This window comes from Chenopodium album, chromosome 10 (genome assembly GCF_948465745.1).
Source record: "Chenopodium album chromosome 10, dcCheAlbu1.1, whole genome shotgun sequence".
Lineage (NCBI taxonomy): Eukaryota > Viridiplantae > Streptophyta > Magnoliopsida > Caryophyllales > Amaranthaceae > Chenopodium > Chenopodium album.
The window spans coordinates 20,313,061-20,385,149 of record NC_137843.1 but is presented as its reverse complement, the minus strand read 5'-3'; the positions used below and the strand labels follow the sequence as shown (position 1 = coordinate 20,385,149).

The 72,089-nt window shown below is 34.0% G+C and overlaps 3 protein-coding genes and 1 pseudogene across 7 annotated transcripts; 2 read left to right on the top strand and 2 right to left on the bottom strand.

Moving 5' to 3' along the window:
* Window positions 1-18,959: 18,959 nt before the first annotated feature.
* On the bottom strand, window positions 18,960-19,856 carry LOC145565026 (adenylate isopentenyltransferase 1, chloroplastic pseudogene; annotated as a pseudogene).
* A 4,836-nt stretch (window positions 19,857-24,692) lies between these two features.
* On the top strand, window positions 24,693-25,622 carry LOC145565025 (uncharacterized). The gene has a single exon (XM_081625145.1). The coding sequence runs from the start codon at window positions 24,693-24,695 to the stop codon at window positions 25,620-25,622; it is 930 nt and encodes a 309-aa protein (XP_081481271.1).
* Window positions 25,623-27,096: 1,474 nt separating this feature from the next.
* On the top strand, window positions 27,097-30,860 carry LOC145563773 (uncharacterized). 4 transcript variants are annotated; one of them, XM_081624201.1, is made up of 8 exons: window positions 27,098-27,205; window positions 27,563-27,688; window positions 27,847-28,109; window positions 28,210-28,428; window positions 28,500-28,601; window positions 28,692-28,790; window positions 28,919-28,969; window positions 30,341-30,860. In XM_081624201.1, exons 1-8 carry the CDS (start codon window positions 27,100-27,102, stop codon window positions 30,647-30,649), a joined length of 1,275 nt encoding a protein of 424 aa, XP_081480327.1. In that variant the 5' UTR covers window positions 27,098-27,099; the 3' UTR covers window positions 30,650-30,860. The 4 variants fall into 4 exon arrangements, with proteins under 4 accessions (XP_081480324.1, XP_081480325.1, XP_081480327.1 ...); XM_081624200.1 differs by having other exon boundaries at window positions 27,485-27,688; XM_081624198.1 differs by having other exon boundaries at window positions 27,097-27,688.
* A 20,235-nt stretch (window positions 30,861-51,095) lies between these two features.
* LOC145563772 (uncharacterized) lies at window positions 51,096-53,856 on the bottom strand. Of its 2 annotated transcripts, none has more exons than XM_081624196.1 (8): window positions 53,759-53,856; window positions 53,094-53,396; window positions 52,459-52,530; window positions 52,279-52,346; window positions 52,039-52,183; window positions 51,852-51,938; window positions 51,676-51,765; window positions 51,096-51,580 (listed from the first exon to the last, which is right to left on the bottom strand). In XM_081624196.1, exons 2-8 carry the CDS (start codon window positions 53,337-53,339, stop codon window positions 51,491-51,493), a joined length of 798 nt encoding a protein of 265 aa, XP_081480322.1. In that variant the 5' UTR covers window positions 53,340-53,396; window positions 53,759-53,856; the 3' UTR covers window positions 51,096-51,490. The 2 variants fall into 2 exon arrangements, with proteins under 2 accessions (XP_081480322.1, XP_081480323.1); XM_081624197.1 differs by lacking the exon at window positions 53,759-53,856 and adding an exon at window positions 53,544-53,692.
* Between the last annotated feature and the right edge of the window lie 18,233 nt (window positions 53,857-72,089).

Below are 72,089 nucleotides of genomic sequence, written 5' to 3'. Positions count from 1 at the left end.
ATTAAAATATACTTATAACAACCAAATTATAACAAACTTATCTATATAACCAATCAATAGTAGAATTGATTAAATTCGTCAATGACACCACAAAGTTATTATAGTAAAATAGAGTATATGCACATACTTTAGTTATGTCATGACTCATAAGCTAATTCAACTGCTATATAATATACGTTCTGTATGGAAGCACAACATATACTCCATCCAAATGTTAATACCCATGTAACTAATATAAAATCCATAAGTGCAACATGATTTTCAAAATCCACGCTTAAACAAATCGACCAGCAACTAATAAAATCAATGTGCACTAAACTAGTCTCCCTATTACCATAAGCTAAAAAACTTAAGAAATTCAACTTTAGATTGAATGAGTTATGACTTATAGTAATTAATAATAGAACAAACTTATCTGAGTTCTGTTGTTGCGTGACATAGTATCACTGCCCTAAAGTTAAATTTGCCTCATATATGTACACATGGACTTATAGCAATCGACCTTCAGGGTTACACGACTCTAACTCTTCGATGTACTACGAAAAACTAGAGTGAGAACACAATGATCAATGCCCAAAACAAGAAACTGTTGGAGTTATGACAATTGTAATGCAAATCAGAAGAAGTTATTACCGAACTACCTAGAGAGCTATCGTTCTCTTGGTGACAACACACAAGAACAAGGCCGAGCTACCTAGAGAGCTATCGTTTTCTTGGTGACGACACACAGGAACAAGGCCGAGCTATAGCTCATAGGCAAGCGAGCGAGCCACACAAAGTTACGGCAACGCCAAGCTATAGTTCTTAGGCGAGTGAGCTATAGCTCGGGTGCATGTGTGTGGGCGGTAGGGTCGAGCTATCATGCGAGCAATGGCTCGACTGCGCGTCGAGTATGAGAAAAGATATTTCTTTTATTTCCACTTCTTGTTTACTCATATATATATATATATACACCCTCTTTAACCCCAAATTGAGATATACATTTTTGTTATCTCTGAAACCCTAAATACATAAACAAAAACCTACCCTTTGAAATCTGAACAGTTCCTTAGTATTCACTCTTCGGGTTCGGGTACACGAATTACGAGGAGAGTTGTGTTAACATTGGGGGCGTACGTCATCAGGAAACTTGTACCGGTGGTGGCGTATTCCGCTTCTAATGTAGTAGATTCTTTTTAGCGGCACCCTTTTATCTTCTGTATTTTGTTATTGGAATTGACAGATATTTTACCAACAATTTAAAAGTGAAATCGTATTAATTTATTATACTGTTGATTCCTGGATAAAATCTACAATGAGTTTTACGGCATTAATTCGGGATCGTCGGTTCGACGGCCATACTTGACTAAATTCAAGAATCCTATTTTATGGGGATTATTTCTTAAGGCTAATTCCCTGTTGCTCACCGTGAGAAACAGGAAACGTTTCTCATGGGGGCAGAACAGACATTTCACCGCTCACAAGTCCTTTGCTGTCAAGGTTGATGTGTCCTCATTAATATTACGTGGTTCACTTTGTGTGCCAGCTGTATTATAAAAGGGAGACCAGTGCTTGACGCCGTTAATTTTCAACGTTTGCCCATTTAATTAATTTTTAAAATTTTGACTGGTAAAGAAGGTAGTCGTTCCTACCCGGCTGAAGAAAGGCACGAATTGGCTGAAGAAGGCATGGATTTTTAGGGGTTGCAGTCGAATTTTGGGCAGAACACATCTTGAATTGGTCCAACTCGCATTCTGGATCACCGATTGAACTCGACATACGCCGGACGAATTCTGGTTCCAGGTAACTTCTCAATCAATTTCTAATCGAACATTATTTTCCCATAGTACTCTTTTTTTTCCCTCTAATTGAACAGCATGCTTGATTATTTGAATGTTGGTGGGGTAGGTAACAATGGACTTAATGCGTATTGTTTTGGTAATTTAAGGAATTAGCCATTCGAATTAAATTGTAGATATCAGCTTGATTTAAGGACTGAGCACAATATAGGTAGGATATCAGTAAAATTATGGTCTGTAATCTCCACGACATTTTTACAGGAACGATCGCCATTGATAAAGAGGAGAGAGAGAACTTAACGGCTACTGAAATGAAATGTGTGAAATCGTTTACTTGGTAACGACATTACTCAACCTTATTGCAACATAGGCTGTCCCCACGAAATCCTACTCAACAGCACATGAAGTGATAAACATGTGAATAATTTCCAAAATGCCACCGTGAGAAACGAAATTGTTTCTCACCGTGAGGAATGGGGGCTCCCTCATTTCTTAATCAGCAAATTGTGATTTCTGTTTTCGCAGTTGATCGGTTGAATTTCTTAAGAAATTAAGTTCGATCAAGCAATTAAATTAAATCAATCTATCAATGTCCCTGTGTTCGAGATCAAGATGGGTCTTGGTTTATCAAAGAATATTGATCTTCTTGTGATTGTGGGATAGGGAATTAAAGGAACTTTAATCCTTTATCTTCTAAGACCTGCATACTAGTGGCCTTATTATTTAATTCCTAGCAAAAGGATTTTTAATGAGTACAATTAATGTACAAGGATCAAAATCCTCTATAATGTTAAGATGGAGTACCAGAGTAGTATTATGGTGGCGAGGAGTTGATTTAAGTCAACTGATAAAGCTCAACAGATATAGTGGTCGGCCATGGCAGCATTATTCAGGTTCGTTGATGGCTTGTGCCGAGTATGGACAAGTATGTAGCAGCAAGATTTAGCCGTATAGCTTTACAAGCATCGTTCAACAATGAAAGTCACAACTCGTAGGGGTCAAGCACGCTCGATATACCAGGGAAGTTCCTTCTTGTATATTAATCTTTATCAATGAGATGTCCGAGTTGTCTATTGAATTTCAAGATAAATTTATAATCTATATCTCAAATTTTAAAATGTATCATTAATACAAAATTAGTTAGAAATTGATGTGTTTTTGTGACGATTTAAACTATGTATTAGGCAAGTAATGACTAATAATAATATTGGCGAAAAAATTTTGGTTTAAATATATTTTAAAAATAGCAAGCATGAAATATTAGAAAATTCTAAAAATTAACAAAAATAAATTAAATAAAAAAGTTGTTCTAAGTCCATTGGGTTGATCCGAACCCAAAACCTTGGGCTAAGGACCTAAGGTTGAACATTTCTTTACTCGTAACCTGAAATGACTCTGTTCGAAATGACTCGTAACCCGACCCGATTGACAGGTCTACACACAGTAATAAAATTATATTAGATTGTGAAGTATATTATTTTAATTGATTAGAATATATATTATAAATGGATGTGGTACGTTTTGAACTACTTCCTTTGCTCCAAAAAATATTATGATACAAAAAATAAATTTATATGATAATTATTGAGAGTTATAATCTAATTATTTTTTTGAATGAAATTATTGTTCAACTTGTACATGAAATATTGGTACTTTATCGAAAATAAAACTCCTAACAATTTTATCCTAAAATCTATCCAAATTTGATTGAAAATAGAATTATAAACTAACCTTTTTCTTATGAATTGAAATTGATATAACACTATCAATCGTGGCGCGATACTTGGCGAAAAGTTGAAATGTCAAGTGTTGTTGTCTCGTGACCTGACGAAAAGTTTAGCTTTATATATTAGTTATATGATTGTGTCTATTATTATGTGCCTTTATAATTCTATTATTATGAAGAATTGCAATGATATGTGGGGGTGAGATGAGTTAGATCTTGAGACTAACTAGTATGTTAGTTTTACTCTTGTTCATGAGTGATTTTGAGGAGCAAGGTTTCCGTGAGAGACTTTTATCTGTGGCTATTTGCTTGTTGACTTGTTATTTTGCAAGTAATTGATCTCTGATAGGAATGGTGTCTTTCGAACAAGTGTATTATTCCAATAAAGGGTTCGGGATTAATTAGAAAGCTAATTATTCAATGAGGTCAAGTGATCGGAATGCCTAGCTAAAGGCAGCTTCCGATCAGTAATATTAATGTATAATTAATATTACAGCTTAATCTTGACTGAACCCTACGGGTCACACCCAATCAAGTAACCGATCCGTGACGACGAATTAATCCGAAAGGAATTAATGAGTCATTTGAGTATTATGGGCATAGACGTCGGATATCGAGCTAGGAGCGTCGAAACCGAGCATCACAAGTCGAGTCGAATTTAGGAATCGACAAGATGATAAATCAAGCAATCAACAAGTCTAGCTGAGCATGCCTTGTGTGTATTGCAAGGCTAGGCGGGTGACCAAGCATGCTAGGCAAGCTGCAGCCCTATCCGCACCATTGCAAGACCAACAACACACATGTGTGTTCTGGGCCTCACGCATGGCTGCGTGGCTATGCGGGCTTGCTAGCAATGCTAGCAGCACCAGCAGCACACAAGCGCACCAGCACCCTGCATTGCATGCGTAGCTTGCTGCGCGTATGTGCGGGCTGGTGCATGGCAAGCAAGCCGTGGCGCGCATGTGCCTGCACAGTAGCACCCAGCAGCCCGCATCATTGCATGGCTTGCTGGGGTAGGTTGCCAAGGCTTGCGGCCAACAGCTCGCAAGAACACACAACGTGTTGGGCCTAGAGCACTACCAGCCAGCAGGCCCAGCCAAGGGGCCAGGCGCCAATGTGGCAACCTTGGCTCCCAAGGCTAGTTGCGGCCAGTTGGTGTGCCATGATTGGCGCTTAGTGTAAGGGGCGGTTTTGTAGACGATCCTTGGGGAGGAAGGAAATGGTCCCCTCCCCTTGATGGTCCTCACCTACTCCTTCATTCTTATTATACCACTTGTTGATTCTTTATTGCTTTGCCTTTTTCTTTTAATTTTTGATTTAAATTAAAATAGAAAAAGGAACTTTACCAACTCTCCCACATTGATGGGAGAGAGGAATGTTCATGGGATTTTCTCTATAAATAACAAGTTTTGGGATTTGAGAAAATCCACTTTTTGAGTTGTGAGCTTGAAAGGATCACCAAAAGCGTGAACATTTTCGCTCGTTATACTCTAAGTTCTTTTTGGTCTAGCCTCGGCGGCTAAGCTCTGGGTTAGGGACCATACGGGTCGAGCTTGAGGGTGTTAGCCATAGGAGGCTCTCGCATTTGTGAAGCTAGGCTTGCTTTCAAGTAAAAACTCATTCGGAGCGAAGCACGTGTCCAGGATAATTTCATCTTTCCCTTTTCTTGTTTATTAATTATGTTAATGTGCTTGTTTAGTTGCATTTATTTATGTGCGGGTCTTGGGTTGGTTTTGATTCCACGTGGTATTGGACATCACGAAACCCAACAGCAGTATTGGAGCCTCGCTCATTCAAATTTTTGTAACTATTTTTCAAGGTGATTTAAAATGGCTTAAAAATTCTAGTTGTGCTTGCTAATTAGATTAGAAGCTGGTTTGGTTTATGTAACACCCTAGAAATTCCTTTCTTTTAAATTACCTGTTTTACTCTTTTTAAAACTCAAAATAGGAAAATCTAAGACATTACCGCCACTGTGAAAACGGCTAACGCAAATATCAAAGACACACAGTGGAAGACTATCTTTAAAAACATTCAAAACAAGTCAACTTTAAAAGCCAACCAAACGAAAGTAAAGTCAAACCAAAGTAAAACGAAGTAAACCTATAACTTGGAACCATTGTAGGCCCTTATTAAAACCAAACAATTTAAAAACCTTTGCGTTAGTCTCACAAGCATAATATAATTAAAGCATTAAATCACATTGGAATCCTATGGAAACTAAGCATGATTCGCTCTTCACTCATGCCCATTTCACTCATGCCCATCATGAATATTCTTCATCACTTGAAAAGCTCCTCTCTACTTGTCCCCACTACTCTCCATTAGAAATGGGTCATCGTAGGGCCAAAGTAAGACAAGGTCAAACAAACATACATCACACAATAAGCAATGCTGAGTACATAAGCGTAAATAAAACACACTAACATGCTTTCACCCTATCATCACACAACTTACCTTGTTGCACCTGTTTACAAGCATACAACATACAACATGACCCTTAAATAAATAAATAATTTATTCATTTAGCAATGATTATGCATCGAACGATTTTTCCCCCTTAACCTGCCCCAATAAAGGTGTACTAATACGGGAGCTAACCGTGCTAGTATAAGAGAACCACTCGTAAGTGGCAGAATTCCCGCGCATAATAATAAAAAGGAATATATAGTGTCCTGTACTCCGAGTAGTATTTATAGTTAAATACAAAACCCCATAACTCCCCCAATATGTTCATACTCAAGGTATATACGTTCCAAGAGTTTTGGTACGTAATCTCTTTCACTTTATGTTGCTTACATATTATTAGACTTGGTGATGAGTCTCAAACCATAACACAATCAACCATTATAATTATTCCAAACAATTCAACATACCAATTTAATTCTTGAATAATTAGTGACCACATAATATATAATGTTGAACACTATTTAATCAACCTCGGTGTCAAAGACACCTTAAACGCATAATGCGCCACAATTCCTATCCCTCAGTGTTAGAAACACCTTAAGTGCACTAAGGCATCAAAATATAATTTATTCCTCGTGTACATAGACACTTAAATAGCTTTTTCCTCATGCTTATAACATCAATAAAAATTATATGAACCATAATAAAATTCCTTTTCAATATTCCAAACCAAATTAAATATTTAGTTTAATAAAACATGCTCACTATCATGCCAATAATAAAAGTGTGGTTCATATACAACATGTCAAATTAATTATTTTCAATCACTAATCCATCACAAGTAATCCATGCTTTATAATTCAATCACCAACATCAACCAAATAAAAAATTCCAATCAAAATCTATCTTAATACTATTTGGAATTAATTATTCAAAGCCTAGCATGTTCCTACATCATCAAAATAAATGCCAAGTTTGCGAACGCACCTTGAATACGATCTTAAAATCGCCACGACTATACGAAATCACTCACATGGAAATCTCCTACAATCCAAAATTATAAAAAGGTATTAATATCTACTCCACACAAATTTCTAGCAATATATACCCTCCTTAAATCACTCATAAATGATTTAAAACAAGCTGAAAATTAATTAAAAACCCCTTACTTTAATCCTAATTAATGGGTAATCAAAAATCCCTTCAAGAAACTCAATTATGGCTTATTAATAAAATTTTCAGCTTTATTAAATCATTAAAACTTGTTGTAAATATGTTTTAAAACACCTAATTTAATGATTTAAACCACCCATAATTAAATTCCATCATTATACACTAATTTAGAAACCTGGGGTTTTCAATTTGGGGCTTTTAAAATAGGAATCAAATCTGAAAATTTATTTACATAATACTCATAATCAATCATCATAAAATCATCACAAATATCCAAAAACATTAGTTAATTAAAGGCAAGTTTAGGATTAAAGCAATAGAATTAGTTTTTTTATTTTCCGGAAATCGCATGCACCCAGCCACCACGACACGCGGCTGGGCTGCTGCCGCACCCGCCGGTGTCGCTACGGCTGCTGGCGTGCGCGCAGGTGGCTGTGGTGGCGGCTGGCGGTGAGTGGTGGTGGTGGCGGCCGGCCGTGTGTGACATAAAATAAGGGGAAGGAGAATTAAGAAAGAAAAGGGAAATTAAGAGAGAAGGGAGAGAGAAAATTACCTTTGGGTATTCTCTACTCTAGGCAAAGTTCAATTTGCCCATGTATTGAATATTTATACCCCTTTTCTCTAGAAACCCTCCTAAACTTAAATTCCCTTCCTACCCTTAATAATCCCTTTCCTATTCAAACTTGTTTTTTACTTTTTCTTTAAAAATTTCCTTTTACAAAATCACATGCCCCAAACTATATTTAAATTATATTTTTAAATAATAAAATAAAGTATTTCCAAAATTATTAAATGAATAATTAAAATGCCATAAATAATTCATTTCGAGTTATTTAAATACTTTACGAAATACTTATTTAAATTAAAAATACGTATAAAAATACGGGGTATTACTGTTTATTTTAATCTCGATTTTAAATCGAAGTTTGGCTCCAAAACCCAGATTTTGACCCAAGACTAGTGAATTTTAGGTCGAAACATGATTCTGGAACACTTTTGATCCTTTATGGGTTGTCCAAAAGCCAAATTCTGCTCGAAAACACTATTTTCGAGGCGTTTTTCGTTTTATCGAAAAATTTTAAATCTTTAAACCTTGTTTGTTTAATAGCATATAAATTGTTTATTATATGTATGGTTATTATAATTAACCTACTGCATATATAAGCCTATTTTGAGCATGATTATTAAGTTATAATTAGTGCTTAAATAGTTGGCTAATTTTTCGCAAATTGCAAATTAATTGCTTTAAGTGTGAAAAATTTTGTGTTTGAAGCTTTTAAGTATTAAAGTTCTAAAATTATTTTAAGTGATGGGAACTTAATATATTACTAGATTCCACGATTGTTTATTGAAATTTCTTGATTTAATCATTTATCCAAATTGATTAAAGTCATAAAGTTTCAAACTTGATTTAATCATTTATCCAAAACTCATTGTTAATTTATGTATGTTTAAATTAATTATGAGGTTAGCCCTTATCAATTTGTGGTATCAAGTTAAACCAAAATAATTTAAAGATTGGTTCTTGAAATTAATTTTGATTATGCACTTGAAATTGAATTTATTTGAGTTAGACTTAATTTATTTTCATTTTTTACCCGAAATTAGTTCTGAAAATAATTTAGATTAATAATATATGTCACACAAAATCGGGATAAAATCCTGAGGCAAGAGCACGCACACCGAAGCACGTAACCTACACAAAACCCCTCGGCCAGCTGGGCTGCTTGCGCAGCTTGGATTTGGTTGCCAAGGGGCGCGGTGTGGTGCCTCGGTTGGGCGCTGCTCGAGCCATGTGTGCGAGGGGTGGTGCAGCAAGGGTGTGTGTGTGTGCGGCGTGCTGCTGCAAGGCAGCGAAGGCGCGCACAACAGCAAGCCCGTGGGGCCTTCATGGCCAAGGCGTTGCGAGCACGCCCTGTAGGCAGCATTACGCATTATGCGGTGCTGTAGGCTACGGGGTGACGCTTGGTGCAGGCCATGGCTGTGCATGCGAGCCCACACAAGGCTTTGCAGCCTCGGTGCCTAGCACACCAAGCTGAAAGGGTTGATGCTAGGCACTTGGGCGTTTTAGGGCTATGTAATTTTGCGTTGCTTTGCCGATTTAATTATTTTAATTGTGTTTAAATTATATTAATTAAAAATGGAGGCTAGGCCTCAGGTTATGAGCGGCATTTGCGAAATTTTATTTGGCAAAATTATGGGTTACCGGCTTGATTAATCGAAATAATTAAGTTGGATGCGAAATTTAGTGGGAGCTGTATTGTTTATCTAGTTTAATCACATCATTGATTAATAACTTTGACTAGTTTTAATTAGGCACGTTAATCGGATTAACCACCTAAATTAGTTACTAGTTTACGCGTAATATTGCATTGTTACTTGTTTTCGTTGTAAAATGTATGGGCCATTCACATATAGTGAATGAATGAGTGAAATGTATATTCTCTCACAGGTTATGAAAATGGCAACTAGTGGGCCCGAATAGGATAGAAAGTACGGACTACGATCCGTTATGTATTTTTTGTAAATCTAAATATGGTCTGCGAATTGTTGCGTATTTTTGTACCTTAATATTTAGATTAATCCTAGTCGTAGTTACTAGTAGTTGCATAAATGATGGTGATGTCTTGAAGAAGGCGTTTCTTTGAAAACGAAGCCTTAAAGTTGCAATGAAGACCCTTGAAGAATTGAAGACTCAAGGGGTTGTAGACACCTATTTTTGGCTCCTATCCCAACAGGAAGTGCGATGATGTTACAAAAATCCGTTCTTCATGCTAGATCAAAGTTGAAGTGTTTATGGACTATGAAATGCACTATGAAGTAAGTTAAAACCTATCTTAGAGCCTTTTCTGATTAATAAATAGGCCTAACACGTGCTCATACATGTTTAAACTTGATTAATAACAGACTCAAATGCGTCAAATGCAATGAATAGATCTAATGGATCTTTCATTGTTAAAACGAGCCAATCAGATAAACCAACTATCAAATTTCTATGCAAGGCCTAAACTGATGGCTTTCAAAGAGCTTTCCAACGGAATACTATAAGCACAATTCCGAGTTAAAACGAAGAAGTTATGATCAAAACGTTAAATCAGGCCTTAAAACCGACACCCTTGCACTCCAATGGCCATATCTTTTGATCCATAACATATTTTAAACTAATTCTAACGGTATAGAAAGTAGACATTCAGGGATTTCCAATGTTATCTCACCCACGCCTTAATCCGACTTCGCAATCAAAAGTTATAGAAGTTTTAAAAATGCGTTTTCGTATAAGGCAAACTGCACCGAGCTCAACTCAGTGATTTGCGCACGCAAGTCACCCAGCGCAACACAAAGAGTTGCGCGCGCCACCTTACACCGCGGCTCTAAAACCCTAAACCTAGATTCCTACGCCTATAAATAAGGGTCTTCGTTCAACCCTAAATAGGACCTAAAAATTAGAATTCTAAACTCTAGTATTCTCAAAACCCTAATCTCGCGCTCTCAAGTTCTCTTACTATCATACTACTTTTCTTCTCTCTTCCCAAACACTTTCCAACTCTAATTGAATCCATTGAAGTCTTTGGAGGTACGAAGAAGAAAGAAAGTCCATAAACGCATTAAATGGAGATTTAGCATAAAAGAAGAACGGTTAGTTTCCTGAACACTTAGATAAATCACTTTTCTTTTATTGTTTAAATAATTTTAATTGAATAAGTAGTGTTGTTTGATCACTTTAAACAAACTTTTAATTAATTTAATTTACATAGCATTCTTGTGTTAATCAAGACTAGAATTTGAATAATTAATTGATTGTTTTATCACCTAAGTCAAGGCGAACATTGTTTATTTCTTGTCTTTTCACCAATTTGAATAACTAAAGAATAACGACTTTTGCAATGTAATTCCTACGTGATTAATGCTTGTAAATAAAATCAACTAACTTAGTTTTTTAGGAGCCACGTTGCATATATTGTTTGGTGATGAAATTGCGAAAAAGGAAGAGCTAGTAGAGGCCGCACTAGGGCTAGAATAGCTATTCCTCCCTAAAAGGAACGTTATTTTAGTACCCTCGCTCCCGAACTCATTTCTGGTATAAGTAGACCAATTTGGGCATGGGGTAAACTTATGATTCTTGCTAAATATCCCTTGAACCCTACTTGGGAGAAAGGCATGAGCGAGGTTTATGAGTTTTCCCAAAACTCATTGGCGACTCGTTACTAGCTTCTTACAAAACTGCATGATGATAGGATCAACTCTAATTCAAAGGTATCCCAAACAGTTAGGAATTCAAATCCTAAAACACCCTAAAAAGTGTAAAGTCCTAGGCTTTTAAAGGGCCATGGGCATATAAGGAGAAGGATCCACTACGATGGGCACACCCTCCTTACAGTGGCGACTCAACTAGGGACACGGTGCCAAAACCGAGAACAATGGAACACCCACTACTAGAATCCGGGTAAATAGTTATAATTTTTCTACGGCAACTAACAAAATTGTCGTAATTTTTAAATTCTACGACGGTTTTTGTAGCTGTCATAATATTACGACGGTTTTAGTAGCTGTCGTAATATTACGACGGTTTTAGTAGCTTTCGTAATATTACGACGACTTTTTAAACTGTCATTGAATTACGACGATGGTCAACAAAACTGTCGTAATAGACATTAAAAATAAATGTAAATTTTTTTTTATTATTTACGACACCTACAAACTGTCGCAAATTGCGACGGTTTTAAAACTTGTCGTAATATGCGACAGATAAAGGTTGTTTTAGAGTTTATTTTTTTTAAATTTTAATTAAGGGTATTTAAAAGCCCAACAATCCCACACGCCCCACACTAAACCCTAGCCTAATTTCATTCACCGTTCATCTCCTCTCTCAGTTTCTCTCTCCTCTCTCTTAGTTCATCTCTCCTCCTCCTCTCTTTGTTTCTCATTTTCTCTCTCCTCTTCTCAATTTCTTTTTTAGCTTTGTTCAATTTGTACTACTCTGTTCTGTAATTTCATCTGCCGAATTTCTTTATGTACTACTCTGTTCACTTTGTTTGATGGTCGAATTCCTGTGGAACATCAAACTTCATGTTTGAAGGTCCAATTTCGTGATGTTTGAGTTTATTTGGTCAAATTCGACCATAAGAATTCCAGATCTGGAGTTTTTATGGTGGAATTTGACCATAAAACCTAAAAAAGAGGAAATTTTCGAAGGTATGTTATTTTTTTTGTACTTTTCGTTTTTATTGATGTGGCTTATGTTTAATTTCTGATTTTTTTGGTTTCAATTCATTATTTTTGTTTATATTACTATTTAATTAGTTATTTTTCATTTACCTTAGTTATATGTGTTTATTTTCAATTATTCAAAGTTAACTTTGATATATGGGGTGAATTTTCTTTATTTAAAGGTTGTTATTGTTTATATGTTAACTTTCACATACTTTTGTTCGAATTGATGAATATTAACTGGGTTTTTTTTCGTTTGATATGTCGTGGCTTTTTTGTGTTAATTTGGTACTTTTTCCGGAAAATTCTGGTTTTTCATTAACTCTTTGTTTGATTTTATTGGAGTTTTTTTTTTTTTTTTTTTTTTTTATTTATTTTTTTTTTTTTTTTATGTTGATGTATATTTGTATTTCATGCTTGTTTTTGTTATTTTTTTTTTTGTTTTATATTTTCATTTTTTTTTTGTATAATATGTTGGGTTATTTTTGGTTTGATTTCTAGGTTTGCTTTTAAAGTATAAAGGTTGTATTTTTGTATTTTTTTGTGTAAGGTGTAAGGGTTGTCCATGGTGGTGGGAAATGGCGAGTTGGTGGGGGTGGGAATGGGGGCAGGGACGCCGCGAGGGTAAAGGGAGGTGGAGAGCCGCAGAGGGTAATGTAAAAGGGCGTTGATTTATCTTTTTTTTTTTATTGTGACGGCCACTTCCGACGGCCAGCCGTCGATAAGTTCATAATTTACGACAGTTTTGTTCTCCGTCGCAAGTTGCGACGGTTTTAAATTGTCATAAAATAATTGTAGTGACAAAACATAAAACTATAGTTGAAATTAATAAAATCGTCGTAATAAATTTTTACGACAGTCAAACTGTCGCAAAAATGAAATTTGGCGATAAAGCTGACTACGACAAACCCATTACGACAGTTGGCTATCGTAACTATATTTAGCGACGGTTTTTGTAACTTTAGCGACAGATTTTTGCTGTAGAAAAATCGCTTATATCTTGTAGTGACCTAATATGTAGCAAAGAACAAAACGGTAGGCCTTTCCATTCATAGTCTGACCCAACCCTGATATTGAGACGGCTCGCAACCAGGCCGAAGTGTGATCCCCCTGTTGGGACTTCCATAAGGCAACATGACGCGAACACAAGGAGAAAATGGATTCTGCAGATGCAGTGACCTTCATGAAATATATATCTGCCAATTTCTTCATGAGTTGGGGCAGCGATCTCACTAGGGTTACTCATAAGGCCAGTCTCCACAGTCCTATTAAAAAGACTAAGAGCACCATCGAAAGCCGGTCCTAGACTAACAATACCTGAATTGCGAAGAAGCTTAGCCTGAAGACTAGAAGACTACAAATGCGACTCAAGGAAAGTATAGTGTCGAACATCACCCGCTGAGATTATTATTAATAATAATAATAATAATAATAATGAAATTATTCCCTTGAATTATGCAATTACGGCTGACAGTTTCCTAAAAAAATCAAAAAAATTTAAATATGGCAAAACTATTTATGAATTGTTTTTTACTTTAATGTTAGATTCCAAATATTCATTTTTTTTTTATTTTATGTGATTGATTCCATATGGGACTATCATATTGAAACGGAGAGAGTATTAATAATAATAATAAAAATAATAATAATAATAATAATAATAATAATAATAATAATAGCGGCTAGGTTAGGGTTGGGTAGGGTTCCACGTCAACTTTCCGGCTGATTTTCCGGCGGCATCAGGTTGTCGGTGGTAGTGCGATCAGGTCCGGCGTTATCATACATCATTGGTGCTTCTTTTTGGGCGAATTCAAGGTGTAATCGGGCTATTTCTAGGGTGTTTTTCAAGGGTTTTTAGCGGCTGTTTACAGGCAGATTTCCAGAGGTTTTCCGGCATCGGTTTTTCCCGCGGCTTTGCTTTGTTTGTGGCTGGGTTTGTGGGTTGTTTTCAGGCATAATCAGGTGGTTTTCAGGTGGTTTTCTGGGCGTGTTTCTGGCCGTGTTTTAGGCGGTAATTTGCTCGCGTTTCTGGCTCGTTTCTGGTCGACCTTCTCGCAGTTTTTGGCTCGTGTTTTAGGCTGCTTTTTGGTCGGTTTTAGTCGGCTTTCTCAGGCAGCGATTGTGTGTTCTCAGGTATCGGTTTTTTAGGGAAGTTTTGGGTGCGACTTTGTTGCAGTTTTGGGTGTGACTTGGGTGCAGTTTTGGGTGTGACTTGGTGCAGCTTTGGGTGATTTTTCCAACCGTTTTCTTGGTACGTGCATGCTGATTTTCAGGCAGCCTTTGGTTAGTTTCTAGTGTCATTTCTTGCTTGCTATATTTGGTATTTTCATGCTTACGGGTTTTGGTTGTTTTGTTAGTGTTTCATGCTATAGTTTTTGGTGGCCGATTGAAGCTATGTCGGCTGCGGGTGTGAAGTTTCATTGTCCCTTCGTGGGGCTTAATGGGCTTAAAAGAAGCTCTTTAATCAAGCATCTTCATGATCGTCATTGTTGTCTTGGTGCGCGGGATGTCACACGTCATTCTCTTACTTCTAATTTGGCAGTTTATACTGAGGCAGAAGTTACCTTTTCGCGTATGGGGATTTGGTTATGTGGGGTTTGTTACAAAACTCATACAGTTCGTTCAAAGTGTTGTCATGAAAGGGGTAAGGATGTGTCACCCCCTGATGTGGGAGATGGTATTGTTCGTTTTGTGCTTCATAATTTCTCCAAGCCACAAGCTCCATCTTCTCTGGCTCGTATGGGGCATGTGGATGGTCTGGCGCGAGATCAGTACAGTGGTTTTGATGTGGATCTCTTTGTTGGTTTTTTCTCAAAGGGGCTTCGCACTGTGAAGTTTATCCCTCCCAAGTGTCGTTTGGGGTTTTCTTGAGTTTTGAAAGGTGCTCTTGATAAGGTGATCTCAAAGCCGGATGACATTTCTAGTTGGGTCTCGCTGTTGGTGTTACCTCTCTACATCCTTAAAACCTTTCGCCCGCGGAGTAGTCGTGAGTCTAGGTCTTCCGTGAAGCGTCGACATCAAGAGTAGAGTATTTCTCATGCTATTTGTTCTTGGAGTGCACCAGGTGGTAGTTTGCAGCTTATGAGGGAAACTGTGGCAGAGAATTCTCCTGCTTTGTCGGTGGTTGATGATGAGGACCTTGATTTAGAGGAGCGTAATATCAAGCAGTGTCGTAGGAAGATCTGTGATGGCCATTACACCGCTGCAGTCCGGGTTCTTTCTTCTTCAGGTGTTACTCCGTATAATGAGGCCACTCTTACAGATTTACAGTCAAAACACCCTTCTTCTCCAGCTCTATCCTTGCCTGCTGATATACCTGTTGACCAACTTCATCTCGTTGCTACTTCTACAGTTGTTTTGGATCGGATTAATAGTTTTTCACGTGGCACTTCATGTGGTAGGGACGGTTTACGTGCTCAACACCTTATGGATTGCTTGAGTGATGCTGTCGTGGCTGTCTCGGATGAGTTAGTTGACTCTATTTCCGGGGTGGTTAATCTCTTTCTAGCTGGAAGATGTCCTATGCAACTAGGAGAATATATTGCTAGTGCTCCTCTTACACCACTTGTTAAGCCCGAAGGTGCTATTCGTCCTATTGCTGTGGGTATTGTTTGGCGGCGTTTGGTTTCGAAGGTGGGTGCTGTTATGGTTGGCCAGTCTTTAGGAAGTTATTTTGATGGTCTTCAATTAGGTGTTGGGGTTTCTTCAGGTGGTGAGGCAATTCTTCATGCAGTGAATCGGTTGATTGAGGATCGTGGTTCAGATGTTGGCCTTTCTATGTTGTTGGTGGATTTTCAGAATGCCTTCAATCTTGTTGATCGTTCGTTCATGTTACGTGATGTTTGTCGCCGTTGTCCAGGCATTTCGCGATGGGTGGAATTCTATTATTTTACTCCAGAAAGATTGTATTATAGGGACCAAACCTTATGGTCGTCTCAGGGGGTGCAGTAGGATGATCCCCTTGGTCCTTTGCTTTTTGCCTTGGTTTAACAACCCCTGGTGTGTAAAATCAGAGACACTTTTGATGTGTGTCTTCAGGCTTGGCATTTGGATGACGGTACTGTCATTGGTGACACGTTGGTAGTGGGGAAGGTCTTGCGAATGATTACGGAGGAAGGGCATGTTTTGGGTTACATCTTAACGTGGGAAAAACTGAAGTTTTTTGGCCTACAGAAGACCCTCGAAGCAGGATTATGGGTGTCTTTCCACCAAATATTGCTCGACCTTTGCGTGGTGTTAAGTTGCTTGGTGGTCCCACTAGTTCTGATTTTTGTTTTAGTGGTGACCTTGTGATGCAGAGGGTGACCAAGACTATTGCACTTATGGATAAGGTTGCTAAGCTCAATGATCCCCAGTGCGAGTTGTTGTTGCTTAGGGCATGTACCGGAGTTTCTAAACTCTACTTTGCTTTGCGTACTTGTCCTCCTAATACTTTTGAGGTAGCTCATCGCACTTTCAACGAGGCTCTTCGTTCTTCCTTGGATCGTATCGTTACTGCTTCGGGGCCTGGGTTTGGCGATTGGCAGTGGCGGCTTGCCACCTTACCATTTGCGTTTGGCAGACTTGGTGTTTAATCCGCAGGTGATGTTCGTCATTATGCTTTTCTTGCCTCTCGGTTACAGTCTGCTGGGTTACAAACAAAACTTCTACGGGATGCTGGCGTTGTTGGCCTTAGTCGAGCCTTTGCGGATGCGTTGAGTCTTTTTCATGGAACGGTTGGGTCTGACATTTTGTGTAATCCTAGTGAGGTCGCTGCCCCTAAACTAATGAAGAAATTAGTAGATATATACTTCACGAAGGTTACCACTTCTGTAGAATCCACCTTCTCTTTATCTCCTCGACAATCAGCATTGTGGAAATCGCAACAGGGAGATTACACCTTCGCTTGGTTTCGGGCGGTTCCTAATTCAGGGTTGGGTCAGACTATGAACGCAAAGACTTACCAATGTGTGTTATGCTATCGATTGGGTGTTCCATTGTTCTCTTTCTCGACACCATGCTCTACTTGTTCGAGGGTTTTTCCAAGGGATATTTTCGGTGATCACGCGGTGTTGTGTGCTATTGTCGTGGGTATTAAACATCGACATAATGTTGTTCGGGATACCCTAGTTGATGTTTGCTATCGTTCTGGGATTTCAGCCAGGAAAGAGGTTGACATTGGGTTATCTGAAGGGAACGACGAGGCCCTCAGACCTGCAGAAGTATTACTTTATTCCTGGGATCGTGATCGCGATGTCTGTGTAGATTTGACAGGATCTTCTCCTTTAACACAGTCAGGGCTCTCTGACTTTATTCCTGGACGGGTTCTCGCTAATGCAGCTCATCGGAAGCGGGTTAAGTATGAAGCTCGTTGTTAGGCAATTAGATATGGTTTCATTCCTTTCTCCTTTTCTTCTCCTGGGAATTAGAGAAGGAGGTTGTTGCGTTGCTGAAGCGAGTTCAGAGGTTCTTGACGACGCAAGACATTGGAGCACGTGCTGCAGCTCATATATTTACTAGGTAGGCTTTGCTATAGCTAGAGGAGTGGGGGCCCAGATTGTATCTCGGTTTCCCACTAATTTATTGTAGGTTGTATGACTTTTGTTTTTGAGATATAATAATAATAATAATAATAATAATAATAATAATAATAATAATAATAATAATAATAATAATAATAATAATAATAATAATAATAATAATAATAATAATAGCAATAGCAATAGCAATAGCAATAACAATAGCAATAGCAATAGCAATAATAACAATAACAATAACAATAACAATAACAATAACAATAATAACAATAACAATAACAACAACAACAACAATAACAACAATAACAACAACAATAACAATAATAATAACAATAATAATAACAATAATAATAAAAGGAATAGGGAGGGCCTATCTATGATAGGCTTCTGTTTTATGTAGCTATAAAGCGCCTATGCTAAGATGTCAGGTTTTTTTCCCCTTTTTTTTATATTTACATTTTACCTAAAATAACAAGCGCCTATCTTGTATAGGTGTTGTGTATTGTGTTAGATATAGATCGCCTCCAATAGGCGTTCTATAGAATTTATAAAGCACCCCCTTAGAGGAGCGCCTTAGAGGCGTTATATTGGTTGTTGTAGGCACTCTCTATTCCCTATTTTGTGGTAGTGTACGTGTTTATGTTAATCGTTTGAATTACTACATGGGTTTGTGAACGGGTTTTGGTTTTCGCACGCTGATTAGATAGATGTAAAACCCTACAATTGAGACACATGTTCGTTCAAGGTTTGGTTGAATTTTTAGGCTTACAAGAAATATTTAACACTTGGGCTTGCTTTGTGGAGTCTATGTAAAGTTTAGACGTCAATCTAATAAGGAAGTAAATTCTAATCTCATCACTTTTTATTCAGATTACGGAGCCAAATATATGTGTCTACAAAGAATAAGCGATAAGTGGAAAGAAAGTAGTGGTAGAATAAATTACTTCATTTTATACGAACAATAAACATTTATAATGGGGTGGCTCAAAACATTCGAATATGCTTCGATTTTTGTTTGTTATTGTCACATATTAATATCGAATTTTTAATTGCCTTTTAGCCAACTTAAGTTGTATACTAAAGTTGTGCACTTATTACATGCTTTAATACACCTTTTCAATTCATATTCTTATAACTTAAATTTAAGACTTATGCTTTTAGGAAGCTCTTGACAATTTTCACACTTGGTTTCAAAACTTGGGTCTCCCATGTGTCTAACCAACTCTTGGATCCATCCATTAATTCCTGAAGAGAATAAGTTCCGTCTAAAATAGTGATATTCCAACCTTTTGTTTTCAAAAAATTTATCTTTTCCGCCTGTCTCCTTGCTAGTTCACATGTATTTTCTTTTATAGCTTTCACAGCTTCCTCATACATACGCTTTTGAACTTCGTCACCCTCTAACACATTAGTTTCACTAGCATACCTTTTAAAATACTCTTCAAATTCTTGAACACCAATTGCCTTCGCCAACCCTTTATAAGGTTGATGCATACCCATTCTCTCAGATCGGTGAAACTCGGCCAACTCATTAAGCATCCCTTTTTCAAGCATGTCATTGACTCGCTTATCTATATATTTGTTTAATATAGGTGGTGAAACATAGACCCAAAGAAAACAACAATCATACTTTAACTCAAAACATCCTTGGGAGGATTTGGAAAATACGTCCATGTTTGGGTTAAATTGTTTTGCTAAAAGGGAATAGACAAATGAGTTTGACCCACCTACAACAATAGGAATGTTTCCACGATTATTAATTTCAGAGATCAACAACGAAGCCCATGAACGATATTGAGCAGTGCTTATCTCGTCAGGACTCGATGATGAATCGATGTTTCCTAATAAATGGTGAGGAACACCGAGTTGCTCCTCTAATGATATTTTATTAGAGGTAATGTCAAGGCCTTTGTAGACTTGAATTTTATCAGAATTGATGATTTCAGAAGGGAATATGGAGGCAATATCGATAGAAAGTCGGGATTTTCCAGATGCAGTGGGGCCTAATATCACCACCACCTTATCTCTAGCTATCGGAAATTCCATGGTGTGTAGGATAGGGTGGGTAAAGATGTTTGGAAAAGGGTGGTATAAAAGGTGGGATTTTTTTATTTTTTTTGGTTAGCATTGGCTAGAGGACCTATGTTTTTATAGTGTAACTTTACATGTTTATTTCAATTAGGAGAGGGTGAGGTTAAAATATCTTATATTTTTAAAACCATTTGGATGAAGTTGTATTATTCTCAAACCTTCTAAATAAGGTAAATAGGTTTTATGATTCACATCTCAAATCCTCCAAATAAGGTGGATATATTTATTTTATTAAAGTGGAACAATAATGCATCATACACCATTATTGGCACATTTGTTAACCAAAGGGGACTAATCTACTCAATTAAAGCTACTTAAAGGCTCTTTCTATTACACTCAATATATTCAACCAAACAACTTAATCAAATCCTTTGGATAAGTTTGTATGATTCTTAAACTTTCTAAATATGGTAAATAAGATTTATGATTCACATCTCAAGTCCTCTAAATAAGGTGTATATGTCTTTATTCCATTTATATGGAACAATAATGCATCATGCACCATTATTGACACATTTGTTATCCTAAGGGGAATAACCTACTCAATTAGAGGCTACATAAAGGCTCTTTCTATTACACACAATTATATTCATCAAATCCTTTGGATAAGGTTGTATGATTCTTAAACCTTCTAAATATGGTAAATAGATTTTATGATTCATATCTCAAGTCCTCTAAATAAGGTAAATATATATTTATTCCATTTATGTGGAACATTAATGCATCATACACCATTATTAGCACATTTTTTATTCTAGGGGGACTAACCTATTCAATTAGAGGCTACTTAAAGGCTCTTTCTATTACACTCAATTATATTCATCCAAACAACTTAATCAAATCCTTTGGATAAGGTTGTATGATTCTTAAACCTTCTAAATATGGTAAATATATAGGCTTCATGATTCACATTTCAAGTCCTCTAAATAAGGTGGATAAATCTTTATTCCATTTATGTGGAACAAAAATGCATCATCATACACCATATTGGTACAGTTGTTATCCTAAGGGGACTAACCTACTCAATTAGAGGCTACTTAAAGGCTCTTTCTATAAACTCACATATTCATCCAAACATTCATCAAATCCTTTAGATAAGGTTTTATGATTCTCAAACCTTCTAAATAAGGTAAATAGGTTTTATGATTCACATCTCAAATCATCTAAATGAGGTGGATATCTTTATTTCATTTATTTGGAACAATAATGCATCATACACTATTATCGGTACTTTTTGTTAGCCTAAGGGGTTTGACTTATCAATTGGAGGCTACTTAAAGGCGCTTTCTATTACACCCAATTATGTTCATTTAAACAACTTCATCCACTAACGTGGCGAGAGATACCTGATTTACTTACATGAGAGTGCATATGCATTGATCATTCCTTCATGAGTTTGTATCAAATTGACATGAAGGTATTGTCACTAATACAAAAAAAAGTTTTATAAAACAATTGGAATAAACTTTATAGAACACCTTAGGACTGTGCTCTACTAAGCGATGTATAACATATATAGAACGGGTGGAAGAGGCGTTCTTTATTCTAAGCCATATTGAACGTTTATCAAACAAATCCATTCTCTATTTCCTTACTAAAATATCAAATTATAAATGGAAAAGACCATGGTTTTCTCATATGACTGCTTTTTTTTTCTTTACAAAATAAAATGTTTGTAACCCAAGCGTTCTCTGTTATTTATTTTAAAAAAGTATTTTCTCGGTGTCTATCCTTCTAATTTTAAATTGAAAAACTAAATATTGGGTAAAAACGAAAGGGTGAGCTAAGATACGAATTGTATACTGTAAAGAGTGTAGCCCATCGTTAGGGATCTCGTTTCCTCTATGCCCTATGCCTTGTAAAAACCTGGGAATTTACACTTGTTAAGGTGTAGTAGGATTTGAACGAGGGATTTGAATTCAAGGAATCATTTTTTTAATAAACTAATAAAGAGTTGATAATGAGTTTTAAGAAAGCTCATAAACCTCGTTCATATCTTTTTCCTAAGTAATTTAAATTTCATGGGATCTTCAATAGAATCATAAGTTTACCCAGGCCCACATTGATCTAGTATTTGGTCTATCAAACAGACCTAGCCTTCATATAGCCTCTACAAGATCTTTCTTTTGCACAATTTCATCACCAAATTATATGCAACGTGATACCTAAAACTAAGTTTGTTGATTTTATTTACAAGCAAGAATCACAAAATAAAAGTCTACATTGCGACGAATGTCAATATATTTTTTTATTCCAAATTCGTGAAATAAATAATAAATAAAAAATAAACAATATTCGCCTTGTCTTATTTAGGTGATAAAACAACAATTCAATTATTCCAATTCTATTCTTTAATTAACGCAAGCTACACTACTAGAATTTATATAATTAACGACAATTCAATAACGACGAACTCAAAATCTCGTCGTTGTAAGCACTATTTATCCACTTTATAACAATGACCAAAAATGTTTCTCGTGAATGACAAAGTGATTGCCGTACTTAGATATTAATAATAAGATATGTCCGTCGTTAATAATTTGGAAAAAGAAAAAGAAAATTAAAAAAAAAAGTAGTTTGTCGTTAAAAAGTGACGCGGCAATAAATTTCAGAAAACCGCTAAATTGAAACTTTTTCTATCTTTATACTGCAAAAAAATTTCACGCAAAACCCTTTATTTTCCTGCCTCTTTTTGTTTTTTTTTTTGGATTTCTAATTAGTTCGAAACACTTTCCACACAAAATTCACTGAAAATCAACGCCCAAGCAAATTCACTGAAAATCAACGCTCAAAGCAAATCGATCACTCAAAACAACGATCAAAGCAAATTCACTCAAAATCAAGAAATTCAAGACCTTTGTTCGTAATTATTGGTGAAACGGCTCATCAATTTTCCAAATTTGAAGCTAAAAAAGGGTTAATTTCAGACTTTCGGTAAGTTTATGTCTTTGTTTTGAATTGGGGTTTATTTCAGAATCAATTCTTGTTAATTTCAGATTGGGGTTTATTTCAAAATTGGGGTTTATTTCAGAATCGGGGTTTGAATTGGGGTGATTTCAGAATTGGGGTTTGAATCAATTCTTGTTAATCTGTTGATAATTAGGAGTTTTTCTATAGATAATGTGTATAAATTGGGTTTGAATCAATTATGGCTATGATAAATCTGAATAACTGATTTGATTAAGTTTGTTCTTATGTTTTGTTGATAATCATGTTCGTTTCCCCCTTTTCATTTTATTCTCAATTGAATTATGTTATTTGCCTTTTGGTTTGATAAATTATGTTAATAAGTACTTTGATTTTATTTTTCTGAACTTTTTAATTGTTTGCATGTTCACTTTCCAACTTCCTGATGATTCAATGTATGTATATGGATTTATTTTTTTCATGTTTTCTATAATATTGTGCAATGTCGAATGAATTTCTGGGTGTTTTGGTTGTATATTTATAGTATTAGTTAAAAAAAAATTCACAAGATTTGTTAATTTGAATTTCTGATATGTATTGTAAAAGGACAGCTTTGTTAATTTGGGTGTTTTAATGAATTTTGTATGTTAAGTTATTGAAAAAGGACATGGGTATGGGCGTATAGCTTGAGTACTGTAGAATCGGAAGGTATTAAAACTTTTATAACACCTTGTCTCCCACTGCCCTCCAATCTTCTCACTGGCACACCACATAGCTTCCCCATCAATAGTCCTAGCATCCACCCCAATCCCACATCCTATCTCTTTCAACACTCCCACATCAACATTAATTTTGATAATACCTGTGGGCGGTGTACTCCAGCAATCTTTGCCTCTAATAGTGGTCTCAGCTGGGCGCGAATCTCACCATCCATTTCAATCATGAGCTTTCCTACATACTCCAACACCTCACTAGCGCTCTTCCATTCATTCTCAAACAAACCCCAGTTTCTGGCACCACATAAGACCCCAACAAATCACCATTACCCACCTTTTCTCCTGCACACCCAACCCCTTAAAAGACTGCAGCACCCAGTCTACAAAAGACCTCCAGTTACCTTCCACAGCCTATCTAAAACCACTTGCTTCCCAGACATCCAAGGCACGCAGACAGCAGAAAATAGCATGGCAAACACTCTCATATGTCTCCTCATAAATCCTGCAGTTAGGCGAAATGCTAGAAACACTTTTGTTCAGTCCCTTATTTGTTGGTAACACTTCGTGACACGCCCTCCAGAAAAAGGTTTTAATTCTAGGGATGACCTGCATACTCCACACTCCTCTCATTTCACCAAAATATGAGCAGCTACCCCCCTCCTCCTCCCCTCCATGTATCAAATTAAACACTCACTTAACTACTCTTGATTCTAATTTCTCTTTTAGTGATATTGTTTTATATTTTGATTAGCTTCAGAGTAGTTGCAAAGTTGTAGGTCTTTTTGTAATTTCTAGGAAATCAATAATGATGTCTCAAACACTTAAAGTAGGTAAATAGACATATTTTTGAGATAAAATTAAATGATTGAATAATGGTTCTATTTATATGGAAGAAAGTTTTATCTTTATTACAAAGATTGTAAAATAAAAAAAAATGATATGTAAACTAATGTTTCATTTACTAGACCTATAATTTACTAAGCTATAATTACTACGACGAAACATAATCAAGTATGTAAACACAATCAGACACTTAGTTTTGTTTCTACTTTTATTTTTTTTTAAAGATAGTTTTGTTTCTACTTAGTTCCATCTATATTTGAGATTATTGTGTTTTATCTTTTTTTTTTTTTTTTTTTTTTTTTTTTTTTTTTTTTGCTTATAGAAAATGACTCCTAGTAAGGATTGGATGACCATTGAGGATTATGTTAATGACCCATTATATGTGGAGGGAGTAGATAATTTTTTAGACTATGCATTTCAAAAGTTAAAAACTTCGACAATACGTTGTCCTTGTTGTCAATGTATGAATGGGGAGTCAGGTAATCGTGAAAAAGTCAGAGAACATCTACTATTTTTTGGAGTTGTTAAAAGGTATACCTTTTGGTATCATCATGGAGAAGAGTTAGATGAGACTCAACTCGATTCTGATGATGAGGCTGATGGGAGAGATCATGAAGACCATGATGAAATGCTTAGCATCTTGCAGGATCTTCATCCAGAGTACCATGATGGGAGTTCACCCATTGGTGTTAATAATGTTGAGGAGCCAAATGCCGACACTAAGAAATTCTATAGTTTGCTGAAAGATTCACAAGATCCAGTATATGAAGGTTGCAAGAGTTCTAGAATGTCAGCACTCTTAAAACTCCTTCATATAAAGACTCTTGGTCGCTGGAGTAATGAATCGTTTACCATGCTATTAGATTTCCTTAAGAAAGAGCTTTTGCCCGAAGGATCAAATTTGCCCGATTCTTACTATGAGTCAAAGAAGATCATGAAAGATTTGGGGCTTTCTTATGAGAGAATTGATGCTTGTGTCAATGATTGCATGTTATATTGGAAGGATAATGAAAAGTTGGATGCATGCAATGTGTGTGGTGCTTCAAGATGGAAATCTAACAAACATAATGGGGAGGACAAATGTAAGAAAAATGGTAAGAGAATACCTGATAAAACACTGCGATACTTTCCTCTAAAACCAAGGCTTCAAAGACTATTCATGTGCTCTAAAACTGCTTCTTTGATGACTTGGTATCATGGTAAAAAGAAGAAAGATGGTACGATGAGACATCCTGTAGATTGCTCGATTATATGAGACTAATAAGAGCAAAGAAATGGAAAATCTCCTTTCACTATCACGTGGCCCAACCCAATATGTAACCTCTTTTAGTGGTTATATTGTGAATGGGTATAGATTTCACACACAAAATCGTGAAAACGCTTTGAGAACACAAAATAGTGGAGTGGTTGTGATTGGAAACACGGGAGAAGGAGATGATAACATAGATTATTATGGAGTAGTAACAGATATAATTGAGATGCAATATCTTGGAGGAAATCGAGTTGTTTTATTTCGTTGTAAATGGTGGGATGTATTTGATAAGGTTAGAGGAATAAAAGAAGACGAATATGGAATTGTTAGTGTTAATTGCAATAAGCAATTAAAAACTAATGAACCATTTATCTTAGCTAGCCAAGCAACACAAGCTTTTTATGCCATTGACAATGCTATCAAAGGCTGGTATGTCGTGTCAAAGACTCAACCTCGGAGTATATCAAATGAGGAGGCGACTGATTTTGAGGAAGGTGATGCATATCAGCAGGGTGAATTTTTTAAGCCTACTTATGTTGCAACCTCGTCTACAACTGCAAGTGCTGAAATTTGTAGAAGTCGGCTGGGTGTAGATCCAATTATTGTGATTGACACGTCAAAAGATATTGGAGAGGAAGTACCTATGAAGAGGAGAAGAGAAGAATAATCTGTTAATTAGCTTTCTTTTAAGCTATTTAATTTTATTAATAGGAATTTTTTGTAGTCTTTCACTATTTCGAAAGCATACTAATAAAATAAAACAGAACATGATCATACTGTGAATTCTGTTCTGCATGTTTACATTCTAAATTTTATGAAAAATGACCTGAACATTGGGGAGATGAAAGGAATATGTATCTTTCTTCGCCATATATGATCAGTTGACATTAGCATATGCAGATCAGCTGCATAGTTTCAATTAAGCATTTGCACTTATTAGTGACTTAGTTTTGAGTGTAATTTATCTGTATATGCATTCAAAATTTGGAGGTTACAGTTTTTTTTTTTATTTTTATGATTAATTATATAAGACAACCTGCATTGATCTATCATGTTTATCTGATTTTACACATCATTGATTTACTTTGTGTTGATTGTAAGATATCTGTATATGCATTTAAAACTTGCAGGTTACGGGTTGCTTTTTTTTTTTTTTTTTTTTTAATTACTATGATTATGGCTATACAAAATACAAGTTATGGACCTCTAGAAGATTGAAAAGCATTGTTTTTAATTAATTATACTTGGATTTGTCTGAAATTTTTTTTATTAGCAATTAGTATCAGGTAAAACAGATGCCTCTTTTCAGTTTGTCTATCTGTGTGTGTGCAATTAGAAGAAAAGCTATTCAAGCTGGATACATTCTAAATTTTATTCAAATCTGTCTTTTTTTTTTTTCTTCTTATTATAAGTTAGACCATGTAATATATGCGTTGCTTTTCTTAATATAATTTTTTTTAATGATGTTGACCGGAACATTATGGCTGATCCTACTGGAAATACTCGTAGACCATCTAATCTAAGATCTAAAAGAGAATATGTACCACCTCTTATGCTCGCAAAAGGACGTGGAAAGGGATTAGCAGGTCTGTATCCATTCAAAAGTAATGCTAGACCTAATGTTGATGGCATTGGGGCTAGTAGTGATCTTTTACAGAGAAGTAAACGTCCTATAACCCATTCTAGTTCTGGTGCTGATTCTCTTTGTGTTAATAAAGGTCATATAACATCAAATAAACGTCCTTTTGGTAATGTTATTAATTATGCTCCCACTATTTCTCCTAATAATGTAGAAAGAAATGTAAGAGCTTCCTTTAATCCATTACCTAACCCCCATATTCAAAATAATAATGATATGAATGTAGATGATCATAATTCATCTTCTGAGTCATGTAATGAGAATATCAATGATGATAATGAGCTACATTATTCTTCACCCGAAGATGAAGATATGCATTATCAAGAAGGCTATGCAAATTCTGATGGCCATAATAATGAGTCAAACTTTCAAGATGATGAAAATGACAATGAAATGGAGGCACATACAACAGTTCAAGGAGATGCCAGTGGTAATGCTTAAACTCTTTATAATTTGTTTAATTCTGCCCATGTCAGTTAATGAACCACAATAAGTTTGCTTTTATTTTGATATAAATATAGGTTGTTTGTATTTTCTCTTTGTCATTTATTTTTTGATACTTTTAGCAATAAATTCTTTCTGTTGAAGGTGATGACCAATCTACTAGTAAGAAGAAAGCAGGGAATGAAAAAAAAAGAGGAAGAAACAAATGTAAAGAAATTGCTAGACTAAAACCCAATGAGAAGCTACATATCGAGTTCTTCAACAATCGAGCCGTAGGGGAGAATCACAAAGTATTTTCAAGACATTTGGGAATCATAGTCCGAGATACTAACATTTGTCCTCTAAGAGTGCACAAATGGGATGATATTGGGGACAGAGAAAAAGATCACATGTGGACAGCAGTCACGGTAAGGATTAAGGACAATAATTTTGATGCTTTGACTTTTGTTTGCCAAGTGCTGTTTTATTTATATATTCTGAACACTTCATAACATTATCTTTTCTTAGGATGTTTTCACAAATGAAAACATGGAAACTTATAAGGAGCATGTTCTTGGGCATATGAAAGAGTTGTGGACAAATTGGAGAGGAGATCTATTAAGGTATAATGTTACAAAGAAAAAACTATCTTTAGAAGCTGCTGCTAAAGGTAATCCACCTAAGGGACTTGATAAGCAAGAGTGGAGCTGGCTCATAAAGGAAATTTTTTCAAAGGATGACTTCAAGGTATTTTTTACTTGAGCAGATAGTATGGATATATGTATTGAATTTTTTTGAGATGATAATTTTTTTTTCAGAAAAGAAGTGAAAGAAACTCTGTTAACCGAAGTAAATATCCTAAAGCGTTAATGCCACGTACTGGGAGCAAGCCTATTAGGCAAATCATTTGGGACGATCTGGTATATAATTAGTTTGGTAGTTTATATTCTAATTTGATTTCAAAATGTCAGATATTCTTGGGATAACAATAATGTGACATGTCATGATAGGGAGGAAGTAAAGGGAATAAACCTACTTTGGTTGATGTGTTTTATACCACTCGCAAAAAAGGCAATAGCCTTCCAAACGCGGAGACAATCCAGAAACATGTATGTACTTTATTTACTTTGGTTAACTTTTTTTTTCTTTTTTTTCCTTTCTTTTTTTTCCTTTTTTTTTTTTTTTTTATGTTTCTTCTTCTGTAATATTAATTTGGTCATGCTTATATATGCTGTAGGCTGAAATTCAAGAAACAATGGAAAAAGATCCATCACTTTCCTATGTCCAGGTAACTATAACTCTCTTTTGCTGTGAGTTATTAAACGTTGTGGACTACTTCAGGCTATTTTCCCTCTCCCCGTAGTGCTTGCTGATTTTGCTGTTCTGTTTTTTTTATTTTGCTGTTCTGCTGTTCTGATTTTGTTAATCTGTTGTTTTGATTTTGCTGTTCCGATTTTGCTGATCTGCTATTCTGATTTTGCTGTCCTGCTGTTCTGATTTTGCTGTTCTGCTATTCTGATTTTGCTGTCCTGCTGTTCTGATTTTGCTGTCCTGCTGTTCCGATTTTGCTGATCTGCTATTCTGATTTTGCTGTCCTGCTGTTCTGATTTTGCTGTTCTGCTATTCTGATTTTGCTGTTCTGCTGCTTGTACTTCTGTCCCCTTGAGTTTGTTCTTTCTTCTAGCATAAACCTGAAGTGGTGGCTGACCTGAATGAGGCGGTTGACCCGAATGAAGGGCTGGGTTACTTGGGTCCATGACATACACTCCCCTGAATTGCAAACTGAAAAAGGCATATTAAACTAGCAAATTGGCAATTTTTGGCTCTCTTGAGAATTAGATAGCATATTGTAAACCCGTACCAAATCTCATACCAGAAAATTAGGTAGCATCGGAAATAATGTCTCATATTTGATTTATTTGAGTTTCGTTATATGTTTTATTAGTTTTGGAGTGGTGAATGTGTTTTAATATCTTGTGCATTGTAGACTTGTAGCCGGAGACTTGAAGAACAGGTCAACTTTTATGGACTGTTGTCAAAAAACAAGAACAAACAAACAAAAACAATCCATGGACACTAATTATTTCCACACAATTTGTGTTCGTACTGTCATTTACTCATTTGTAACTTGTTAACATCAATATACCGTACAATAGCTTTTAAACCTATGCAACTTATGTGTAATAAACTAATAATGTACTTTGTTATGCCTAAACTTTTAGTTAATGCTTGGAAATTATTTTGGGACTCCTTTGATAAATTTGACACACCTTTATTTGAGATGATCATTATAGAGCACAAACTCCATCTAGAGCTAGGTACTGACTATTTCTCTCACACCAATCCCTTTTGTGATAAACTTTTTGTTTGAATCCTAGATTATTGTTCTAAACTTCTATAGTGGATGTAATTTTTCCTAATTCTTATCAGACTTAAATATCAGATTAGTAAGATAAGCAGATGTCAGAGAGGAATTTGTCTGACTTTTAAAATTAAAGGAAATGATAATAATTTTTTATCATGTAGATTTTCCATATGAATATATTAAATGATTTATATATGCCTATTGAGCAGACACTTTATTTTCCATGCATTTTAATTTCTCTATAATTAATTTTGTGTTCGGTAACATACTTTAATTTCTTTCTTTGAAACTTAGGTAGCACAAAAGGTTTTTAAATCCAAGTCTCGAGATCGTGTTGTTGGTTTAGGAGGAGGAATAACTTTAAAAGATATGATTGGACCACAACCAAGTAGAGAAGAGCTTCAAATTGAGTTGACTGCAACCCAAAAAAAAAATGAAGATCTTACAAATCATGTGGAGACTATTCAAGAAGAAAACACCGAACTTAAGAGTCGCATGGGTTTGGTTGAAGCTGAAATGAAGATGTTGAAAGATACATTGATAAAACAATTCAATGCTTCGTTTTCGAATAATGGTTCCAACACACAAACTCCGAGTACCTGATTATGCGTGCAGAGCTTTGATGGTTAAGCCCATAGATTTAAATTTCAATCATTGTTTAGTTTGTTTAAGAATTAATAAATACTTTTAGCATTAAGGTTTACTTTAGAATTTTGACATGGAGTTTTTATTTATTAATTGTGTAGTATGGATCATACTAATTTTGTATGACAATATTTTTACTTGAAATAAAAATTGTTCATGATTGCAGATATTATGTATATACTAACTAATTATTTCATCATAAAAATACAGATTCAAATAATTGTTACAGGCTAGGGCATGCAGCTCTTGTACTATATATCCATTTATAACGACAAACATTTACCGTCGTTGTTTCACAAAATTTTGAATAATTAGATGATTTTCATATGATTTAACGAGGGATAATGTGGTCGTTATTGAATAAAAGTTTGTCGTTTAATGATATTTAATTACAACAACAAGGTGCATCGTCGTTAATAAATAACGATGAAAAGATTTTTTGTCGTTCTTAAGTAACGACAAATATGAACATTGTCGTTAGTTACTAACGACGAACATCGTTGTTATAACCAATAACGAGGGAACCTGTTACATCAACTTGACGATGAAATTTTTTTTGTCGTTAATAATTTTAACGACCACTTTTTAGGCTTATAACGACAAATTTGTTTGTCGTTAAAAACCCTTTTTTTAGTAGTGCTACTATGTGAAATTAATTAATTGGGGTTTAATGAAAGTTATAAAACAAAACTACTTCATTTATAATAGTTTATTTACACAAAAGAAAAGAGGTGATTGATCTAAGTGCTCGGTAATTTACCACTCTCCATGGTCGCATATCCAACCAAATTTCCAGCCTTGAGCTTTAATTTTGACTTCTGTATGTGCCCGTGCGCACAGTGACTTCCCGCCAGCGCATACGGCCAGTGCGTGCCCTCTTGTGGTCGCGTAGCACTTCATGAATTGAGCTTCCAAGCTTCTCTCCTTGCTTCATAACCAAGGCTTTCCTACAAAACAAGAACAAAAAGAAACAAAGGTAAAAAAAAAAACAAAAGAAAAAGAAAAAGGGCAAAATAAAGGGAGAAAACTAATGAAGAAAAGACAATAAAGGAAAGAAGGTAAAGACATAAAAGAGGGTATAAACAAACTAAGCTTCAAGTATGGGGAAATTCCACAAACCAAAGACAAGGAAAGAGGGAAGAGAGAAGCAACGATCACAAAACAAATCATAATGAAATTGAGCTTTTAAAGACAACAAGTACGAATAATGAATGAAAAAATTTCTAAGTAGTAGAAGTGAACAAGCAAGGGGACATTACAAGCAAACAACCCATTTCTGACAAACTGGTTCCGACGGGCACGTAATTCCGTCGGAAAATTCGAATTTTCCGACAGATTTTTGTTCCATCGCATGTTTTCGGATGCCAAAGGTTGATTCACTAGTAGAAAAGTTAGTTTGACACCGGTTCAAAACCCCCCTAAGGCACCAGTTTTGAACCGTTGAGTATTTGAGGGATGCCAATTCATCCAACAAATGCCACCGGTTCAAAACTGGTGGCAATATCTAATATTGGCACCGGTTAACCGGTGCTATAATTAATTTTTGGCGCCGGTTAACCGGTGCCATAACTATTTCCGAGTTTTTTTTGGTAATAAATAAATTGGCACCGGTTAACCGGTGTCATCAGATATATAAATATATATATATATATATATATATATATATATATATATATATATATATATATATATATATATATATATATATATATAGATATATTTTCCTGCAATAATAACCTGTTTTTCCTTCCATTGTAATTGATATTAACAAAAATAATTATAATTATCAATAATAATTAAAATTAATAATAATTATAATTAATAATAATTATAATAAGAATAATTTCTAAATTGAAATAAGAGCAACAATACATATATAGATATAAATAATCCCAAATGCAATATAATAAATAAAAAGTGTCATATATAGATACAAACAATACTAATTAATGAATAATGTAGTTAAAAAGTTAACAAAACATAAATTTAAATAGAAGTACATTTACAAATTAAAGGTGATAAAAGATTTCAACATGTCTCGAACTTCATTAAGTTCCTTGCTTGTCAACAGACCATCCTTTTGTACCTTGCAAAACTTGGAATACACAAAAATTATGTTAGAATTAATTAATTAGGTTACACATTATGTATGAACTATTTGGTTCTTATAACATGTCAATATTACCTAGTGTTAGGTGTCTAAGGCTTAAAATAACATCAAAAAAGCATTTTACTAAGTTTTAAGACACATTTTATAAAAAAAGGCCTAAATAAGACCTATATGACTTCTAGTTTGCCCATTTTCTACATTTCTTATTGTAAGGAATATGTCAAGCATCCTACACTTAACCTCCACTGTAATCATACACTTAAGTATCATAGAAACATACATGACATTAGAAATCTTAGTTATTACCCTAAACATGATACTAGGAAGCAATAAAACATCCTAACATGATACTAGGAATCAAAATAATCAAAGCATGATTTCTATATCAAAATAACAAAAATTAAATTACTTACTTGGATGCCTCATATCTCTTTCTAATAACAAAATACACACGTTAGTAACTTCAAGGAAAATAATAAATCAAACAACTAAATCAAATAATTGAAATAGGGATTTGGGACCAAACCTTTAGAAATTATCAACCTTTCACGTCTAGGGCGAAGGCAACTTCGAACTTGGCTAGGTGTGTCTAGAACTAATGTATGCGGTATGGTTTTTGTGAAAAAGCTAGTTTAGAAAGCTAGAGAGAAAAAGAATAAGCTATTGCTTAAGAGAAAGAAGAGAGAGAATTCTGGGTCCCTTGAAAACGGAGGTCTAGGACCCTATTTATAAGAAAACAGTCCGAAAACCGATAGAAAGAGTAAGAATTCAAATCGGAATAAAATTGGTTCTGTCGTTTGGCGACAGACTCTGTCGTCTGGCGACAATTAAAAGATAAAACGCGCTTTGTACGGCATCCTTTTCCTAATTGTAGACACCCAAAAGTGTCTCCCCAAAACCAAACCCAGTGATGAATACCTTTCACGTCATTTGATTATCGAACGAGGTGAAAGTGTGGAAAGTCTACTGATGAGGATTTTTTTATTAAAATATTTCTCTTTCTATTTTCAAAAATATTTCTATTTTTACTCTATTTATATAAAAATAGCCAGTCCAATTTGGTTTAGTCCATGATAAGGGTCCAATAATAGTGCAGTTAGATTGGGTTTGAAAAGAGCTTTCCAATGATATATTATAAGCCCAATTCCGATGAATTATGAGGAAGTTATGGATCAAATTAAATTAGGCCCAATGATTTTTAAGTGTGGCCCAATGATCTAGAGGAGGGCATATTAATTATTATTCCTAAAGTAATTAGGATTTATTTTGATCTTCTAGGAATATTTACAAGGTTCTCTTTAATTCTAATAAGATTAGGATTGATAATTATATTTTTAGTAAAAAGATGTTTTATTTTGAATAAAATATATTAAATTTGATTTTAAATCTGCTTGGACGCATAATTACTTGTAACCGGTTTTAAAGGTAAATACGCGTGTAAAAGCGCGTTGACTTTAAAACCAGCGCGAGACGACAGCGTCGCCGCCAGGCGCTGACTTTCGTCGCCTGGCGCTGGCCTTCGTCGTTTGGCGACGAGCTTATCGTCTAGCGCTGATTCCTGCGTTGGCGACAGGAGGTATTTTATTCCGAATATGATTTTCTTTGATCCCATGCTATTTTTTCTATAAATAGGGGTCGTATCTCCTTATTTACAATCATCAACAATATTCACAACAATCATCTCTCTCTATTCTCTCTCTAAAAAAGCTAGAAGCTTTCCTTCTTTTTCTAAACCTTCCCCTTTTACAAAATTCCTCATTCACAAGTTCTAGACACACCTAGCTAAGTTCGAAGTTGCCTTCACTCTAGACGTGAAAGGTTGATAATTTCTGAGGGTTTATTCCAAATCCCTATTTCAATTATTTAATTTAATTGTTTATTATTTTCCTTGAAGTTACTAACGTGTGTATTTTGTTATTAGAAAGAGATATGAGGCATCCAAGTAAGTAATTTAATTGTTATTCTTTTGATATAGAAAGCATGCTTTGATTATTTTGATTCCTAGTATCATGTTAGGTTGTCTTTTTGCTTCCTAGTATCATGTTTAGGGTAATAACTAAGATTTCTAATATCATGTATGTTTATATGATGCTTCCTATTCTTTCTTAATATCATGTTAGTATCATGCTAGGAATAAAGCTTTGATCTTTAATGTTTAGTGACATGCTAGGGTTTAATATTAATCTTGTTAGTATCATGCCTAGGATCTTGCTATTATTATTAAGCTTTATTGAGATTGAGATTATGATGATTGATGATTGTGATTATTATGTTGCTTGATATATTTTTATTATTATTGCTTGATCACGCCCTCTCTTGCATGTTTAAAGGGAATTTTTACTTGTAATCACGCTTAATAAGATAATTAATAATCTTGTTTAAGGCTAATGTGATTATAATTCAAGTGATCGCCAATAATAGTTTTGTTTGTGCATTAATATTCAACCAACATAGATTAAACAGGTTTAACTTAGTCATGGTTAAACCTATGACTAGTCATGGTTTATGCAATTTCTAGTCATGGTTCCAAACCTATGGAGTTAACGATCTCCTGGATCGTTAAGGGTTGTAACCTTCACCCTGTGAACGGTTACAAGTTCGTAAAACTTGTTGACGACTCTTTTACTCTAGCTTCCTTCCCTTTGGACGCCATCATGCTTAAGTGTATGATCATAGCGGGGCTCAAGTGTGGGATGCTTGAAATATTCCCTAAACTAATATAATTAAGTAATTAGAATCCGCGTTAAACGGTTTTAAGATAAGATTTATCATAAAACACTTATTTTATTCCAAATAATACTCTTTAAAATAATAATTATCAATCCTAATTCTATTAGAATTTAAAAGAACCTTCTAGATATTCTAGAAGATTAAAATCAATCCTAATAAATTTAGGAATAATAATTAATAGGCCCTCTTCTAGATCATTGGGCCACATAAAAAATTCATTTCGAGCCCAATTTAGTATTTTGACCACAACTTCCTCATTATTCATCGGAATTGGGCTTATAATATATCGTTGGAAAGATCTTTTCGAGCACGATCCAACTACACTATTATTGGACCCTTATCATGGACCAAACTAAACTGGACTGGCTATTTTCATAAATAGAGTATATAAAAAGAAATATTTTCAAAAACAGAAAGAGAGATATTTTAATAAAAACAACCGCATTACTAGACTTTTCACACTTTCACTTCGTTCGATAATCAAATGATGTGAAAAGTATTCATCACTGGGTTTGGTTTCGGGGAGACACATTTGGGTGTCTACAGAAGCCCCCACTTTGACTGAGTTTGGAGAAACGCAAGTTTCGAAAACAAAAGTCAAAGTAGCGATAGGGACAAAGAATGATTCATAATGTTCTGCGATCCTAAATCATTCTTATAACGCCGATACCTGCAAACTAGCGTTAGTTAAACAGATAAAAGAGTTAAGAAACACGTATTTTGCACCGTTGAGCACACGTCTCTAGAGTAACCAATTTTGTTGATGCATTTTCGTGTTGTGACAACCTCCACAGTGCCTCGTGAACGCCATCGTCGAAGACCGTTTCTTGTAACCATCTTCAACTGCTTATGACAATCCTCCACATCCTAGGGAACATCGTCGAAGGTGACTGCTTGTAGCCATCTTTAGGGTTGTTGTGACAATCTTCCACATCCTAGGGAACACCGTCTATCATTGTTGCTACATCTCGAGCTATTTTTTTGAATCACGGTGACAACCTTCCCAATCATAGTGAATGTCGTAGAAGACCGCTCATCTCGTGCCATCTTCTCAAATCTAGGTGAAAACCTCCACAATCTTAGCGAACGTCGTCAAAGACCGCCCATCTCGTGCCATCTTCTCAAATCTAGGTGACAACCTCCACAATCTTACCGACAGTCATCGAAGACCGCCCATCTCGTGCCATCTTCTCAAATCTAGGTGACAACCTCCACAATCATAGCGAACAGCGTCAAAGATAGCCCATCTCGTGCCATCTTCTCAAATCTAGGTGACAACCTCCACAATCTTAGCGAACGTCGTCGAAGACCGCCCATCTCGTGCCATCTTCTCAAATCTAGGTGACAACCTCCACAATCTTAGCGAACGTCGTCGAAGACCGCCCATCTCGTGCCATCTTCTCAAATCTAGTGATAATTTCCACCATCCTAGCGAAAGCTATCAAAAACCGCTTTATCTCAAATCGTTCTTTTCTCAAATCAAATAATAACCTCCCCAATCATAGTGAAAGCTATCGAAGGCCGTTTCATCTCGAACCGTCCTTCTCAAATCTAAGCGAGAGACTCTTTTGGAGCCTTCTGTTGAAAGCTTCTTCATCTTGAATTTTCAAATCTTCTTGTCCTTACTTTTAGGAGTAATCGACCTTTCTAGCTTTGGGAAGAACTTTATCTTAAGATTCTTCGATCTTCAAGTCAATCTCTGTAGAAATCTCCATCCTATGGATCCTTTGTGATTGTAATCAATCATTACTCAAATCAGTTTTCAAATTCGCTTAATCAATATGCAATCGATAATTTGATCGTCATCAGGCCGATCATCAATCAAGACTGTAATCGGGCCGACTACTAATCAAATATCTATCAATTGCTCAAATGTTCTTCAAAAAGGTTCGAAATCAAAGTCCTGAGACCATCAAAGGCCGGCGCGAAAAAATCAAAGCCGTCACGTAGCGACAGGTCTGTCGCGCCGCGTTAAAGAGTATTGTGATGCGCCAAGGTGTATCGCCCTGCGCCAGGGTGCATCCTGCTGCATTGTGCTTTAATCCAAGTCTGAGCTTTTTTGCTCATTCATTTGTGCTCAATCCAATTGCCTGTGATTGTACCTGCATTTTTAATCTTGGACTATAGGACTTTGCTCATGTTTGTAATTATCTTAGGGTTGACCTAAGGCTCGGTGTTACTCAACTTAATGTGCAAGACCACATATGACTTGGCATGACTCAAGGTGATTGACACGTGTGTTAGACTTAACTTGATGTGATATGACATGACATGGCTCAATGTGCATGACTCGTGTGTGCATTGTATTGTGATGTGCTTGACTCAAAATGCAGAAAACCAAAAAAAATTTCGTCATTTTTGTGGAGGGTACCGACTTTCTCCCGAAAAAGAAAGACGCAAAAAGAAAGGAGTGAAGTGTTTGAGGTGCATGTTGAATGAACTTAGTCGAATGCATGTATTAATGTTGTATCTCATAGTGCAAAGGATTAGTTCATCCTAGGCTATCTCAATTGTTGACTTGATGATGCAAGTATTTAGGTAACTTAGGCACGGATGCTAAGCACTTCATACTTTGTGATGCAATGATGAGTGAGTGATGAAGGACTCTAAGATGACGAGGCATGCTTCAACGTCGTGTTGAGATTTCATGACAAAAGGTTCCTAAGGGGAGGGTAATTAGTCTATGTATCTGTGATGTGTGTGAAAGTGACACTAAAGCTAGGCTGCAAAGGCTAACGGTATGGAAAAATATTATTCCAAGAAGAGTCAAATGATGGTGACTCTTAGGCTAGGTAAGCTAATGATGTAGGGATCAAGCCCCCAAGTCTAGCTCTAAGTGGGTAGGGATGAGAATAGGAGATCCCTTGGTATGATCATGCATGAATGTATATATGAATTAATGCATTTTATTACGGCCGCACCCCAATTTGAGGTTACCTACATATCCGTTAAGAATTAGGCCGAACCCGTAGCTCTAGCCGAACCTCGCACAAGTGTGTGTATACCTTAAAGAGGTCTTTTGAGGGTTGTAACATGGTTAGGCTAAAGGTTAAAGAAGAAAGGGGATAAAGGCTCAAGACCCTAGATAAGCCCCCAAGGTGTGCAACCTTGCTTTTGAAATCTTTATATTTTTATGCTTGAGGTTTCCTCACTTTTTAACTCTCTTTTGTTTATATTTTGCTCTCTCTTTTTTTGCTTTATCATTTTTTCAAATTCAAATCTCTTTTTTATAAGTGTGGGCAATCCCGATCATGCAGTCTATCACTCACTTGGCATTCATGTTTCTCAGGCACGGTACCGAGCACTCGATAAGAGACGCAATCTGAGACGTGTTCATATCAAAGACATTGGAACACTTGCCCTTATGCACACTTTTATATTTTTAACTTATTTTGAATTTTTTTTGAGATCTAGGTAAAATCACTCAAGCTTTTGTATTTGCATAAGTTGTACACCATCCCTTCCCAAGGTTAGGTAGATGTGGGTTGAAAAAAATAAAGGTCTATCGTTAGACGGGGCTCAAAGTGGTTTGTCAAGAAATGATTGTATATTTGAAGGTGATATGATAGGCTAAAAGGGGTGCCTCAAATCATTGGTTTACCTTGTGCTTAGTTCGGCATGGATTTTTTTTTTTTTTTTAGAATTTTTTTTTTTAGAATGCGATGCAATGATCATATGCAAGAAAAGAAATGCTCATTTATTAAAAGGAAAAAAGAAAAATCCTACAAAATAAATCTAAGGAAAATAAAAGGTACTTATGCTAGACTTATTGGGGGAAAGGAAGAATCGAAGAAATAGAAAAAAGAGTCACGAAATCATGTCGTTGAAGCTCGCCTCATGTCTTGTGCTTTATCATCACTCGGTCTTCTTGCCGGCTGGAGGTATGGGAAGCTTGTTATTATCGATCAAATATTGGATGTCTTCTTTTAGCTTCCAACACTTCTCAGTTTTATGACCCCTACCTTGATGGTACTTGCAATGTGCATCTGGGTTCCAACTAGGCAATCTCTTCTCAGGTGCGGGATCTTAAATTGGTCCAATGGGAGTAATGAGACCCTTGGCATGGAGTTGATTGAAGGCAGTATCATAGCTCATCCCAATAGGAGTGAACTCTTTCCTTAATTGCTTTTTAGATCCTTGGTTATCCATGGCTAAGACTTGATCGAGATCAAAGGTACTAACGTTTTTGCTAGAGTGGGTGTCTTCAGAAGAAGAAGGATTGTCGTTCTTCTTTCCTTTCCAGCCACTGTTGTTGCTATTGTTAGTAGCTTTTGCTTTGCAAGGTCATCTTCGATTTCAATACCTATGTCGTAGACGACCTTGAAAGTATTCAAATTATGTTGATATTTCAAATGCTTTGAATACTTGTTGATGAACATCCTTGCGGACACCTTTTCAGTAGGGACCTCAACCATATTAGCGGAATTTTCTCTCCACTTGTTAAAGAAAAAGGTGAACCCTTCGTAATCTTTTTGCTTTAGCATCTCAAGTTGTCTATGGTCTGTTTCAACTTGAATTTTGCACTTATATCTATCAATGAAAGCGTTTATTATTCCATCCCAAGTAGAGGTCTTCTCTTTATCAAGAGAAAAGAACCAATGTTGACAAACGGTTTCTAGAGATAGTGAGAAAAAAGAGTGAAAAATATTCCTATCAATCCCCTTAATGTTCATTATAGTTTCAAAAGCCCTTAAGTGAAAGTAAGGATTGTCAGTTGGCTTGAATTTAGGGATGTCATTGGCATTGAACTTTTGCGAAAGAAGCTCCCTATTCGCCGAGACCCCTTGTGAGCTAATGCCCTGGAACCTATAGTCATTGGAGAGTTTGCTCAATCTTTCTTGCATGAGCTCCATTTTTTGTTGCTTCACAGGGTCATTAATTTGTAGTGCCATAGCCTTCATCATTTCAGTCATGTTAGCCACGTCCTTTCTAAGTTCGTTGACTTCTTCCTGAGACGCCATTTTCTTCTTAGATTTTCTCTTTTGTCGAATCGGTTTATCAAAAAGTAGTACTTGGACAGAAGTGTTATCCTTGATTAAACGTCCTTCTCTCCTTGACCAAGTGCTGTGGAAAGGGAAATTGGGGGTAAATTTTTATTTTTGACTCAAGCTCTATTCAACATGCAATAAATGAGAAGAGATCAAAGAAGAATGATATGGATGAAAAAATTATGTTGATAGAGAAATATGGGAGAATTAGGAATAGAATAGGCCCCTAACTCAAATGACGGAAAAACGGCTCATGCATGAACCTAAAAACATGGTAATGGTGACATATACAAAGTGTGTGCTAAGAATAGTGAGTGTAAGTGACATGTTAAGACTTGTGCCATGACCATGTGACTAGACTATGTGACTAGACTCAAACAAAGACTAAGTCAAGACTTCACGTATGTGCACTAAACTGGATAGGCTGTAGTATTTTAGTCATAACTTTTGATCTGTGAATTCAAATTGAACGAAACCAACGCCAAATGAAAGATAAAACTTGGGGCTACAGATCCATAGTTTGTAAGATTCGTAATTCATTCTAGAACTCCGACTATGACCAAAACAAGTTGACATTTGTGCAGTATACGGGAATAAAAATCCGGGTTGACTCAAAGGAACTATGACTTGATTTTAGACATATTTATTAGCTCAAATTAATTAATCAATTAATTTAGCAAAGTCTTTTAGTCCTTGGTTAGTTTATTTAAGCATATTTATAATTACAAGTCAAACCAAATGGTTAGTTTAATCACATGTAAGTATGCACAAGCAAATAATGCACAAGTAATCAAATAGTCACAATATGATGCAATGTGTTTGCAACCTAACCATGGCTCTAGTTCTCTAAAGTTCAGGATATGGGTTAGTCAAAGAGGGTCCATGGTTATGATTCTGGATGCACCGCGCGGAAGCCTTACCTTTGGAAGGGTTGGCGCGAGTGGATGGGACCCCGCGAGTTAAACTCGCTTCCACGGTTTGGTGAATTCAACAAACTCGGATGTACCCTTCGTTGCCAGGAGCGTTTGATTGGGTAGATGGAGCGTGAATTCCCAGAGGGTTATGGCCATATGTAGAACACATATGGGTTCAGAAAAAAGGGAAAAACTCAATCAGGAAGTAAAACCGAGCAAACAGTACTAGAACTGGTCGAAACAAGAAGGTAGATTTCTGGCTCGGTATTGGAAGAACTCGGCGCGAGACTACAGTGCCCGTCACCAGACTATGGCTCTGTCGCTAGACGACAATTACTCTCGCCAGGCGACAGAGCCATCGCATGGCGATGGCACTATTTTCTCAGCGCTAGTTCCTACATGCCTCAGCAGCTTTCTGTTCTTGAATTTTCTAGTTTTTCGCAGCGTTATTCGATTCTAGTTGTGAAAGATATTTCCCTAATTTCCTACGTGTAAAAATCCTATGTTTTTGACGCATTACGGATGGTCTTTCTAAAGCGGACCTTTTTTATGCTTATGCCAATAATGTTAATCAAAATTACGCACATGAAATACTTAGAACTTTTCGAGTCTCATCCACTCATTCTAAATCATTGCCAAAATAAATTTTAGGAATTAAACTAGAAATCCTCCCCAGTGGAGTCGCCAAAAAACTGTAGGGAATATTTCAAGCATCTCACACTTGAGCCCCATTGTGAACATACATACACTTAAGTATGGTGGCGTCCAAAGGGAAGGAAGCTAGAGTAAAAGAGTCGCCAATAAGTTTTAGGAACTTATAAATCGTTCACAGGGTGAAGGTTACACCCCTTCACAATCCATAAGATCGCTAAATCCATAGTGGTCTGGAACCATGACTGGATATTCGGGGATGAAGGTACAAATCCAACCTAAAAGAGATTGAACCTGCCCTAAAAATAGGCCTCTACTTTATTCTTCTCATATTCATGTGCGCTTTCTTACTAACATACAATCAATAGATTAACCCTAAACATGTTTAATCTATTTTGGTTGAATATTAATGCACAAACAAAACTATTATTGGTGATCACTTAGCTTGAATTATAATCATGTTAACCTAAACAAGATTATTAATTATCTTATTCAGCGTGATTACAAGTACAAATTCCCTTTAATCATGCATAAAAGGCGTGATCAAGCAATAAAAATAATAATAATAATATCAAGCAACATAAAATAATCTTCATCTTAATAATCTCAATAAAGTATAATAATATTAGCAAGATCCTAGGCATGATACTAACAAGATTAATAACAAATCCCAGCATGTAACTAAACAATAAAGATCAAATCTTCATCCCTAACATGATACTAACATGATATTAGAAGGAATAGGAAGCATCATAGAAACATACATGATATTAGAAATCTTAGTTATTACCCTAAACATGATACTAGGAAGCAATAAAACATCCTAACATGATACTAGGAATCAAAATAATCAAAGCTTGATTTCTATATCAAAATAATAACAATTAAATTACTTACTTGGATGCCTCGTATCTCTTTCTAATAACAAAATACACACGTTAGTAACTTCAAGGAAAATAATAAATCAAACAACTAAATCAAATAATTGAAATAGGGATTTGGGACCAAACCCTCAGAAATTATCAACCTTTCACGTCTAGGGCGAAGACAACTTCGAACTTGGCTAGGTGTGTCTAGAACTAATGTATGCGGTATGGTGTTTGTAAAAAAGCTAGTTTAGAAAGCTAGAGAGAGAAAGAATAAGCTATTGCTTAAGAGAGAGAAGAGAGAGAATTCTGGGTCCCTTGAAAATGGAGGTCTAGGACCCTATTTATAAAAAAACAGTCCAAAAGCCGATAGAAAGAGTAAGAATTCGAATCGGAATAAAATTGGTTCTGTTGTCTGGCGACATACACTGTCGCCTGGCGACAATCTCTGTCGTCTAGCGACAATTAAAAGATAAAACACGCTTTGTACGGAATCCTTTTTCTAATATAATTAAGTAATTAGAATCCGCGTTAAACAGTTTTAAAATCAGATTTATCATAAAACACTCATTTTATTCCAAATAACACTCTTTAAAATAATAATTATCAATCCTAATTTTATTAGAGTTTAAAAGAACCTTCTAGATATTCTAGAAGATTAAATTCAATCCTAATAACTTTAGGAATAATAATTAATAGGCCCTCCTCTAGATCATTGGGCCACATATAAAATTCATTTCGAGCCCAATTTAGTATTTTGACCACAACTTCCTCATTATTCATCGGAATTGGGCTTATAATATATCGTTGGAAAGCTCTTTTCGAGCCCGATCCAAATACACTATTATTGGACCCTTATCATGGACCAAAATAAACTGGACTGGCTATTTTCATAAATAGAGTATATAAAAAGAAATATTTTCAAAAACAGAACGAGAGATATTTTAATAAAAACAACCGCATCACTAGACTTTCACACTTTCACTTCGTTCGATAATCAAATGACATGAAAGGTATTCATCACTGGGTTTGGTTTTGGGGAGACACATTTGGGTGTCTACACTTATCAAATGAACTATTTTTTTCTCATAACATGTCAATATTACCTAATTTTAGGTGTCTAAGGCTTGAAATCACATCAAAAGAGCATTTTACTAAGTTTTAAGACGCATTTTATCAAAAAGGCCCAAATATGGCCTATATGACTTCTACTTTGCTCATTTTCTACATTTCTTATCAAATGAACTATTTCTTTCTCATAACATGTCAATGCTACCTAGTTTTAGGTATCTAAGGCTTGAAATCACATCAAAAGATCATTTTACTAAGCTTTAAGACGTATTTTATCAAAAATGGCCCAAATATGGCCTATATGACTTCTACTTTGCCCATTTCTACATTTCTTATCAAATGAACTATTTGTTTCTCATAACATGTCAATATTACCTATTCTTAGGTGTCTAAGGCATAAAATGACATCAACAGAGCATTTTACTAAGTTTTAAGACACATTTTATCAAAAATAGCCCAAATATGGCCTATATGACTTCTACTTTGCCCATATTCTACATTTCTTATCAAATGAACTATTTGTTTCTCATAACATGTCAATATTACCTACTCTTAAGTGTCTAAGCCTTGAAATGACATCAAAAGTGCATTTTACTAAGTTTTAGGATGCATTTTATTCAAAATGGCCCAAATATGGCCTATATGACTTCTGCTTTGCCCATTTCCTGCATTTCTTATCAAATGAACTATTTTTTACTCATATCATGTCAATATAACCTATTTTTAGGTGTCTAAGGCTTAAAATGACATCAAAAGAGCATTTTATTAAGTTTTAAGACGCATTTTATCAAAAATGGCCCAAATATGGCCTATATGACTTCTACTTTGCCCATTTTCTACATTTCTTATCAAATGAACTATTTTTTTTTCTCATAACATGTCAATATTACCTATTATTAGGTGTCTAAGGCTTGAAATCACATCAAAAGAGTATTTTGCTAAGTTTTAAGGCGCGCTTTATCAAAAATGGCCCAATTATGGCCTATATGACTTCTACTTTGCCCATTTTCTACATTTCTTATCAAATGAACTAATTCTTTCTCATAACATGTCAATATTACCTAGTGTTAGGTGTCTAAGGCTTGAAATCACATCAAAAGAGCATTTTATTAAGTTTGGAGTATTTTTCATCCTAAATGGCCCAAATAAGGCCTATATGACTTCTACTTTGCCCATTTTCTACATTTCTTATCAAATGAACTAGTTGTTTCTTATAACATGTCAATATTACCTAGTCTTAGGTATCTAAAGATTGAAATCACATCAAAAGAGCATTTTATTAAGTTTGGAGTATTTTTCATCCTAAATGGCCCAAATAAGGCCTATATAACTTCTACTTTTCCGATTTTCTACATTTCTTATCAAATGAACTAGTTCTTTCTCATAACATGTCAATGTTATCTAGTTTTAGGTGTCTAAGACTTGAAATCACATACATTGCTCAAGTATATTTATTCACTAATTTATAACACATTTGCTAATCACTAATTCAAGCACAATATATTTTAAGTACCAAAATTCAACTAACTAACAAGCTTACTAATCTCTAATTTTTTTAAAAAAATTTCCATTAAAATCACCTGAAATTCACAAAAAGAAACATAAAAAAAAAAAAAAAAAAAAAAAAAAACATATAATATAGACAGTTTAACTACCAAAAATCAAAATTGAGGTTAATTTATATTCAAACCCTAGCTAACTTTAGTTTACTCATATATGCCCAATAATTGTTCAAAATGCAAATTAAATATATAGAATTGAAAATAATTGTTCAAAATGCCTACAAAATTAAACACTAACCTTACATAGAAGAGCACCATAATTAGAGGTAGAAGGGGTAGAGAGCTAGAGGGCAGAGGATGCGGAGGGTTACTGGACAGGTGGCGCACTAGTGGAGGCGACTGTACTCGCGTGAAATCGTCGATGCAGCTGAGCAGGTGGCAGAGTGGTAGAGGCTGCTGAACTTGCGCGCAGTGGTGGAGGGGCCTGTTGGATGGTGTTTTCAACACCAAATGAAGTGAAAGAGAAAGAGTAAGAGAAGGAGGGTGGCCGCCGGTGAAAGAGGGTTGCCGGTGAAGGATCGACGGCAGTGGTGGAATAAAGGAGGGCTGCTAGTGTTTTCGAAGGAGGGAATAAAGGAGGGAAAGAAATTAAATCAGATAGAAATGAAAAGGAAAAGGGGGAGAAGCTAGCTTAGGGCGGTTTTTTTTTTTTTTTTTGAGTTGCCACCGGTTTGAACCAGTGGCCTTTAATGAATATGGCACCGGTTTTGTTTGAACCGGTGCCAATTAGCTTGAACCCAATCCCGCCCATTTTTTTCCCCACCAATTTTTGAAAATCGGTAGGCATTACTCGATACCCATTTGTAAATTTCTACTAGTGATTGAAGGATAAACCATGCTAAGCGTAGAGAACTCTCACATGCACCACTCCCCCCGCATTCCATACAATCTTACCGCGGTCCCTCATCTAGATTCAAATCCATCCTTAGAGGTAGCATCTCATGACTCCTCAAAGGAGTCGGAATAAAGATAAGACAATAAAAATGAGGGGAACCCGACATCTTTCCAAGTCATGCTGTCTCCATATGCTTGAAATCTAGCTTCCTCCACCGACTAGTGACTCAACTAACCTAGGTTAAAGGGACATTAAGAGGGTAGTAATGTTCGCTAGGGGGTAAAGGATGGAAAAATTTAAAAATTGGTGATAAGCCTAATTGTGAAGCAAAAAGCCTCTATTCCAAAATCAAACATTACCAACTTTTAAACAAGATTGCCACAAGCTTTAACCAACTCACCAAACATTTTGAACTTTCATTCTCTTCCTCTTTTCATCTTCACTTTTTTTTCCCTCCCGATTTCTTTCACAATCTTCTTACCAACTGTTTTTACTCTTTCTTTCTTCTCAAAAACTCAAACCAAACTCTCAAAAAATTTCAAATCCAATCACAAATCCATCAATTCCTCTTCAAATCTTACACAAATTCATCATATCATCCACCTATTTCCACAAATTTATACTTTCTCACTCCAAAAACTCCAAAATCGTCCATTGTTGAACACTTAAAGCTTTGTTGGAGAAGGTAGTGTTATGGGCGTAATTCCCACGACACAAAGTGAAGTCCAAAGGGTTGTCCTATTACCAAGACGGTCACGTGTTAGACAAGTCTTGGTGTTCAAGGTTGAATTAGATGAGAATTCCAAGGAGACTAATGTCCATTTCTAAGCAACAACCAGCGTCAATGACGCATCTTAGTCGCGACACATCTACACTCGACAACTATAGCAATGTCTAAAGGCCTTCAGTGGCCTCTGTCAACCTACAATGACCTTCGTCGACCTCCATTGGCCTCCGACGACCTCCAATGACCTTTGACGCGACAACGTCAAAAGATGACGCACGACGCCGACGCTCGACGTCTGAACATGACGCGTCTCGTAGTGAGACACCAGAATGTTGCGGAACAAGTCAAGGTTGTTACTAGTTGTTCCTATAAATAAGGAGAGCATTTCTACTGACCTTTAAACAGTTAAGGAGGTTTTTATCATGAATATGAAGCCTAAATAAATCGACATTCGTCAAGGGACTAAGTCATGGAGTCAACCAACTACTTCCTAGAATCAAGGAAGTCACCCGTATCTTCCTCAACCGATTTCTACCATCAAAAGGCCTATAAAAGGGGGGCAATGACCAGCTATAAAGGCAGATCATACACACCATATTCCTAACATAAAACACCCACATAGACTACATTACAAAATACATCACCGGAAGGTACATCACGAGGCTCTATTTGACGATCTAAACGATGACATGTTTCTTCCGATGGTTCTACAAGTCACCATGATCAACTCAAAGATTATACTTTTCTCAATAGCTATAATGTATACTTAATATCTTATTCTCATGCATTTCTGTACTATCTATGACCTTAGATGCCCAAATATTCATTATATTTGTATAAAAAACGTCTGTATCATAGTGAATTGGTGGACAAGTAGCCACCTGCGGTTTTTACCCACCTTCATTGGGGTTTTCCACGTCACCATATCGTGTCTATATTCTTTCTATCTCCATCGTTTACATTTCACAATCTCTATATATTTTAATCTAGTTACCGACATCCCAACCTAAAGTTGTCTCTCTAGGCGATTTTTGGCATTAACAGGTAGTTCTTGGGCTATTTTGGTAGTGTATGAGCACCAATTGTGTGGTATAATCGCTTTCTTTGCTACTTTCTTCCAATATTTCAATTGTTTATGCAAATTATTTTGATTACTTTGCATGTTTTGGTCATGGTGTGATTTTTGTGCGAAAATTTGTGTTATTGGATGCATTTTTGTATTGTTGAGATTATTGTTCGTGGTTAGTTGTTGCTACTAACTAGTTTTTGCAGAAAATTGGTATTTTTTATTGTGCTGTTGTAATTGTTTGTGGCTTGGTTGATTTTGGATAGTTGTGTTCAAAGTTCGTTTGGTATTATGGTGGTATTAATTGGTGGTGATTTTTGGAGTGGTTGTTTGGTGATTAGTAAAGATGTTCAAGAAGAGGAAAAGTATCAAGGAACCCCGTGTTCAAATTAACGAACCTCAAGAATAAGAACAAATACAAACACAAACACCATAAGATAATCGTTTCCCTTGAGGAAGTTGTTCCCGCCAACTGGCCTTCTTTAAGTAATTTTGTGCCTTACAAAAATATGAGACCCGAGTCTCTAAAGCGTAGAACGTGGACTGCACTTTGGGGGCCAAAGGGTTACATGAAAACCCCTCTTGGGGGCGAGGTCTCTCGGGAGATAGAGGAGGAGTATGGTCCTTTTGATGTTAGGGAACTTTGAATGCTTGTATCGGAGTTTGGAGGGTTCATTGTGATTACGCTACTATTCTTCTGGGTTCTTTTGCTCAGCTATGATTAAATAAGTATGTTCCTTTTGCTATGGTCTTTGTACTTTGGTTTAGCTTTCTGTTCAGGGTGCTTCTCTTCTTGTATCGATTTGATTCTCGTCATTTATTTGTAATGAACATATGACTTATACAACAAAAGTTGGATACTGCTTCATGAATGGGTTGTTAGCTGCTACTACTTCTGATCTTTAATAAGTTTAAGATTGATTGTGTTAAATTTAAATAATTATAAAATCCATGTTTTGTTTTTCCTTCATAACTAAGGGTTTTTCTCATGGTAGCCTAAAACAATAATTATTCTTGTGTCTTCTTTCGTTGCTCCTGTCTTCCGTTTGTACACGCAAGTCTCATTGGTGTAGCTCTGATCAAAATTTGCAGGAGCGCTCTTGTGGGTTGATCAAGCTGAATATTTTGGTGCTGGTTTGAGAGGTCTTTGGAGGATGAGTAACTTTTGAAAATGATATTTGATGATGAAATTTAGAGAGAGGGAGAGAGAGAGAGAGAGTGAGAGAGAGAGAGATATATGAAGTGATAGACTTTCAATTGAAGAGGCACAACTAGGAATGCCCTTCCTCCTTGATACAAAATTACAAATTGTTGCACTTGGATTTCCTTCAAGCAATTCAATTCAAGCTTTGTTTAGTGATCTCTTCTTTCCCTTGTCTTTTTATTTTTGTATTGTTCTTCTTATTTCTTTGTGATTTCAATTCCCTGGTTTTGTTAATTTTGATTACTTCTTTATCTTAGTTTTGTGTTGATTTGGGGATTCATGTTTGTCTTTGTGAAGCTTATTTCTCTTTCTAGCTTGTCATCTATGACTTCTTTTCCTTCTCAAGTAGAGATGGCAACGGATCGGATCTGGACATGACTTGTTCATCCATTTTAAGGACATGGATCCAGATCCGGATCCGCGCATCCAAAATTTTAGGATCTAGATCCATATCCATCGGATCTAACGGATCCACAGATACGGATCCTGTATTTTTTTTAAAAAAAAAATTTATTACATTTAAAAGTTTTGTTTGTTTAAAAGGAGCTAAAATATATATTTATTAGTTCAATTAATTAATTAATTAATATATATATATATATATATATATATATATATATATATATATATATATATATATATATATATATATATATATATATACATGGTTCATCCATTATTTTTTATTTTGACGAGAGTTAAATCATTGTTTTGAAAATTGATTAAAGTTTAGTTCAAAAAATAATTACAAACAAAGTATGTAATAATAGAAAAAATATAGGTAAATATTTATATAAGACTAGTCAACTTAATTAGTACATAAATCTTAAATAATACCATAGTAAATATATAAAAAATTATAAAGCGAATCCACGGGTCGGATTCTGACCGGATCTGGATCTCAAAAACAGGATTCAGATCTAGATCCGGTCCATCAAAACGGATCCGGATCCAGATCCATCGGGTCCAAAAATTGAAGATTCAGATCCGTTTTACGGATCTGGATCCAACGGATTTGGATCCACCGGATCCAGATCGGATCCATGATCCATTGTCATCTCTATTCTCAAGGCTAGATTTCTAGCTAGGGGAAGGGGGTGAAGAACTTGGTGTAGTTTGGATTGAATGGATGATGATTGATTGATTGTCATACATTGAGATGTTGGACATGTGCTAATTAAATTGCTCGTGTTTATTGTAGCGCTCTTTAATCTCGTTATTTCTTATTATGCCTAGTTTAGTTGCACGAAAGTGACCTAGATTAGACTTCGATTATGTCCATCATCTTGCTAGGATAGTTGCACAGGAGTTAATTATCTTGGTTACTTGGTTAGGATTGCATGTAGTTGCTTCTATTGGTATGATTTTCATAGGTGCACAGGAGTGAATTATCTTAACGCTAGAGGTATTTATAGTACTTTGAATGCTTTTAAGCTAATGGTATCCACAAATTGTAATCGAGCTTCGTTTTATACAAGTGTATTACAACCATATGTGAGCACCACATTCCGATGGCAAGATTAGAAATGAGAGACATAAAGCATCAGATTAAACTTTATTTAAAGGGAAACAAAAAAAAACTAAAACGACGTATACACCCCCTGCTCGTGTTTGGATTTCATGTCGAGTAGAAAATCAGTGAAATTGAGTGCAGCAGGCAAAAGATAAAGGAACCCTGTCACAAAACATAACACTATATTTCTGTAGTATACAACCCAATAGCTTTATACAAACATAGAAAGTAATACCTATATGTTTCTTACAAGTTAGGATCCTTGTACTTTCTATATCCTAAACCGAAATTTATAGGAAACAAAATAAATTTGGGGAGAAAATGAGAAAGGAAAAATCCTACAAGCATCACCTCAACCTTGTTAGGTGGGAGCATCAATTTCATATTGTTTGTATATACCAACTTCATACATTAATTTACAGGTTTTGTATCTGTATGTTTTTATTTCTAACTCAAACCTGCGTCCCTGACATAAGTGGCGGTGAAAAAGCCCTCATCATCTGGTTCACAGTCGCGAGATTGATCTACAGATTAAGTCCATAGATGGTTCTTGTACGATGAATCATGAAATTTGGATTACATGAGAAGGCTGTTGTGAATCAGGGTGCTCAATTTCTTCGTCAGATGAGGTTTCCAATATACTAGGGGTTTCCTGTAAGTTAAGAAAATAAAGGATCAGAATCAGTACAAGAAAAATCACGAATACTGTAAACATCAAAGAATTCTGAATGAATGAATGGTACATACATCTTGGTTCCTTTGTCGCCGTAGTCCAGTAACTGCCATCATGGTGACATACACGAGCATTAAAATTCCTGAAACTCGGAGCATTGCCAGCTGAAACCAAAGAACATCAGAATTAAATTACAATGCTTATTCAGCATGCTCTTTCCAGAAACAGAATAATAGTTGTATTTACTTACGATGAATAGGGGAAGAGCAAACTCGTGATCATCAGCACCACCAACCACGATTGGCAGAGTATGTCGTAAAATCAGGAGACCGATGAACTGTAAAGTAACATAACAAAGAGATTGATGTCAGGAAATAGGTGGAAACAATAAGGCATGTTATATATAACCGTGACAGTGAAAGGAAAATGGTTCTTACAATCACTGCAACCGTGAAACGGCATAAGAGACTTCTTGAAGAAGGTTCTTCAAAGTCAGAGTCTAGAAGATCATCATGATCAGTCGAAACTGCTTCCATTAACTGTGACTGAACTAATTCTCGTCTGCTTATCTGCCAGTTTCTCCTGATAAAAACACGTGCATTGTTTCATTTAGTGAGTTTGATCATTGGTAAACTTTTGCCTATTTATTTTTCATGTCATCATAGCTGAGGAATTACCTAAAATTCATAGGAATACGCCCATATCGAAGTAGAGGTGGGGGTGCAGAATAACCTGGTCTGAATGGCTGCAATCAGAAAAATTTAGCAGCATTCACATTTGTTTATATATCATGTTCATGTAATCAGAGTACCGCGAAAATAACAAGGAATTGGAGCTGCAATAAAATGAAATCCAACCTGGTGGCATATTTCACAATTGGTGTCACCTTTCTCGTTACACCACCTCTGTACGCATCTGCGATGAGCATACTGCAGGCATTATATGAGCTTCTTCAGCATACATATCTATGTTAATAACAACACTAACCGCCTTTAATAAAACAAATTACTCATAACAAACAAACACGACTCCAATTCACTAGTTAAGACATGTGAAAGTCACCAAGACATGTAGTACTAGTAGTACTATCTTGGTTTCTTTAGCCTTTTACTTTAATACAGAATGCAATACAAAAATTAATTTATATTCATGCAATCATGCTTTAAACAATTGAACATGAAGGAAACATGCACCTTACATAGGGTAAATTCACGTTAAACGTTAGCTTTTAATCTAAAAAACGATCCTAATATAATATTCCCTCCATTCCAAACTTATAGGTAAAAATTTTACTTCATTTCAAAATTATAATTCAAATCTAAGTTCTTGAACGGGATAGCTTTTAAACTTTTCCGTGTTACCCTTAATGATACCTTTATATCAATTTCATAAAAAGGTCAAAAACGCATATAAAATAATCAAAATAGTTTCGTTACATTAGCCATGTTCAACCTGAAATCAAAAAACAAACAGAGTCTAAACTAATACAAACCTTCAAACTACCAGAACAAGAACAAGGAGTCTCCATCTTAGAATCAAAATCCTCATCTTGGCATATCCTACACTCCACAACTTTCCTAGGAGATGATAATTCTCCATCATCTTCCTCTATTGGCATTAAGAACTCAACATCCTTGCCTTCTTCAATCTCCTTTGCTCGATTTCGACTTTCGATTGCGGCATGTATTGTTGATTCTGTAAGCAACCGGTTCACCAGTAATGCTAAATGATCACCCATCTTAAAAGTTACTACAACCCCAACTATACAACAACTTCACCAATGATCAACTGTATCCTGGAATTCAAACAAAAACTTCTTATTATTGAGTTATACTACTATTAAACAATCAAACCAACAAAAAAAACAAGTTTTTAGAAAAAGGGGAATCAGGAAAAAGCTATGAAATTTATTCCCAGTTCATAAAAAGCAAAAAGATGTCACCTTTTTACACAAAAAAAGGCTGAATATTTACAAATTATTAGAGTAATTAACAAAATCCCAAAAAGGGTGGAAAAAGGCGGCTGACTGAAAAAAAGAAGAAATCCAGAAAAGGGGGAGCAGGAAAAAGGAGACAAAACCCAGAAAACAGAAAAAGGTGTGATTTTTATGAATTAAAAACCAAAAAAAAACAGAGGATAAGAAAGAAAGAGACTTACAAAAGAGGGAAAGAATGTGTAAAAAAGGGTGAAATTATGAAGAATTAATGGAAGTATGAAAGAAGATGAAGCAAGAGATAGAGTAAGGTGGGTTGAACAAGGGAATAGAAATGCTAAGCAAAGCAAAGCAAAGCATTTTTATTGAAATTTTGTTCTTCTTTTTTTTTTTTTTTTTTTTTTTTAAGGTTTGATTTGATGTTGTTCTTCTTCCCTCACGACTCACGTCATATATAAAGCTTTTGGGATATTTTTGTTGAAAATTATTTAAAAGAAATGTTGGTGATCAATGAAATGAAAAGTGGGTTGAGATTATAACGGTGAAATCAAGCACCATTATCCCACTACTTTCGTCCACGTTGACCTTTTTTGTTAACCGTCTATTGTCGTGGCTATTGGTTACTGATGTTAGCCTATATTCCCTCCAATAATACACAACTGATGTATTATTACGGCCTTACGGGTTGGATCGATCCGTGAGAGATTTCGGCCTAATTACTTATGAAAAAAAATAAATAAATCAATTGATGTATTGTATAAATTTATAAAACAAATCTTATAACATACATCATTTAGATTATATCAATTGATCTTTAAAAATTATATGTACATTGTAATAAATCTAACAAGATATCAAACGACTATTGAATAGAAGGAAAACTATCATTTACATAAATGTGTAATAAACTATCCTATAATCCAATTTGATGTAGTACTAATACGGTACCTTGGCTAGATATAGACGTTTGATCCAAAAATTTCGACTTTAATCCACCATTACACCGGCCTCGTAACCTGACCTTAAATGAAGCTTTTTTCCAAATTGCCCAAAATATATTGATTGATACTATGTCAACAATTTCACACTTGTTAGGTAAGTCTAATTAAATTTTACTTCGTACATCTTGTACACAATTTTCTTAGAGTTTTCATGTTTTGTACACGTGTAAGAAGTTAGTTATGTATGGATAATTTTGTCACTACATATGTGATTCCCGCCAAGGAGTTGGGAATTAGGTAGTGACGTAGTGTATGGCCAACTCCAATTCCTAATGAATCTGCCTTCTTTTTTTTTTGTTGTCTTCGTTGAAGAAATGTTTGATGACCATCTTTTAATTGTGGTCATGCAATACGCCAACCCCTCATAATATTCTTTTTCTTTCTTATAATCATTTTTATTTTCTCTTTTTCTGTTTAGTTGACCATGTATTTATAGAGTATGATAAGAAATGGTATGAAGATTCTAAGTTGATATTTCGTAATAGATTTATCATTTATGCTAGTGGATTTGAGATGTTATTGTCTTTGTATCACAAGAAATATATGATATAATTACTCCTTAATTCAAAGTTATACTAGTTAATCAGTTATCAATGGTTGGATTAGTGAAATTTACACACTTTGCAAATTACACTATTGTTCAAACGACTTGACCTAGATCCAAAGTTTGGTACATGTCGAGGCTTTGTAAAATCGTAATTGAACAAGACCAAATCAACTTAACCAAAACGTTGACAAGACCTAAGTTGATCAATCAATAATAATCGAAGAAAGTTGTTAAAATCGCGATCTATATTTTACTCCTTTCATTCCTAAGTTCTTCCCATATGGAATTTTGTCATTTTGACATTAATTATAAGATGAAAGAATGATCTACTATATAAAACATAACCTTTTATGCCTGGTCTGATTCGTTTTAATGAGTAAATTATTAATATTCAAATATTATATTTGTTTATTACTAATATGCAACTGAAGATATTTATGGTCAAAGTAACGCATTAACAAACGTGTACAGTTAAGATGAAAAAAACTTTCAAGAACGGAAGGAGTACGATTTTGCAAAATTATGATCCAGTTTTACTTTATTGAACAATCCAGATTGCAAGCAAAGTCATTTCACTTATATAAGTCATGATCGATTAATATCTTACAAAATTGATTAGTTTGGGATTTTGGGTGATCCTAGTGTTTAATTAATTAGATTATAGCTGGATTGGCTAGGATTGATTAGGATTGGCTAAGGTCCTGTTTGGCAAAAGTAGTGGTAGCGGATAGCTTTTAATGGTCGAGTAGCGGGTAGCTGTTAAGGTAGCGAGTAGCGGTCAATTAGTAGTGGTTGATAGTATGATAGTATGATTAGCTGTCAAAGTAATGGTTGATATTATGATTGTTTGGCAAAAATAGCGATTGCATACTAAAATATATTTCCTCTATTTCTTTTTAGTTGACACGTTTCTCCATTCACGTTTGCCAATGCACAAATTTAATCAATAATATCTTTAATTATCGATAAGCAAAACTTATAAAAAGTTGATATCTTGAAAATATATATTGTGACAAATTAAATATAACAAAATCTCACATGACTATATTTTTCATTACGTACAAAGCACAAACTACGGACAAATGAGAGTGTATGAATAGTGTTAAAGTCAAAGCATGTCAACTAAAAAAAAAACGGAGGTAGTATGAAAATTCATATAAATATTTTTTAAAAAGTAATAAAAATTTGTCAAACGCTACCCGCTACTTCTAAATGCTACTATTTTTAACGTTTTAGAAAAGCTACCTAAACGCTACCTCTTTCGCTAACCGCTACTAGAATCGCTACCTTGCTAAACACTTTCAAATTATTTCTAACCGCTACCTCAAACGCTACCACCAAATAGGGCCTAAGATTATTAGAATCAGTACAAGATCGACCAAGAATGGACTGATGATATATCTTGATGATTTTTTACTTAAAATGATTTGTTTTAAAAGCAATTAAGATGTATTCAATTCACCTTTTTTTTACTTATATATCTTTACTTATCATATTTTATTTGAACTAATCTGAACTAATTTAATATTTTATAATTTTGTGGGTAGTTAAATATAATAACCAAAAATTCGGGTTGTTAAATTTAAATATGGGCAGTGTTTGGTAAACAACTTATTTGAGCAAAATTAGCTTATTTGACCAACATTAGCTTATTGACTATTAAATAAGCTAATTCAAAGTGTTTGGTGAGAAGCTTATTTAAAGTGCTTGTTCCACTAAATAAGCTCTTTTTGAAAAAGTTCCTTTTAGGAGCTTTTTCAATTAGCTTATTCATTAATATATGGTGAAATGACACTTATATCCCCATTTAATTTAAAATCCTACCTAAATTACCTATTCCACAATGGTCATTTCACATAATCAAACAACTTTAAGCTATCAGCTATTTACCAAACACTTTTATACAATCAGCTAATAAAATAAGTTAGTCAAATCAGTTAATACAATTAGCTAGTCAAAATCAGCTAACATACAACTTCAGCTTTCAACTTTAAGCTATTCACCAAACACGGCCACGGTCTTTGAGAGGTGGTACAATAAAATTTTTCCAAAGTTTTATGCTTTAAATTTGTAAAATTTCAGGTGTTGTTTGGATCATTTAGGAATTAAAACTTCTCATGAATTGCAAATTTATGGGAATCAAATTCTTATAACTCAAATTCATGGGAATTTCATAACATTTTTTTTTTTTTAACGAAACATTGTTTAGTTAACAATGAAAAAAGTAACTTTTCATGGGAAAATCTACTTACCTAGAAAGGGTTAGGTAAGTTAGTTCCTACATTTTATGAGAACTTAAAATTCTATGAAGTTCTACTTTCCCCATTTCACCAAATTTTTATCAATCAAACAACACATAAACTTATAATTCTTAAGAAATCTTACTTTATATATATATATATATATATATATATATATATATATATATATATATATATATATATATATATATATTTTATGTTAAACAAACAAGTCTATGAAAGAGCCATCTAGCAATATGAGTCATGGTAAGCATATCTAAGCCGTGAAACATATTTGACTATTGACTCTTTCCATGGCTTGACACGCGTACCAATAGATGGAGTTGGTCATATGGTCACAAAATGTTTAGTCATCTCATTGCACCACCCAATTGACATCATTTCTATGCTTAATTAGATTAGCTTCCTCAACTCCACATAATTATTTATATTTGTAAGGTTGCTCTCATACTGAGTTTTGTTAAAGTTGGATAACCATCCCAATTTAGACGACTATCATTATTTAATGTCAATTTGTACACGTCTCAAGAACAATATTGTCCTTCACCAACCTTTTATAACCATCAATCCAATATAATACCATGGTGTAATATTTTAAAATAAAAGATAATACGATTTTACAAGTCTATTTTCTCACCAGTATTATTTTTGTGTAACTGACCACACCGTGTGTTAGGGTTACTTATCAGTTACTTATTCAAAGGTTATTTGTAGGGGTTACTTATTCACGAGTTATTTGTATGAGTTATTTATTTAAGGGTTACTTGTGGGGGTTACTTATTCAGGGGTTACTTAGGTCATGTTCACTTCAACTTAAAAAAAATAATATTCAGTAAAAATAATTTCAGTTCAGTAAAAATAATTTCAGTTCAGTAAAAATAATTTCAGTTCAGTCCAGCAAAAATAATTCCAAGTTCAGTAAAAATAATTTCACTTCAGTAAAAATTAGTAAATGTATAAAAGAAATATAATAGAGATTTAGTTCAGCAAAAATAATTTCAGTTCAGTAAAAAATAATTTCAGTTCAGCAAAAATAATTTCAATTCAGTAAAATTAATTTCAGTTCAGTAAAAATAATTTAAGTTCAGCAAAAATAATTTCAATTCAGTAAATATAATTTTAGTTCAGCAAAAATAAGGCGAAGTGAACGAGACCTTACTCAATCAGTTAGCACGTTTTCTGTGTGAGAGTAATTCCTGACCAATCGAGTAACCCCTAACATTTACCCCTGACCAAACGAGTATGTAACCCATGACACCTCTGACCAAACGAGTAACCCTTGAATACAAGTAACCCCTGACCAAATGAATAACCCCTTATAAGTAACCCCGACCACACAATCTTACCAGCCATATATAAAAATTTGCATTTCTACACTTAAAAAACAAAAAGACCCAAAATAGCAAAATTTATTGCACAAGTTGTTAAACCTCTTTGACACTTTTTGTTGTAAATAACAAGTTTATACTGCAAACAATTTTTCAGTAACCATATTCCATGTATAAAGGCTATGTTTAATTTTTCTTATTTTGCTTATTTAATTTGGTGTGTACTTAATTTTTGATCTGATTTGACTAAAATCTATACTATATACTAAAATGCGTTTCTAAAAACAGCAATGTGCCCCGTAGTCCCTTTTTTTGTTGCTCCATATAAAAACATAAGGGTGAGGAGGATCGAACCCTCAATCTCTTATAACAAGAGTAACTATTTCATCATCTAAGTCAATCATTAAGTATGTTACTAATATGTAAAAAGAATTTATATAAGTGCAAAGCACAAGCTTCAATTAAAAAAATATACTAATTAAAAAAAAAACTCAATTTAATCTGACAATGACAATTATAATTTTAAAAAGTCTTAAAAAAAATTTATCGATTACACATTTACAACAATAGCAACTCGGGGCAACGCGCGGGCGCTACTCACTAGTTTAAACTTATATGTATGTTAATAATCGAATTAACCTTATAAATGATATCTATTTATTCTATCAAATGGGGTCTTATTAGATTAGTAATAATTTGTATTAAATATGCCATTTTCATATATATATATATATTTTTATTATGAAACTAAAGATGTTTAGCAAATAAAAATCACACATGCATTAAACAATAAAGTATGTTTAGAACTTTCTTTTTCCTTATTGCATTTAAGGAAAAAAATTACGAAAAGGAATAACAAACCTAGAGCATCGCATGAAACAATCACTAATTTAATACTATCTTCACTTCAGTTTGTGTCAACTTAATTGTTAAGCCCCGTTCACTTCACCTTAATTTTTGCTGAAGTGAAATTATTTTTACTGAAGTGAAATTATTTTTGCTGAATATAAATTATTTTTACTGAACTGAAATTATTTTACTAAATTTCTGTTATATATAATTCTTCTTTAAGTTTACTGATTTTTATTGAACTGAAATTATTTTTATTGAACTGAGATTATTTTTGCTGAACTGAACTTATTTTTACTGAACTAAAATTAATTTTACTGAACTGAAATTATTTTTACTAGATATTATTTTTTAAGGTGAAGTGAACAGGGCCTTGCACATCAATTTAAGACATGGAACCACTAACATTTTATTACCTTTGTTAGTGAAAAGAGAGAGGCAATAAAATTTTACTGCATTGTATATTATCATATACTTCATCCATTTCCTATCAAATCCTATTCACTTTACCTTAAAAAAATAATATTCAATAAAATTAATTTTAGTTTAGTAAAAGTAATTTTACTTCGGCAAAAATAATTTCAGTTCAGTAAAAATCAATAACTTTAAAGAACAAATATAATAGAGAATCAATAAAAATAATTTATGTTCAGCAGAAAGAATTTCTCTTCAGTAAAATTTATTTCAGTTTAGTAAAAATAATTTAAGTTTAATAAAAAAAATAACCTTAGTTCAATGAAAGTAATTTAAGTTCAAACAAAAATAATTTTAGTTCAGTAAAAATAATTTCAATTCATAAGATATAAGGTGAAGTGAATAGGGTCATAGTTAACACATTTCATTTAAGTACTTTTGCCAACATATACTTTTTGATGCAAATATCTTTATTAATTATTCCATATTAGCGAAAATTATAATTTTATATTTAAAAAGTAGACGTTAAGATATACGTAGTAAGACCCCACGTGACTATGTTTTTTCATTACACTAAATCACTAAAAAAAGTTAAAGTAAGGCCCCGTTCTTTAGAGCTGCTCTGCTCTGCTCTATTTTCAAATAATAATTAATTATAACAATAATAATAATTAATATTGTATTGATGATAATAATATATTATTTTAAATAATTATAATAATTATTAATATTAAAAGTAATTATAATAATTATTAATGTTAAAAATAATTATAATAATTATTAATAATAATAATAATTAATATTTATTATTCATAATAATAATTAATGATAATAATAATAATTAATAATTCAAAATATTAAGAATTAATATTTAATAATATTATTAATTAATTATTTCTACTAATTATAACAATTCTTTCAAAAAAAAAAAGATATTATTTGGCAGACTTGGCATATCCAAATACTCTTGGATGTATGACGCCGTACGTCGGGGAAGTAAGAGTACATATGCCGATTTTAGAACAATGTCACTTAGAGGATTACAAGTAGATTTTAATAAGCTACATTCATCGTTAAGAATGAAGATGGAATGTTCGGTTGGACAGTTGAAAAAAATGTGGAGGATATTACATAACATGCCACAAGTGTCACAAAAGAGTCAAATGTCAATCATTGTAGCCACTTGCACACTAAATAATTTTATTCGGATGCATAAGTTTGGCATACCAATCATTCAACATGATGCAAATATAGCAGCAGCGGATTCAACTATATATGCACAATGGCGCAAAGATAGTATGGTCATAGTGCGACATCGTATAGCACTCCGAATTTGGAGGGCTAGTCAATCGGAAAGCGACAATGAAGGTGATAACAATGATGATCAAAGCAACAGTGAAGATGATGAAAATGACGGTCATATGAAAGTAGATGGTTAATTCACCACGATGTTAAACTCTTATCTAATTATATTCCTATTTTGATATGCGGTTGTAGTTATTTGAAGATGTTAAATTGTTGTCTTTTATCTTTCTACTATCAACATATGTTAAATATGGTACACATTTATTTAAGTACCAATCCAATTGTCGAGCAATTGGATATGGCTTCCTTCCTTTCTCTTTCTCTTCTCTTGGGGAGTTAGAAAAGGAGGTTGTTGCATTGCTAAAGCGGATCCAAAAGTTCTCGAATACTCAGGACATTGGGGCGTGTGTAGCAGCTTATATTTTTACTAGGATTGATTTTTCTATAACTAGAGGAGTGGGGCCGGGGCCCAAATTATATCTTGGCTTCCCACTAATTTTCTATAGGTTGTATAACTTTGTATGTTTTTTTAGATATAATAATAATAATAATAATAATAATAATAATAATAATAATAATAATAATAATAATAATAATAATAATAATAATAATAATGTTGTGCTGCAGCTCATATCTTCACTAGAATAGGTTTTGCTATATCTAGAAGAGTGGGGGCTCAGATTGTATCTCGGCTTCCCACTAATTTTTTGTAGGTTGTATGACTTTGTCTATTTTTGAGATATTATAATAATAATAATAATAATAATAATAATAATAATAATAATAATAATGCCAAAATCTACTTTGCTCTGCTCGGCTCTGCTCTGCTATCCTGAAATCTGCTCTACTCTGCTGAAATCTAGTCTGCTTTACTGACCCCTGCTCTGCTTTGTTCTGCCCAAAAGCTAAAAAAAATAGAGCCTAACTTTTAAATAGTTTACCTTCTCTACAAAAATAAAAAATGTGTCAACTACTGTAAAAAGAAAACGAAGAAAGTTTACATTTGCATTAAAGTACAGTAGATCAACAACCAACAATTTATTATCTAAAATTTTGTGAAAAACCTTCATGTGACAAGTAAATAGAAATGAGTGGAGAATTAAATTGTTGTACGAAGAATTGCGATTGGGGCTATAATACGCACACAGCCACCCTCGAACTTAACCACGGGCCTTGTTGGTCTTTTGCTTTTAAAGTGGCCAATTGACAGGTTGGGCCTTTTTTTTGGGCTCAATCCTTCCCTCCCCTCACCACTCTCTTTTGTATCATACCTAAACCCTTCAAAATAGTTACCTAAATTAGGAGTGTCAATTTGGATACCTACATGGAGCTCAATAAATCGGGCCAGGTCAAGTAGAAACTATTTTGAAATTAAATCATACCAAATAATTGTGTTCATATGAATTAAAATTTGAATCAGGTTTTTTCATGTCAGATCCGATCCGATCCGATTGGATAGGTCGAGTCAGTTTTTGAAACCTCTAACCCAAACATAATGTCAACGAAACTTTTAATACTCCCTCCATTCCTAATGGTCTCCACCATTGAAGATATTTGGGGCAAACTATAAAAATCTTAATTATAAATTTCGTTAATTTATAAAGGATAATATAGGCACACGAGTTCTCGTTAGATTCGTCTCGTTTATATTTTATTTAATATATCAAGGTTTTATAATTTTTAAGTGTATGAAAATAAAGATATATATGTTTTAAGACGTATTTTAAAAGTCATGAACAATCCAAATAGAAAAAAAAAGAGAGATATGGGAGTAGAGTACCGCAATTTTTATAGTACTCCTGGAGTACAATCACCATGGTACTCCAGGGGGTCATATGCTGGTGTTTTAATTAAAAAAAAAATTATTCCTCTATTTTTGTTCTTCTGCTCTTCCCTCTGTCTTACTTTATTTTTCACAATTTTTTAAATATTTTCATAATTCGTCTGCAACATTCAATATCTATCTTCTTCCATCAGTCTATTATTAAGAAATTTTGTTGGATTGAAGAGCTAATTGTTTAAATTACCAAAATCAAAAAAATTAAAACCCTAAAAATCAAATTGAATGCTTTTTATTTGTAAGAATCTGATAAAATTTAAACAACTATTTGAATGAAGATGATTTAATTTAAAGAAGAGAAAAAGAATCGAACAAATTTATGAGAATTTGCAACCAAAATTTGACGTAGAAATTAATTTACTAGAAAATAAATTAACATATTGTTGTGTAAAAATAACATACGTTTAAAAAATAACAAAAGGTTGAAGCAAAATAACACAAAGTTCAAGTAAGATAACAAAATAATCTTTTAGCAAAATAACAAATGATTTTAGCAAAATAACACAAGGTTTGCGTGAAATAACACAAGTTTATAGTAAAATAACACGGGTTGAGGTTTACACAAAATAACACTAGAATTTATCAAAGTAACACATGGTTTACGTAAAGTAACACAATATTTTAGCAAAATAACATAATGTTAATTTAGCAAAACGACACAAGATTTGTGTAAAATAACATAATATTTTAGCAGATTTATATAGCATTTAATTAGTAAAATAACATAAAGTTTTCATAAAATAACACAACATTTTAGCAAATTAAAAAATAAGATAGATTCCATTGAATCAAATCAAATTAACATATTTAATTCAAATTAGCGGTACATTTTCAATTAATTAAATTAAAAACAAAAACAAATTCAATCTACTTACTTTGTTTTGCTCATGCTTGTTCCCAATTGTCCTATCTATATGTTATTCATGAATATCAACCATTTTTTATTGAGTGAAATTGATTTTCAACTTTGATTGAGCAATTTTGTGCTTGCATGTTAGAGTGGTTAAAATAATAATCAAAAGATTTTTTGTGATTTTTGTTGAGAAGAATAAAGGATTTGATGATGTTAAAATGGTGGGTTAGGAAATTAGGGAGAAAAGGTGGGGAGAGAGAAAGTGGAGAGAAAAATGAAATTGAAATTTTGATTATTTTTAGTTTATTTTCATGTATATACTTTCATAACTTTTTATGTTATTTTGTTTTAAAGATATGTTATTTCACTTAATATGTTGGAGTATCATGAGCATGATACTCCATTAGTATCTAATACTAACTCACATAATATCGACATTGTGAAGTGTGAACATTATTTTCTTTTCTTTTTTACCATTAAAAAAACAAAAGAAAATTTGTCAAGAATAAGCAAATCTTTGTTCGGTCTTCCCAAAATAAGCAAACCTTTTGATTAATCCAGAGTAAGTTGACCTTTATGGGGTATTTTCTCAAAGTAAGTCATAACCGGTTTGTTTTAAGTGTAATCGGTTGTTTGGGTTACTTATGCCACACGTCATTGTGTGGTTGGTCGGTTTTTAAAATTTTAATTAAAATTTATTAATTTAATTAATTTTAGAAATTTTGTAAAAAAATAATTTAAAAAAATAAACACTTTTTCAAGATAAAAAAAAAACCCTTAATTTTTTAGATACCCCCAATACTACAACCAGCACCCCTCCCCGCCCTTGCCTCGTCGGCTACCGTCGATACCACCCAGAGCATCGAAATACCTCCACCTGCCATCCCCACCACCGATATCACCATTCCTCCTACCTCTACCCTCAAAATCCTCATCGAATTCACTATCCCTTGAACCAAAAATCGCATCACATCCCCACAATTGAAGTCGCAAATTTGCATAACAACAACAACGAGCTGGGTGTTGGGTTTCGAGGTGGGTTTGGTTGGGTTTCAAGGTCTATATGGTAATATTCTGGTTGTTAGGGTGGGGAATCGAGGTATGTGGTGGTTTTCGGAAAGGGTTCTGTTAAATGGAGTTTCGAGGTAGGGGTGGTTTAGGTGGGTTTCGGGCTTTCTGCGCAGGTTAGGATGGGTTGCCGGCGCTCAAGGAGGGGAACAAAGGCCAGAGGGGGAGGTGGTTTGTTTGATGGCTGGCGGGGATGGGGGTTGAGCGCTGGTATGTGGTGGGGTTTTTTTTAAATACAATTTAATTAAGTATCAATTATAAAATAAGAAAAAAAAAATTAATTAGAATTAGGAAAAAAGTGACCTATTTAGTAGGTTATAGGTCATTTGACTTATTTAAAGAAAATACTCCATAAAGGTCAACTTACTCTGAGTTAATCAAAAGGTTTGCTTATTTTGAAAAGACCGAGCATAGGTTTGCTTATTTTTGACAAATTTTCTAAAAGCAAAAGGTCTAGAAAATAATGGTGGGATAACATTATTTGCTAAATTTGTGTAAGTCTCCTTGGCCATAGTTACTCACTTACTCCTACTTATGTTAAGAAACTTGATAGAATAAAATAATGTGAACACGAAATTTTACACTTATTTGTCTCAAATTACCTATTACAATTGCCTTAAATTTTTTTTAAAAAAATAGCTATTACAATTCTATTTTTAGAAACACATTAGTACATTACTATTATTTTTTCCTTACAAAAACAAACATTACTATTATTTTTGACAAACTTTTAAAAAATTCGGATGTATATTGTACATCTGTTATAAAGTTACCCTAAAATGAGCAAAAGTTACCCTGAAATGAATAAAGGTTACCCTAATATGCATAAAAGTAACCCAATACAAATAAAAATTTGTTTAGTTGCTTTCAATTTTCAAAAAGTCAATGTGTGGAATTGAACCAAAATCAATTTTCACTCATCAAGATCTTGCAATGAGCAACGCCATACCAGAGGTAAGCAGTTTTAGCTTTATAATATATATGTTCTATAATTTAATATCTGATTAATATAAGTAATTTAATATAGTCTAATTTCTGACAAAAATAATTTAATTCCTGACTAAATTAACCGAATTCCCGAGAAAAAATAAGCTATTACCTAACAAAATAATTTAATACCTCACAAAAATATACTAATCCCTGACAAAAATAAACCAATACCTAAAAAATATAATCTAACTCCTGACTAAAACATACTAATACCTGACAAAAACATACTAATCTCTGACAAAAATAAATCAATACCTGACATAAATAATCTAATTTCTGGCTAAAACATACTAATTCCTGAGAAAAATAAATTATAACTTTCAAAAAAAGTTTAATTTCTGACTAAAACATTCTAATGACTGACAAAAATAGATCAATACCTGACATAAATAATCTAATTTCTGACTAAAACATAAACTAATTCCTTACTAATATTATCTAATTCCTGATTATAATATACAAATTTCTGACTTAATGTACAACCAAACAAGCATTCGACTCCATAGTCAATCTGAGATTAATAACATTAATGCACACAATTAAAAAACAACACAAATTACAGAGCACAGCATAGATAATCAAAGAGAAAAAGGAGTAACAAACTGCAATTTCATATATAAAATCACTTTCATTCCTTATAAAAGTGTTGTGATTGATATGACAATGTGTTACAACTTCCACTCACATTGTCATCTGAAATCATAAATATTGCAGTGCAAAAGTGTTCAAAATCTTCATTGATTCAACAGGCCAGCAACAAAAAAAAAAAAAAAAAAAGACATCATAGCCATTCAACTACAACTTTTTACAAAAAACTACTACACCTACCCGTACCCCAATCCCTTATTAACATTCATCATCCAAACAACAATGGGAACCCATCACTTTAAGCCCACCAGTCCCCAGACATGTGAAACCAGATCTCTAACCCATCACCACCAAATACAGAGTCCAAGGCCCACTTCTGGGTGGAATCATCAAGGTTCGCTGTAGAGGGATAAATAGACCTCTTGCTCCACATCCTCCTCCACTCCTTGCAAACCAGCTTGACCTGCTTACCATGCCAAGACTGAAGTCTAGGAAACACATTACTACATAGTATATCCTCCATGGACAACACAGGATGGGTGTAGTCAAGCCCATGTCGAGCAATATTCCTCCAACCCCTGCACACATTCGTAACACACTCACTATTCATAGGGTCTCTCAGACGAGGGAACACGTGCACTACCAACACGTCAGACATGGACAAGACTGGGTGTAGTTAGTTCATCAAGGTCGGCCATGGTTTATCCTAAGTAATAAAAAAAACAACACGTCATAACATCCCCTGTTATTTAAGCTACTACAAACGATTTTCTAGGGTTTTATTTCAACATCAAAATTGGAAATTCAAACAAATTTGTATCATCTAACCACCAAACACAAACTAACAACTTCATAACAAACCAAAATAAAAAAATTTAACTACACAAATCAACTGATTATCATCAAACCACTCTAAATCCTAACAATACCCATAACATTTTCAACACAATTTCGAAAAAAAAAAACAACCAAAATAACAGAGGAAGCAATGTACCTTGTAAATTAGTTGAATTCGAGTCGAAAACAAACAAGGAACTGTTGAATCGCCTTTGTTGAAGCTCTGGAAATGGATGGTTTTTCTCAAAGGACAGGGGAGAGGAAATGAAAGGGCGCCAAGTGTTTTGGTAAAAATGATTTTTTTTAATACTCACTTAACTTAAATCAGTCATTTTTGCACGCTTCCCCAAGTAGTTTAACCTCAATTTAACCTTACCAAGGATAATTCTCAATCAATTCATTTCATGGCTTTTAATTTGTCCACGTGTTAAACTTATCCTTAATCTAATATAATCTAGTATACGTAATTTAATATAATCTAATTTCTGACAAAAATAAACCAATGTCTGACAAATATAATCTAATTCCTGACTAAAACATACTAATTCATGAGAAAAATAAACTTATAACTTTCAAAAAAGTTTAATTCCTGACTAAAACATTCTAATACCTGACAAAAATAGACCAATACCTGACATGTATAATCTAATTCCTGAATAATATTATCTAATTCTTGATTATAAGATACAAATTTCTGAATTCAAAATTTTATGTCCAGACTAAAATAATCTAATTCTTCTTATTATTATTGCAGGTTTATCCAAATTCAAGACATAGACTGTGTCTATGGCATTTACAAAAGAATTTTGTGTCACACTTTGGAACCCTGAAAAGCAATCTGAATTCAAGAATATGTTTCACAAATGCTTAAGTGGTTGTGATTCACAAACAGAATTGAAGAATGCTGGCACAAAATGGTTCAAAAACATGAATTAGAAAAAAAAGAATGGTTTGATAGGTTATTTGGGATACGAGAAAAATGGTGCACAGCATTGAGCAAGGACATTATCTCAGCTAGAATTCTTTCATCTCAAAGAGTAGAGGTAACAAATAGAGCAATTTCATTTAAGGCTAATAGAACCATTAAGCTTTTGGAGTTCTTTCACATATTTGAAGTAACTGTGAGAAGATGGAGAAGCACCGAAAAGAATGACAACTTCAGATGTACTACTGAGAAACCAAAAACAACAACAAAAATATTAAAACATGCAGCTGAAGTTTATACTATAAACTTATACAAGGATTTTAAGTTGGAATTTGAAACAAGTCTAGGAGCATATGCAAGAGAAAAGGCCAGTTCAATGCAATATGTCAAAATCTTTGATGTTTCTCTTAATGAAGATTATAAGCACAGCTATCAAGTGATATATCACAGTCAAAACCATGAGTTTGTCTATTCTTGTATGTGCTTTACAGAAACCGGATTGTTGTGCTTTCACATCCTTAAGATAATGCAAATGTACAACATACATGCTATACTAGAGAGATACATTCTGAAACATTGGACAAAGCTTGCAATCAATGATATGGGATGAAAATGAATCAGGTACATACATACTTTTTTATTTTAAATTTATTATTTGTTAATTAAATAAAAAAACAAAAATATTGTTATTCTTGATTAAAAACAACTTATTCTTGACAAACATAATCTTATTCCTGACAAATATAATCTTATTCCTGATAAAAATATTGTTATTTCTGATAAAACAACATATTCCTGCCAAACATAATCTTATACCTGACAATTTTAAACTTATTCCTGATAAAAAATAATGTTATTTCTGATTAAAAAAAAAACTTATTCCTGACAAAAATAAACAAATTTCTGCCAAATATAAATTAATTTCTGACAAATATAATCTTATTTCTGACAAATATTTTCTTATTCCTGATTAAAAAAAAAAACTTATTCCTGACAAATATAGTCTTTTTCCTGATATAAATATTGTTATTCCTGACAAATATAATCTTATTCCTGATATATATTTTCTTATTCCTGACAAATATTATCTTATTCCTGACAAAAAAAAAGTAATTTTATTTTTCTTTTTGTTAGGAAATCCAACTACTGATCATTCTTAATAAACACTCCTTGGAGGCAGTCAATAACAAAGAATTTCTACAACCTTGTAACAATATGTCAAGGGAACGAAGATGCATCAAAAATATGTGATGATGCTTTGGAACAACTTTACAAATCAGTAAGAAAAGTGTTCCAAACAAATCAAGAAAAAATTCATGAACTTGATGAAGAAGAAGAGAGAAGGAATACAGTAAAAGATCCAAAACGTTCAAAAACAAAAGGAAGGCCAAAGAAGAACAAAAGAATTAGAAGACATTTTGAAAGGAGATAGCAACAAGAGATCCAAATGAGTTTGGTACAAAAACACCAAATCCACAACTCATTTAATATAGGGTCATTCATCAAATAATTTTTTTTTTTCAAAACAATTGTAAGAAATACTATGTTCTGATATCTTTGTTTTGATATTTTTAATTTTTAAAATAAATTAAGTTCTGAATTTTTTTTTCTTATTCCTGACAGAGGTAATCAAATTTCTGTATAAAACAATCTGACTATACTTAAAAGATTACGTGTTTATACAAGTATTATATTCAAAGAAAAGAGAATTTATATCTGACTATACTTAAGTATTATCAAACAAAAGAAACTTAATATCTGACTATCAAAAGAAAATATATACATATGAATAATCGTAAAAATAACTAACAAAAAAAAAAAATTATTTGCAGAATCATTTACTTCCTTATCTAACTTTACAACTTTAACGAAAATCCTATTTGCCTCTGCTTTTTATGTATTCATTAATTTCGTTTTTTTTTTCTTTCGTTCCAACATCAATTTCCTCTCTTTTTCTTTCTCTATAGCAGCCTTTCCTCTTCATATTTCCTCTCAAGCTTTCTCCTTGCAGACTGAGCATTCAAAATGTTGTGCTTCATAGTAGAAAATGCAATGTAGTCATTCCACACTTGCTTGCGTAAAAAATTTTCTTCTCTATTCATCAATTGAAAAGCAATGTTGCATCTATAGAACTTCTGATTTTGCTTCTACAAATTTATAAAAGAATACATAAATAAGAACACTAAAAAAATCATTAGTAAATTCCAAAAACGTAAGAGAAAAAAAACTTACAAGTTTCAAATTGACCATTCCAGCATCTAATCCATTGTACTTTTGCATACAAACTAACGCAAAAAGATGTTCTCCATGAAAAGCTTGGAACATTCCATTGCAGAGTCCTAATAAGATGAGCTTGCGGATGATCATGCTTTTCTAAAAACACAGCAGCAGCTCTAACCTATAAATATAAATATATACATAAGCATCTAAAATTACAATTTTCTATAAAGGGACTAAGACAATTATTATCAAAAATCTTACCAAATATCTATCTATTCTATCGTATCAATCAAAATCATCACAAATATCAGTTCTGTTATTTATCCAATCTATACGTGGATCTTTAACAGGAATGAAATTCAAATCCATCAGAGTATAATGATTTTTGTACCAAATAGGAAAGATAATTTGCAAAATAAAATACATAATAAGTTAAAAATTATTACAATGCAAAATAATAATAATATGTGAATTAATATAATGACTAACTAAAAGAAAATAATACTTCACTATAAAACAATAATATCTGATTAAAAATAAATAATAGCTGACTAAAAAAACTATTATCTAAATAGAATGAATTATTACCTGACTATAAGAAGCTGATACCCGACTAAAAGAAGCTAATATCTGACTATATTAGGCAAATACCTTAATATAACAAGATAATACCTGACTATATATAAATCTAATACCTGACTAAAAGAACCTAATACCTGACTAAAAGAACCTAATACCTGACTATAAAAATATATATTACCTGACTAAAACAAACTATTATCTGACTAGAATGAATTATTACCTGACTATAAGAAGTTAATACCTGACTTAAAGAAGCTAATATCTTACTAAATTAGGTTAATACCTGACTATAACAAGCTAATACCTGACTATAAAAATATATTACCTAAATAAAAGAAGAAATGAAGTTAAAAACTTACCGACTCTGCTTCAGCTATATTGAGCAATGGAAAACACTTAACCCACTTATCAATGAAATTATAAACATCCCGAGGATCATGTTTTTTCAACTTCAACGCAAGCTCCTTTTTTTTCAACTCTTCCTTAAACTTTTCAAATTTTTCTGGATTATCTTTCAAAGTCTCCAAAACTTCCTCTTGTTCTTTAATGAACTTAACTTCTTCTAGATAGATTCTTTTCTTTTTTAAGTATCTGTCAATAACTTCCTACAAAACATAAATAAAAATATATTATGTTATATAAATAAAAATTCCAAAAACGAATATGTAAAGAAAAAGAAAAAACTTATAGCAACTCCAGTATGAAAACAAAATCTTTTGTACTGAAAAACACCTCTGTCAGTTATTTTTCTCTCTTCAATATTCAGCACAGAAGCCCAAGCATCATGAACAACACTGTTAACCCAGACAAAAGGACGTAGCGAACAAAACTCCTCTCTAACCAAAATAACATCACTTTGTGAAATATCTTCGCTAACATACTGACTGACAAACATAACCAGTATCTTCTACATACAGTCTGTTGTTATGCACCTTAACTCCCTCATC

Excerpts from the sequence above, each read along its gene's own strand:
- LOC145565025 (XM_081625145.1), top strand. The coding sequence starts at position 24,693 with ATGACTCCTAGTAAGGATTGGATGACCATTGAGGATTATGTTAATGAC.
- LOC145563773 (XM_081624198.1), top strand. The coding sequence starts at position 27,100 with ATGGCTGATCCTACTGGAAATACTCGTAGACCATCTAATCTAAGATCT. Across the intron at positions 28,110-28,209 it reads ACATGTGGACAGCAGTCACG|GATGTTTTCACAAATGAAAA; the intron begins GTAAGGATTAAG and ends ATCTTTTCTTAG. Across the intron at positions 28,602-28,691 it reads AAATCATTTGGGACGATCTG|GGAGGAAGTAAAGGGAATAA; the intron begins GTATATAATTAG and ends ATGTCATGATAG.
- LOC145563772 (XM_081624196.1), bottom strand. The coding sequence starts at position 53,339 with ATGGGTGATCATTTAGCATTACTGGTGAACCGGTTGCTTACAGAATCA. Across the intron at positions 52,531-53,093 it reads CTTGTTCTGGTAGTTTGAAG|TATGCTCATCGCAGATGCGT; the intron begins GTTTGTATTAGT and ends TAATGCCTGCAG. Across the intron at positions 51,939-52,038 it reads GTTTCACGGTTGCAGTGATT|TTCATCGGTCTCCTGATTTT; the intron begins GTAAGAACCATT and ends GTTACTTTACAG.